The 72,089-nt window shown below is 43.0% G+C and overlaps 1 protein-coding gene across 1 annotated transcript; it reads right to left on the reverse strand.

Moving 5' to 3' along the window:
* Window positions 1-5,606: 5,606 nt before the first annotated feature.
* Window positions 5,607-47,597, reverse strand: LOC124623336 (phospholipid hydroperoxide glutathione peroxidase-like). The gene is made up of 4 exons (XM_047149029.1): window positions 47,495-47,597; window positions 35,776-35,959; window positions 20,066-20,224; window positions 5,607-7,767 (listed from the first exon to the last, which is right to left on the reverse strand). The coding sequence occupies exons 2-4, from the start codon at window positions 35,932-35,934 to the stop codon at window positions 7,576-7,578; spliced, it is 510 nt and encodes a 169-aa protein (XP_047004985.1). The 5' UTR covers window positions 35,935-35,959; window positions 47,495-47,597; the 3' UTR covers window positions 5,607-7,575.
* Between the last annotated feature and the right edge of the window lie 24,492 nt (window positions 47,598-72,089).

Below are 72,089 nucleotides of genomic sequence, written 5' to 3' on the forward strand. Positions count from 1 at the left end.
CAGTACCGTCGTGTTAGCGTTCTATGGACCATAGATGTTTAGTTCCTAGCCAGTAATGTCTTTGGTCTGTTATGCTTCCATCTATGGTTGTGGTCGTAGTTACCCAGAGAAAGGATAAACGGGTTGCGCGAGTGTCTCGTGTTATTGTACCGTCGTGTGGAGAGTTTTTGGAATACCTGCAAGATAGTATCTAGCCGGTATTCCCGGTGAAGGTCCGCGATGCGTGTGTAGGGAGTGGCCTTTCCCCGGCTTCCTGAACATCAGGACCTTGGCCGTCTTCCAAAAGGCGGGGAAGTGTTGGTGCTTGAGTATGGCATTCGTGATGTGTGTTAGGTAGTCTACAGCTTTGTCCGTGAACTCCTGGAGGACACGATTTTGAATGCCATCGTGACCAGGGGCCTTCCTAGCGGTGGTATGTATGATGGCCCATTTGACTTCTGCTGTACTAGCTTGTCGGATGATGTTGCGCGCTGGTTGGGCCAAGATGCGTGTGACCTCCTGGTCCGTAGCAAGTGTGAACGCTGGGTCTGAGGGATCCAGGTTCGGTGTGAATGACGCTGCGATTGTGAGGGCCATCAGTTCCGCTTTTTCTTCCGCAGAATATGCTGGTCCGTCGTGCCCTTGTAAAGTGGGGGTGTACAGTTTCTCCCTGGTGAAGTGTCGGGCTAGCTGGCACACGCCAGGTCGCGTGGTGTCCAGCCCTTCGAGTTTCTGGTCCCACTGTTGTGTCTTAAATGTTTGTATTTTTTCCCGGATTATACCCTGGAGCCTGTTAATGTGCTGTTTGAAGTGCTAGCGCCAATGTTTGTCATACATTCACAGAGCAAGCTGAGTTCGTAACAGGTTACAACAGTACATAGCGACCGGATTAGTGACTATACCAAGATTACCGATATTGTCTTGAAGAGGACTATTACTCACGCGCTTGTACCACAACACATGAGCTCTATTCCAGTTACGTAAATGTTAGTGTAAATAAATAACCGTATTAACCCACGTGTGCATTTGTGTTTTAGAAAGAGGAAACCGGCCACCCATAACAACATCCCCCCCCTTGCTTCCTTGCTATGCAAGAATCTGCAATCCTAAACTTCATTCTGCACTTCACCATTACCAAATAGGGATCAGAGTCTATAATCTGTTCCTGCGTACACCTTACAGTACAGTATCTCATTTCGCGATCCTTGTCTGACCATAATGTAATCAATCTTTCTTTAGGCTGAAATCACAGTATGCAGTTCAAATCACTGGCCAACTTCCACCATCTAGAGTAAAGCAACTTCGTCCTTCTCAGCTGCGTGGAGTGGGCTATCACTATAAAGCATGGTGGAAGACGGAGTAAGGCCTTTTGTGCGCCTTAAACGTTAGTGCCTTTCACATTTCATATGCCTTGATCTTGCGTGTACTAATATTTATTAACAAGTTCGTTATTTTTATTGTTTTCTTTGGTTTTTAATTAATTTTTTTCCTTATGTAGTTTTAAAGTGGCGCTCAGCTTATGAACCACGAAGACTCATTTTAGAGTGAGAATTTGTTGCGCTCTCTCACTCAGATTTTCCTCTTACAGGATCAACTAGCACATTCTGTGCAACTGAACAAGTCAGCCTCTTCAGTAAAGCCTGCTCCCTGTGGGAAACTTTGTAACTGCATTTGTATCCCGCCACCTGGGGAATCAAGCCTCCCTTTTTTGGGGAGCGAGCTGGTAACCTGGAGATAAAGATGGACTAATATATGACTTTCCGATAACAGTGATTTCTGTTAATGTTATTTTTCGGTGACTGGTATTTTTAGTTGTGGTTTGTCATAGTTTTAAATAACATTTTACGAATTCAAATTCTGTACTCTTCCGCAGTCCACCAACATTAAAATTTTAGTTGTTTTTTATCGCCGTAGCTATTATCACAAATAACAAATGACAGGCACTTGTAAGCTGATCTGCCAACTGGAATACCTGTCAACGCAACGGAAGTTATATGCTCTTTTCTGTAAAGGCGATTACTTGTCAGGATCACCTTCCTGTATAGGTTGTATATCGATAGCGTGGAACACAAGTTACGTAAAACCAAGCACAAAGATGGTTAACAGATGGCATACGGTGTTGAATATTATAATGCTACTCTAGATGTTACTTGTGACTTATAGTGCTCTTGAGACCAGTCGAAATAACAACGAATTCCATCCTAGAATAGACGCCGTAAAATAGAAAGCGCACAGTCTAATTATGGCTAAAATCACACTCAGATACTAATAACTTGTTATTGTGAAAAAGTCTCAGTCTCTTGTGATATGTGACGGTTTCGTGATTTATCGCGCACTCCTACTTGGATAAGCCGCAGCGAGCAGCGCAACCAAGTTCTGCAATTATTGAAACTTATTCATTGTCTACGTTGGATACAAATAAGAGGAGGAGAATGAGTCTTCACATCCGTGTACGAAAACAGTAATTAGAGTCCTGTAAAATGAACAGTTTACGTAGAAAATATGCGATGTCGAATTAAAATGAAGAAACGCCCCAAACTGCGTAACAAGAATGTCCTTAATGAGGCTTTTCTGTGTTTATTTACTTATGACGTCTTAGCGTTAGGTTCCGTTATAATCCATCCGGCCCTCCCCTCGCGCCGTGGTGTACCAGATGGGAAGCCGTACGGAATGGGCCTGTTACATCAATAGACAGTGTGCGATCAACCGGTGACCAGTAGCAATGCGTACCTAAAGCCGTATGGACGGATGCGCTCCACCGCAGGCCATATGGCAGTTAGCGCTGCGCATTCCAGGGAATTCAGTCCGTTTGTGCAATTACTATTGTCTGTCACGGATTACTCAAGCTAGCCGCTCGCCAGCCTGGCCGGTATTTCGCGCTACAGGCGACAGAGAGCCCGAGGCGACACGACTGAATTCGCTCGCATTCCTACCCCTCCCTCCTCCTCCTCACCCCACCCCCCAGTCCCCGCCACACTGCCAGATAGTCTAAAAAGATGACTACAGACAATTTCAGCCTTAAATCTGGTCCAGTGACGATGCCAGCTGTCGACGTCTAGTATGCCGGAGCTGATTCCCTGTCCAATACAATAAATTGATCATTTTCTCCACTTGATGTGTAATGACCAAGGTAGAAAAATAAAAACTATTTTTTTTTTTTTTTTTTTTTTTTTTTACACACAGGGACAATCGTTTTTCCAGAACATGTAAGTAGGCTGTTTAGGTTTTTATGTTGGTAACGTCACGTAGCGCTCTGTATGAAAATCACTGGCTGTGCTGTGTGCAGTCTGTGGCTGGTTCGCATTGTTGGAATAGTCGCTATTGTAGTGTAGGGCAGTTGGCTGTTAACAGCGCGTAGCGTTGCGCAGTTGGAGGTGAGCCGTCAGAAGTGGTGGATGTGGGGAGAGAGATGGCGGAGTTTTGAGAGCGGATGATATGGACGTGTGTCCATCAGATACAGTAAATTTGTAAGACTGGATGCCATGAACTGATATATATATTATGACTTTTGAACACTATTAAGGTAAATACATTGTTTGTTCTCTATCAAAATCTTTCATTTGCTAAGTATGTCTGTCAGTAGTTAGTGCCTTCAGTAGTTAGAATCGTTTATTTAGCTGGCAGTATTGGCCCTCGCTATATTGCAGTAGTTCGAGTAACGAAGATTTTTGTGAGGTAAGTGATTCATGAAAGGTATAGGTTATTGTTAGTCAGGGCCATTCTTTTGTAGGGATTATTGAAAGTCGGATTGCGTTGCGTTGAAAATATTGTCTGTCAGTTTAGTGATGGTCAGAATAAGTAAGGAGAGAAATGTGTGAGTACGTTCAGTTTTGCTCAGCTGTTTGAAAATCAAATAACGTAAGGGGTTTACCAGCACATTAATTCATTCATTTTTCTAGGGGGAGGTTGTTTCAAACATAATTTCAATAGAGTTACCATGTACCATTTGCTTTTATGAATGTACTCCACTTTTTTCTATATCAACAATGTTTGTTTATAATAGTGGCTACTTTAGATGATTTATTACAAGTACTAATGTGACTGATGCGTGAATAGAACCGGAAACTCACCAAGTTTGCAATGTGCACACTAAAAATTTTCTTTAAGTCCGTACTGTACCCTCTCCCCCCGCCACCCACAAGGTGTTGGGTTAGGTGACCTGCGGGGCCAAGGAAACATAGCCACATCATCTTCACCGTTGCATCCAATCCAGCAGTGCGGAAGTTCGCAGTTTAGGTAGCGTCGAACACCGGTGCTCCATCGAGGGGGTGGCCCGTCTTGTTGGAAGATGAAATACTCGGAATGAGCAGTTATTTGTGGAAACAATCACAACATATCAATGTACGAGTTACCCGTCGCAGTATTCTCGCAGGAGTGAAACAACCTATATAGCTTCGTCTGTGACAAAGCAGAGAAAACATTTACCTTCGGCGAATCTCATTCTTGCGAAGCAGTTTTTTGATGATATTCTACTCCACACTCTCACATCGTGGCGATTAATCTTTCCAGATAAATGGAAGGTTGCTTCGTCGTCGAACATCAGCTTGGAGGCGAAAATGCTCATCCTCAAGTGCTTCCTAAATTATCTTGCAAAACTGAAGGCGCTGGCCATAATCTTCCAACTATAATGTCCGCAGCTCGTGGTCTAGTGGCTAGCGCTGCTGCCTCTGGATCACGGGGTCCTGCGTTCCATTCCCGGCCGGCATGGGGATTTTCTCTGCCCGTGGAATGGGTGTTTGTGTTGTCCTCATCATTTCATCATCATCATCGTTCGTGACAGGGAATAGATTGGACTGTGTACAAAAACTGGACTGTGAAAAAATTGGGACTTTGTACGGGGGCCGATAATCGCGCAGTTGAGCGCCCTACAAACCAAACATCATCATCATCATCATCCGACATCCGACTATAATTGTGGCACGAGCTGCAGACGGTGCGGCTTCAAGTGTAAGCTCCCTCGCAATATCCTTTACACAGTTTTCTGCGGTATTCAAAGTTCGTGGCTTCTTCGAACGCCTGACGGAACTTCCCTCACCGTCTCCACTTTTGCATCTAGCACAACTGGTCGAGAGGCACTTTTCTGTTGTTTTTTTTCTGTTTACAGGACAACCACCGTCCCTGTTCATACCAACGTACTATTCACAGTTCTCTAGTTACATGGCGGCTATTTTCCATAATTCCTTCTGAACGCAACCGATAAACACCTCGCGTATTACAACACACAAAAGTCTTCACTTGCTTTGTCGCCATCTTGTCGGGGCACTACACTCGTAACGCCAATTAATGGGCACATTGCAAAGACGGTGACTTTACGTTTCTGTTCATGCATTGATCATATTTCCACATTTATCACTTTGGAAAGGCATCAATCATTTATAGCAGTTCTGTAAAATAAATGATCATTGTTTGGATTACATTGTGAGTGTATTTGCAGTCACCGTAGATATCGCTGACGATGTTACAGCATTACAGGCGGCTGAAGTCCAGCGGCGCCACTGCCCAGAATACTTTCAAAATAGAAAACTTCTGGACTTGTTGACGTAAATCTAATTAATACATGAGGGCTGTTCGGGAAGTAAAGTCCGATTGGTGTGAAATGGAAAACACAGTGAAAATCAGATATGTTTTATTTGTGACAATTAGCTACACCGTGCGGCTAGTTCTCTACATAGTCGCCGCACCGACTTGACATTTGTCGTTGGGTTGTACCAACTTTCCAATACCCTGGTCATAGTGCCAAAATGTTGTCTTCATAGCCAGTGGTTCATGAGAGCAGAGATGAAATTGTGGGGAAGCCAATTACGGACTGTATTGTGGCTGATCAAACACTTCCCATTGAAAACGCTGCAGCATCATCTTCATTACCCCTGTAGAGTGCAGCTGACAATTGCCATGAATAAGGAAACTCATGACAGTTATGTGGGTTGCACTACATCAGGTGACATCTCTCACTGCGCTCTGAAATGAGTGACGCGACGCGATCGACGGCCGAACTGTGCAAAGCTTCATCGAATTTTCACTGCAATTTCCATTTCGCGCCGATTGGACCTACCATCCGAGTAGCCCTCGTAGCAATCAAGTTCTTTGATAGAAGATTTTATTCTGAAATATTTTTCACAGTCTTTAACTTAGATACATGGCAAGTAATATTGAAGTAGTCATGTTACATAATTAATGTTATAAGTCTTCACATTTAAAAGTAACAGTTGTATGTAGGAAATACTTTAAGCAAGCTTTGTCACGATAAAAAGTCATATACTCAAGCCACACGTATGTTTCTGTAGACGAATTCATTAAAGTATTTCTACGTCTCAGAATCTCGTATAGTGATTTTCTTTCTTAATAAATTTCTTTTGTTCTCGGTTGAAGGCTTGGAGAATTTGGTTAAAATAGATTTCACACGAAGATACATTAGCAATGCAGCATTTTCGGAAACTAACATACTCATTCAGTCTTTCTTTGCCAGAGACTATTTCAGTCTCGTAACACTACAGTTCTCCTGCACATATTATGTCCATTGCTCAAAATGTCCTGTATCGTCTATAGATAAACTGATCACGTATATAGGTAAATAGCCATACATTAATGTGTGCCACGAAGAATATTAACACAAGCGAATATCTTTCGATTCATTAACTCTCTCAACTATGCTAGTATCATGTGGTTACCAGTAGCGTTTACTCATCGCAGATATGAAGTGGTTTGTTACATCGGAGCTAACTTGTAACAGGCATTGCGACAAAGGAATTCTCATGCAGCTACCGGCATAGCTAGTCGTATGCAACAGAGAATTGCTTACAAGACGGACAACGAAGAAATTTTCGAGGCCTTATCACGTCATTAGAAGTTTCACGTCACGCTTAAGGTGCCAAATCCCGCATCAGCCAATGGGTGCAAAGGATCTACCCTGAATTAAAAAAAAAAAATGAAAATAGACTCAGTATTGATTACGGGGATTATTAGTGGACAGCAGTATGATATCAGACACTTGAGCAGAGTTACAGCAGGAAGCATATCCTAGCCTATGGACTTACGCAAATTACGGAGCGTGCACAGACATCTGGCTTTGCGTTTATGTGCTATGAATAGCGAATCCTGTATTTTTTCTGATGGTACCCGGAAAAAACTGTATCTCAAAGATTTTGGCTCCATTGAGTAGAACAGATGGTAAAAACTGAAAGCCTCCCCCGTTCTCTATGATTTTCTACTAAATGTTAAGCATTATACATACATACATGACTAATACCCGCTAAACTGATCCCATAATTCCGAGAAAGAGCTCTTCCTTCTACCTTCGGACTTTCTACCAATACCCCTGTCATGATAAGAAGGAATCTCTCCCTCTCACCTTCGCCTAACATACGACTGCGAGGTACAAACTCCTTCCCTTCCACTACACGAAGGGCCAAGAGAGGTAAAACATTGCTTATTCGGGTGAGTACAGGCATAACGCCTCTGGGGTACGAACCAGTACGAAACTGAATACGATGAAGTTAGTAAATGAAATGCAACACGTTTACTTAAATACTATAACAATACTGGTTCTGAATAATGAAAAAGAAGTTTCTTTTCAGCAGTGCAGGCGGGATTCCCGCCTTAGAAGTATTTTTTCAGTGTGGATTCCATCTTCTTGGGCTCGGTGGTAGGAGCGAATCTTTCCACGGGTATCCCGTTCCGATCCACGACGAACTTGGTGTAATTCCACTTTATAGCGTTGCCCAGTGTTCCAGGTTGTTTCTTCTTCAGGAACTTCCACAGGGGGTGCGCATCATCGCCATTGACGTCAACCTTTATAACAGAAAACACAAGTTAGCACCAGTATTATTCCCCAGCAGACACTACCTTCCACTAATCCCTCTCCAAGTTATTGCTCTAAACTCATTCCTTCCCATCATTTTCCAGCTGACGTAGCCGCAGAGCTAAATACGAGTGTTTGTAATATGAACTCGAAAACTGTTTGATGAGGTTTATTAGACGGATCAGCACAATAATACAGCTATAAAAGCAGCGAATGCAAATTTTACGACTGTTAAACACTCTTGCAAATAAAGCAGTTTTCAGTTGTTCGATAATGTACAAGAGCTAGTTTCCAAGTTGTACAGCTCACCAAATAATTGTGAAAGTAACGTCTGCGTAATGCAAACATCGTTTAAAACCACTGACGAAGCCTAAACAAAATGTGGTAAAACATACTTAGTTTTATCATACTTAGTTTTAGCAACGAACTGAATAATTACAGTCGTTGCTCATAACGAATGTTCTCTTTAGGCTGACCAGAAAAGTATACTGACATCTCTTTAATACCTGATTCAGATAAGTTGACTAGTAATGTAATTTAACTAACAGGCAAAGTGAATGTCTTTCATCGACTGTTAAGGACATAAGAATTCTTCTCGAGGAAATGTAAACAGTGATTTATTTTATGCAGAAATGCAGAAACGTTTTAATTTCTAATTTTTTAATTTTCAACGTGACGATGCATATTTACACAAATAATAAAAATCACTCATGAGAAAGCTGGAAGCAAAACATACGGAAACGTAACTTCCGAAGGAAAAATTAAATTATTGCTTAACCTCTCGCCGACGAATAGCTTATTAGAGGCAGAGCACAAGTTCGTACAGGCGATGGTTATCGACAACGTCCTTTACAAGGGAATGTTGTAGACATTCATCTTCATCGCTTTAAGAACACCACGCAAAATTTAAATCTCAGTAGCTATATAGGGATTTGAACTCCGCAGCTTTCTATTACTAGTTCAGTGTGTTGCTGAGTTCATCATCTCTCAAAGGCCATGCCGAGGGGATACGCCGGTTCTGTCAGAGAGTAAACGCTATTGCATTATTTGTGTTAGTTTCGGTTCTCCCTGGAGGGTTTTTTCAAAAATTAAACTCCGCCAGAATAGGCCATGAAGGCCCAAAGGTACCGACTGGCCGCCGTGTCATCCTCATATCACAGGCGTCACCGGATGCGGATATGGAGGGGCGTGTGGTCAGCACACCGTCCTCCCGGCCGTGTGTCAGTTTACGAGACCGCAGCCGCTACTTCTCAGTCAAACAGCTCCATAGTTTGCCTCACAAGGGGTTGCGGCCAGTTGGGTTTTTTTACGGGAGTAAAATATCTCATTTGAGCGACAAAATTTTTTTGAAGAAAATTTTGTTATATTTTTCTACTTGCATCTTCTTTTTTAGTAGCAAATCTCGCGGCTGGCAAAATAGGCTGGGCTCCATGGATTGTGAGATGGCTGTTCCAGTACGTCTGGATTCTAAAATTACACAACTGATCACGAAGGGCACTGCAGGCGACGGCCAAGCATCGGCGGAACAAAATCTGATCAGCTACTCCTTATCTGATAAGGTACAATAAGTACCCTCCGCCACACACCGTAAGGTGGCTCGCGGAGTATAGATGTAGATAGATGTAGATAACTCGATTTATTTTGTTTATTTAATGATTTGGCATACCAGTAAATAACAGATCTTCATACTTGCAGTAAGAATGGTGTAGTCAATGTGAATTGCTTTAGAGATATTCTTTTGAAAGGTTGTTGGATTATTATATACTTTCATCTGAGAAAATAATACCATATCCACGTGGAATCATAAATCCGTTTAATTAAAGTTGCTGCAAAAGAACCAGAAACATAAATATTGTAGACGATATCATTAATTCTTCAAGTAACTAATGCAATCTTTTTAAACCAAAATTCAAGTGGATTCTTATGACAAAATCAATTGAGTTTAAGTTTTGCGTTTGACAAAAAAAAAAGCGGGAGCAGTGTTCAAGTTAGCATTCAAAACTTGATCTCAATATGCAGTCGTGCATCTCGAAATGCAACTACTCACAAGCCGTTCAAATGGTTCTGGGCACTATGGGACTCAACTGCTGAGGTCATTAGTCCCCTAGAACTTAGAACTAGTTAAACCTAACTAACCTAAGTACGTCACAAACATCCATGCCCGAGGCAGGATTCGAACCTGCGACCGTAGCGGTCTTGCGGTTCCAGACTGCAGCGCCTTTAACCGCACGGCCACTTCGGCCAGCTTACAAGTCGTGATTCAGCACAAGTGGTCTTGGAAACTGAGAGTAAATAGCTGCTGCCAGAGATGTATTATGGAAGTATTTCAAGTTTGCACGTTAACTGCCGCTACTTCCTTGAAGTACTAATTTAACTAATTATGCCATTAACCTTAGGATGCCTTGCAACATTGAAACGAATAAAAGCAAAGATGTCCAGGCTCAAGAGGCAAGGGGAAAGGCATCCATCTCTTAAATACATAGCCAACTTCGTACATACAGTTCAATGCCGTATTATAATGTGAAAAATAACATCAGCTTGCGTACATTAACACAGTTCTGTAAACGCTAAAAGTCTTCCAAAGAGGTAAGTTATTTTCGAACCTCTTGTACAGTATCACTCACTGACCTATCAGTATTCTGCAGTAATAATGGTCATCTGATACGCCTTTCTTTCACGTGCCGATGCTTGGAGGAGGCATTCTGCAAGATTTTTTTATTCTCTGTAGCCATTTGTGATCAGCAGCCGCATGCCGCATCCCGTACTAAATCCTGGATTGGTAGCCTGCATTAAATGGGAACATGACAGTGGACTAGGTAGCCAGTAGACGTTTTCTTTCTTCTCCGTGAGAGACCAGGAAGATATCGTTCGGCTTTCCTTACTTGACTGGTCCACATCTTAAACCCGATCCACACGAGCAGAAGTACGTGTGCATTTCGTGCCTGCTTGTAAATCGGCAACCGACCACGACGCGAGTGTTTCTATGGCGTCCACTGTCTTAAGACTGTGTTGAGTCTGGAGTTCTAAACTTCCGATCATGCTGCACCCTAGGCATATGCAGAAACAGGGGACCGTGGCAGTGCCAGCTGACATCAGAAGTGAACCAGTTCTGGCCCGGCCAACTCCTACTACTGAAATGGATTTTGTGCATTCGTGTCTCCGTAATCTTTATTGTATTCTGTCCTTTGTTTTCGTGAAACATTGAAAAGATGCACAATGTCCTGGTATTTTTTCCTACTGGTGTTCGCCTACAAGGGAGACGTAATACCTGGAAGCAAGAAGGTATTTACGTTTTACAAAGAAAAGATATACACTATGCATAAATAAAAATGTAAACAGATAACCGTGTTTTAATGAAAATTATTTAACAATGAAAAAATCGGAACTATTTGACGAGAAAAATAATTTTCGATGCTACTTGGCATTTAGGAAGAAAACAGTACACAAAGGATAAAGCAAAAATGCGCCGTTTATTGCGTTCCAGAAGTTGTTCGATGAGTTTGCAAGTATATGTTTTCTCTACCAGATAAATATATATGTCTTGAAATACTTGGATAACACCTGTCCTGTTCTTTCAGTTTCCATGAGTGTAAATAGTTTACCACAGGACCTTCGACAAGAATTTCCAGTATGAATTCTGCTTTGATCATTAACAAACTCTATTATGATTACTTGTTACTAAGTTTTGTTCCTTACATTTCGATCTTTTCATAAAAACGTATGACTCCTCATTACCTTACATTCACCACTTAACATGCCACAGCTCTCAGAACACACTTAGTTATGGCGTTCACGTATAAACGAAAATAATCACTCAAATCAGATTATTTTCAGTACAAGAATGAAAGGACAACTGCTCTGCAGTAGACTCACTTCTCTTGAGTAGTTAATTGAGACAGGAAAGTCGATCGTATAAAAGGGTTTTAACGACAGTACCGAATTTTTCCACAGTTCTTAATATCGTGCCTTTTGACTGATACGGTGGACTGCCTGGTATTCGAGAACCTGCTCTTAGTGCATCACGTTTTTTTGGTGGATGTAGGACAGGGGCGGCCGAGTGTGACGATCGCGTGCAGGCAGTGGCTCGGCCTCCCTCAGCTCTGCACGGACCTTCTCGGAAGTACCCTTTACAGCGCCACACTTCATTTAATATTGCGGAGTGGCGTTTTTCGGCCGGCACAACTCTCTTCTGCTCGGCAGCATCGTAGTGCCAGGGCTGTTTAGCCTTTGCTATTAGTCAGTGGTATGAAGGACGTTCAAATGTCAAGTGGCTGTCTGTACAAGCCTTTAAAACTGAGTGGGAATTACAGAAGAGAGGAATAAGAATTCTCAATATCTATCACGCAGTTACGTATTCGATGGGTACTGCAAATTTGCTATAAAGGCAGAAGAATTTAAACGCTTATTTGACAATGAAAAAACAAAATATTGCAACGATCAACAGACAGGATTCTTTGTTTTTACTTCAAGCAGCAGTTTGCTATGAATTTGCAGGCATGGAGCCCGTGAAGAAATTGGCGGTAAGAACAGCACTGTCAGTTGCAAGTGTTGAAGACTTTATATATTAGTGAAAAGTTCACTGATTAGGTCAAGGAGCACGCTGCAACTATTTTTCGATCTAAAACCTCCTATTGTTGAATTTATTAAGCAAAGAAGAGTCCAGGGACGAACATTAGAACATCCGGAATGGATTTCAGATCTCTCATTTTAAGTAGACTTGAGTGTATACTGCACAAAGTATGATATGGTGAGGTAACAAACAACTTATTTCTTAATTGATAGGGATGCATTTAAGAAAAACGACTCTACTATAGAAGGGACAAATTCTGACAAACACCGACCAGTTGCGTAAGCTCACTGGCATCAAAGAAAACGTGAGGTCTGAAGAATTTATTCTGCCTTCAACGAATTAAAAGAATAGTTTTCTAACGCCTTGAGTACACTGCCAGTCTTATACCATCGTGTTCTTTGCGCGAGTGTTTGCCGTTTCAGTTAAAAGCGCCCCAGTTCAGGTGTAACTGACTGATCTGCACTGTAATTCCAGTTTTAAAGACAAATCATATTATTTTAAACTGTTCAAGACGTCTTCACTGCTTTCGTCATGTAGATTTCCCATGTCTCCGTAATGAGGCTGCAAAAGTGCTACAATATTTCGACCAACACATGTAAGTGAAATACTTTTTCCCACTATGAAATTAAGTAAGACGATTACGTGACAATCTGAGCCCGAAAATCTGCGACACTGCCTGCGCCTGTCTGTATGGCGACAGTTTGTACCAGATTAAAATTATATTGCGTCTTCAGTGCGCCAAAAATATTGAAATAATACTGGAAACTACTTTTGTTTGTGATCTGTGTCCTTGAGAAATGTGAACTATAAAACAAAATCATATGGAGTGCGGCTGCATTGCCCTTCAGATACGACGCTTTCGCAGCTTCCCCCTCTTCCGCCTCCTCGCGTTCAAACAGCGTGCCGTATCGGTGGGTGGAATGTGCAGCCATGCTAGAGGCTACTGATATTTCCCAACATAGAAATGTGAATTTATTAAGTGCACTGTAATCACCGAGTTCAAAAACTCTACACATACACATAGACGACGAAGAAGAATGCAATAAGCAACAACAACAAAACCTGACCACTGAAGATGCTTTTAAATAACACGAAACGTGTCTGGTCTTCATAAGACTTTTATCACAGTTGCGAAAGACAGAAATTAACCTATACAACTTGTAACAATTTACAGTCTAATGGCGGAAATTTCTTTCAAAACGGTTCCCTACGTAGCGGGAATGCTGCGAGTCTCCAGTTATATTTGCGAACTCTTGTGGTACTTTTCCTTTCTGAGCGAGTCCCCTACAACACATTCAGGTGACGAGTGCGCTGCCGCGGAGACTCACGAGTGGAATCTATGCGCCCACGAGATGGGGAGTTCGCGTACTACGCCACAGGACTCGCTGGCGGTGCCAACGAGATATACGACACTGTAACGAACTTGTGACGTCACACTAGTAGGTTCCGGGCCCACCAGAAAGACAGGACATGGAACGTACGTCAAAGCACGCGACACTGCAGGTTTTACGAGCGCCTGCAGCAGTCTCCAGCAGATATTTCAGACGAATTTAAAATTCTTGATTGCGCATTTAAATGCATGCACACACGTTTTCCATAGCACACGACAAAATAAAGACCTCTTGTCGGTACCTCTTCAGTTAAGTATGTCTTTCTTGTGGGTCCTCCACAGAGCTGAATGTTCCCGAAGTGTGGCAGACAAGCCTACTATTGTGACGTCACAAGTTCGTTTCAGGGCCCGTACATCTCGTCGACGTCAAGTAGGCTTGTCCGCCACACTTCGCAAACTTTCGGCTCCTTACAGAGCACATGGGAAATCAACATTTAGTTGAAAATCTCCCAATTTTGTCGTGTGCTGTCGAGAACTTGCATCCATTTAAAAGCGCAGTTAGGAATTATTAAACCCCTCTGAAACAGGAGGCAGGTGCTGGTACTTGTAAGACCTGCAGTATCACGTGCTGGGACGCATGCTTCACAGCCTTTCTCTTAGGCCTCGACTCGAGGGCAAGTTTAAAGTGAATATGCGGAGCTATTAGTCTGCGCTCCGATGACGTCACCGCCTAACCTCGAGCTCCTATGTAGGCTGAGTTGTCCGCCATGTTTTCCCCAGCTCTGAGCAGTGAGCAATGTTTACCTAGTGGGTGGTTAACCTATTCACCCAACTTTTTAAAATATTTCTTACAAAATATTTGATATTTCATGCATGAGGAGTACCGAACAGTTGTGAACTGCACTAAAATGGCTTTTGCGTGTTTAAATTTTCAAGTGACCCCGAACGAAGAAAAAAATGGGACATAAATTGCCGCTGAGACAACTGGCAACCAGGACCTGGTGCTCGATTGTGTACTGAAAGTACACTGAAGTGACGAAAGGCATGGGGTACTTCGGAGTATCGTGTCGGACCTTCTTTTGCTGAGCATAGTGCAGCACCTCGAAATGGTGCGCTTTGGGCCACGGCCTAATGTTGTAATGCATATGTGCATTCCCTTCACGTGTTTAAGCCAAGTATTAGGCATATTTGTGCGATCGGGAATGCTCAGTAGCAGTCAGGCTACATGTACATTTAACAATTAAGCGCCAGCAAGGAGCATTAGAGATGAAATCATAGGAGGCAATGTTGTGCAACCTTACTGGGGACAAGATCCGACTATTCGGAAGTAGGATCTTACAATCTGAGACAGTGTTCCGAGACAAACTACCGTCACAATGTCCGCAAACGTGACGTCAGATCCGCCTAGCAACAGCGATCTGAACGCCCATTGGCTGAAAGTTTGGATATGAGAAGTGTCCTTATTGGCTGAGAGAGAAAGGTGGGGTGGTCTCTCTAGTCCTTCGGGAAGACAGGGCGAGTTAGTCGCGAGGGTCCAATCAAAACGCACGGTCGAGTAACCGAGGCGGCTCGAAAAGAACGGTCGCGAGTGCGTATTTCAGATGTTAAACAAGATATAAAGTGAAGTTGTTAGTTATCAGAACGCCACGGGTCGTGGGCAGTGTCTATCAATATGTAAAGTCAGAAAACGGTGTTAATGTGCGTAAAGGGTCGAATATAACGGCGTAGTCCGGAGCCGCCATATTGCAAATGCTGATTCTTGGACGTGTGTGACAAAGCAATTTCTGTATTAAAACAGGTATAGTACAAACGTTGTTGACAATTAAAACTGGCATCCCTAAACACTCCAATTCAGCAGGATCACCACCTACATGGAACTTCTGTGCTACAAGGGACTTAACGAAAGCAGCAAGACACCAGGTCAGTGACACCGCCCAGAGAAGTACTTCCTTCTCGCTACTATGCCATTCAGGGCGTTCTAATGTCAATAAAACAAAATTCACCAATAACGAAACTACTGTGTCTCGAGTCTAATTTTGAACCGTACTGCCATACTTCACTTAGAAGTTTACGAAAAGCTGGTATTCAGACAAGCCCGAAAATGACCTATTCGCAGCTAAAACCACATGGGTGAGGAAGATGCGTTGAAAATGTTATTTGAAAATGGAACTGGACATTACATAGTTAAAATGCTTTTCATTCAATAATACAACTCTCAGTCTTCCTAAACGCTTTCAGCACCGTGAACTAAAAAAAAAAAAAAACTGATACTACGTCTGTTATTGACGACGCCGCATTCTCTTTCTTAACTCATGTCGATATGAGAGTAGTACTCGGATGTCTCAGCTGGTGAGAAAGTTGCCCGAGGAAAGCAAAAACACGGGTGTCAGAATTTTCACAAATCTGTTACTACTACCTCACATCGATATCAGCTGTAGCGTGCGTCTTGCTAGTCGCTCGGACACATAAACTGGTCAAAGTTAATGCCAATAAAACAATTACACATTTTAGAATATAAAATGTGTCTTTTCACTTTAGGTGGATCGAGAAGCCTCTGCTGCCCCAAACTTAGGGCGATAGCTTAGATCCCACCTTTTACAATATAATATTCCACGAGTCCCAAAAACTTATCCAAACCCATGATGTGAGACGTGTCTGTAAAGGCCGCTGCTGACATTCAGTAAGTAGCTTTCGCCCTGCCGGAGAAGCGTCTGACTTCAGCACATCACCGTCCACTCTCCTCCCTCCCTTCACCTATATGGCAGACAGAACACGAATCTCAATGAAACGCCACACCCTGCTACTATTTAAATTATTTGTGGTCCTCTACGAAGTATTCTGTGTTAAATGTATGCTATTGTATTAAGAGGTATGCGCATAAAGCATAATTATTACATCCAATGGCTAAAGTTTTGGTCCACTTACACTGGCTCAAGAGCTAATGATCATGTCCTTTTGAATGTCAGAGAAATAGCTCCTTTTCCGTATTACGACAATGACTGCACTGTTTATCGCGTCTTCCCTCTTGGCCCCTCCCTACACCCCATCCCACCCACCCACCACCACCGCCCAATCACGACACGCTTTATACACGGTGGTCCATTGATTTTCACCGGGCCAATTATCTCACGAAATAAGCGTCAAACGAAAAAACTACAAAGAACGAAACTTATCTAGCTTGAAGGTGGAAACCAGATGGCGCTGTGGTTGGCCCGCTACATGGCGCTGTCATAGGTCAAACGGATATCAACTGCGTTTTTATAAATAGGAACCACCATTTTTTATTACATATTCGTGTAGTACGAAAAGGAATATGAATGTTTTAGTTCGACCACTTTTTTCGCTTTGTGATAGATGGCGCTGTAACAGTCACAAACGTATAAGTACGGGGTATCACGTAAAATTCCGCCAGAGCGGACGGTATTTGCTTCGTGATGCATTACTAGTGTTAAAATGTACCGTTTAACAATTGCGGAAAAGGTCGATATCGTGTTGATGTATGGCTATTGTGATCAAAATGCCCAACGGACATGTGCTATGTATGCTGCTCGGTTTCCTGGACGACATCATCCAAGTGTCCGGACCGTTCGCCGGATAGTTAAGTTATTTAAGGAACAGGAAGTGTTCAGCCACATGTGAAACGTTACCCACAACCTGCAACAAATGATGCTGCCCAAGTAGGTGTTTTAGCTGCTGTCGCAGCTAATCCGCACACCAATAGCAGACAAATTGCGCGAGAATCGGGAATCTCAAAAACGTCGGTGTTGAGAATGCTACATCAACGTCGATTGCACCCGTACCATATTTCTATGCACCAGGCATTGCATGGCGACGACTTTGAACGTCGTGTACAGTTCTGCCACTGGGCACGAGAGAAATTACGGGACGATGACAGAGTTTTTGCACGCGTTCTATTTAGCGACGAAGTTTCATTCACCAACAGAGGTAACGTAAACCGGCATAATATGCAGTATTGGGCAACGGAAAATCCACGATGGCTGCGACAAGTGGAACATCAGCGACCTTGGCGAGTTAATGTATGGTGCGGCATTATGGAAGGAAGGATAATTGGCCCCGATTTTATCGATGGCAATCTAAATGGTGCAATGTATGCTGATTTCCTACGTAATGTTCTACCGATGTTACTACAAGATGTTTCACTACATGACACAATGGCGATATACTTCCAACATGATGAATGTCCGGCACATAGCTCACGTGCGGTTGTAGTGGTATTGAATAAAATTTTCATGACAGGTGGATTGGTCGTCGAAGCACCATACCACGGCCTGCACGTTCACCGGAGCTAACGTCCCCGTATTTCTTTCTGTGGAGAAAGTTGAAGGATATTTGCTATCGTGATCCACCGAAAACGCCTGACAACATGCGTCAGCGCATTGTTAATGCATGTGCGAACATTATGGAAGGTGAACTACTCGCTGTTGAGAGGAATGTCGGTACACGTATTGCCAAATGCATTGAGGTTGACGGACACCATTTTGGGCATTTATTGCATTAATGTGGTATTTACGGGTAATCACGCTGTAACAGCATGCGCTCTCAGAAATGATAAGGTCACAAAGGTACATGTATCACATTGGAACAACCGAAACAAAATGTTCAAACGTACCTACGTTCTGTATTTTAATTTAAAAAACCCACCTGTTACCAACCGTTCGTCTAAAATTGTAAGCCATATTTTTGTGACTATTACAGCGCCATCTATCACAAAGCGATAGTTGATATCCGTTTGACCTATGGCAGCGCCATCTAGCGGTCCAACCATAGCGCCATCTGGTTTCCCCCTTCAAGCTAGACAAGTTCCGTTCTTTGTAGTTTTTTCGTTTGATTCTTATTTCGTGAGATATTTGGCCCGATCACTATCAGTGGACCACCCTGTATACTAACCTCATTACCAGTGCTGCGGCCTGCCATCTGTGTGTGGTTACTGCACGTTGACGTCAAACATAGGCAGTGGCCACATCAATGTGATTCTATCTTGCGTGTTCTTGTGTAAAATTTTGCGTGAATACTCACTTTTCAGAATTATCTGAAACATTTGTCTTGATATTTTGAGTGTTAATATTAGCCGTCAGCATTCAGTTATCGTCTTTTCTGTATCGTTGTGTTTTGATAATACGTGTATCCTGAGACTGTTTTTTAGTGTCTTAACATAATGTGCATTAAAGATTACAGCCCTACGTCTCGATATCAGTTATAAGGTTAAAGATTAACTGTCTTGCAGCCAAATTTAATAAATATATTTCGAGATCTAAATGTTGGGATCAACCAGCGTCAGTCCGCTGTTCAATGATGTGTAATGTTCAGTTTTGATAAAGTTGAATTTTCCAATAAAACCACCAGCACCATCCACTCCCCCAGTCCCACGCTACCTGCCGTTTCAACGCTAACGCTAAGCATGGTGGCGACCTGGGGAGAGGTCTTATTCTTCAAGAGTTTTGGAGAGGCAGCGGTGTTACTCTTTGGTTGTGACTGAGGAAACTCTGACGGCTCAACAGTATGTCGGGGCATCCTGCCTCTCATATGGCAGTATAGAGGTGCCATTTTTCAATGGCGAAATGCTCGTTCACATATGACACTGACCTCTACGACCTGTCTGCTTGAAGTTGAGTTACTCCCGTGACCAGCAAAATCCCCGAACCAGTCGCTGACAGAACATGCGTGGGATCAGTGTACCAGTGTACCAGTACCAGTATCCAGGATGTCAAGAACCAGTTAAAACAGTCGCGGGCCAACTTATCTGAGGACAGGATATAACGGCCTTATGTCTACCTTCCCAACCGCATCAGTGAATGCATCGGGGTCAAAAGGTCTACAACATCATTGTGATAAGTGGCTTCATAATAGCAAGCTCTTTGCTGATAACTTCGGCGTTGAGCGTCCGTAAGCACCAATAACCAACCAGCAAGCTCTTCATAAATTTGACTTAATTCCCCTAAAGCAACACGACCTAACTTTTTTTTTGTCAGGCAGTATATATACATCAAGTGATTTTGTCGATACCACGTTCTGTTAATTGGCGCAATTTTTCGTTATCTGTGTTGGTAATGCGTTATGACTTTCTGCGTTGGTATCAGAATTTTCAGCTGAGTGTGTTCTTCGCATCAACCACTGTATCGTATTTCTGTGGTTGTTGCGATGATTTTGTGGTTATTATTTTAAATTTCAGTTTTTCCCCGCTCAGAACCACAATTTCCTGTGTCATGGTCATCATCTTGAAATCATGTATTTGTTGCATTTCGGGGTTTGTTTAAACGTCATTTGTTAAAGTTGATGGCCGTTCTCAATGGTTCTGGTTTAGACGACTACTGTCGTTGCATAGCTGCAGTTATTACTGTTGAATAAACTACCTTGACACAAAACATACCTTCTCGAAGAGGTCGAAAGTGGCACCCATGGTCCTGAGGGCGAAGCAGGCTATTTGCTCGCTGTCTCCCGGCTCCTGGCCGTTGAACTGGTTGCACGGGAACGCCAGGATGCGCAGGCCCTGACTCTCCCCATAGGCCTTCTTCAGATCCTCCAATTCCTGCACAGAAAGGTGATTAAATCATTAGGAGCCACTCGGTTAAATCATTTAGCCTGGGATACAGAAAGATAATTTCAGACAGTCTGTACTTCGTATCTTATAAAACGATGGCTATTTCTTTTCAACCTCCAGTCGGTCGCGAAATTGAAACCACAGAGAAAATCCGGTAAAGCTTTGCACAGATCTATGTCACAGTGTTTCTGGTATGCCCGTCTATTGCGTTACGTCACCCTTTTCAATTCTGAGCGCACAGTGAGGCCATAAAGATGCTTAGAACAATTGTGTCTCCCGTCAAGAGCGCCGTGCCTGCTTTTATACAGCCCACATAAAGTAACTGTCGTATGTTTCCTTCTTCATGACGAACCTCGGCCGCACACTGCAGGTGCAATGGGACGCTTCTGCAGCGTTTTCAATGGGAAATGTTTGATCACCCACAATACTCTGATTTTCATCTCTTCTATCACATGAACCGCTGGATATAACGATAGAATTTTAGCACAGATAATGAGCTGCAGACCGGCTTGGGGAACTTCTGAAAGTCACAGACGGCTGCCTTCTGTGACTATGGTACTGGAAAGTTGGTACCACACTACGACAAAAACCTAGGAGCGCCGACTATGTACAGAAGTAAGTGCTGCAAATAATTCATTTCTGATTTTCACTGTGGTTTCCATTTCGCGAACGATGAGAGGTTGGAAAAAAGATAGCACTTGTAGGAATATGTTCACCCCGTCGAAATAAATTGAACTGTTAGTGCTGATTTCAGTCATCGGTTTTACATGATGTGGTTTGCTGAGCGAAGTGTCTGTGAGAACGAACGCAAGGCTCTTAATCTGATGGGATACGGGTCTTCTTCCGGTGAACATACTTTCTCCGTTTTGTTCAATGCTCCGATTATTTGAATTAAAATATAATACGGGGTCTTATGTAGATTGTAGTATAAAGAGTCGGCTTTGATCACTTCATGCTACGAATTCGGTGCAGTTGGTATTAAGTCAGTGAAAGTAATGCGCTATAGGACATTTCATCAACTAACGTCAAAATATAATTTTGTTTACAAAACGTAGCTCACGTGATGCACTGTTAACGAAAGAAAACTGAAATATTAAGAATATTGAAACAGTGCTAACGTAATTGATAGTTTAGTAAATACATCATTTGAAGTCCTCACACATCGAAAAAGTATTTATAAATAATTTATTGTCAGTGTTGTCTTGGAAGTTTGTTAGTGTTCGTGGAATTGTTTTATTCCTGTTATGGCGATTTATTTCGCAGTTTTTGTTATCTTCTTTCTTGTTACGTTTTCATGGCCAACCTTGATGTGCCTTATGAGACGTTTCATGGACACCATTAAGAATCTGTGGATTTTTTTTAGTGGCGTTTGGAGTTGTTTCTGTCAGTTTTGTTTATTTTTGTTTCTGTAGTATAATTTTTATAAAGTACGCTTATTACATACACCTGTTATTCTTATAGCTACAGAGACGCTGAGGTATATATTTCGTCTTTGGTAAGAGCTGGTGTGAGGTGAACCGTGAAGTATTTTTAGTTACATAGTTATGCTTTACTTGATAATACTCGCTTTGATTTATTTCGGATGCGTATGCTCCCATTTTTTTAAATTCATTTTTATTCTTCATTAAATGAATATAAGCAAGGTTTCTTTCTGATATACGAATTTTTGCGTAATCAAAAATGTCTGTCGTTTATTCCCATTTTGTATTTATCTGTAATTTATTGTTGAATTTTAAAACTCTCAATGAAGGTCATTTTAATTTAATAATAGCGGCTAAAGCAGCTCAGTTTTAACGAACTATTATTGAGTGTGGTGCCGATCTTCAGTGGTACGGTATGAATAAAAGACTCTTATTGCTTGAGAATGATTACCCACACGTCTTTTATCATATTGCATAAAAAATTTGCTGAATATGCTCAGTCACAAAGATAGTCAAGACCGGGTAAGGAAACTCATAATACAAAAACTTTATTGTACATGTTACTGAGCACCTGATGCGAGGAAAGGAACACGGGACATTAGAAGGTTGTCTTGAATGAGGATAGCCATGAGCCGTAGAAACACTGGCCACAATGTTTAATCTCAAGACTTGCAGAACGGATCCGAAACACAGGAAATGTTCGTCGTGGGCCAGTGCATAGTCGACAAGAAGTAAACTCTCCTTACCTGGACTGGATCTAACCTTAACTACATGACGAAACACAATGATATCTACAAGTCGGCTATCAACAGTGCGTAGAGGTACTGAACACTCAGCAGTTTGTGACATTGACAATATGTGTGTCCCTTTCACGGTAATGGCGTAGCGCCCACTATTTCTTATTTCGTTGTTGTGGAAAGGATCTTCCGATTTCAGGAGTTCTTTGTAAGACAGATCTTCATACCGTTTCTAAATACACATTCTATAACGTCGTTGTTAATGGGACGTTAAAACCTAATCTTCTACATTTTCATGTAGCGAAAATATGCTCTCCTTTCTTGAATGTGCTTAACTGTAGGACAGTATCGTAAGAGAGAGAGACAGGATATTTTCCTGCAGTAAGAATTAATAAAACCGATTGAAGATTACATATCTACATACGGGAGTGGGATTTTAACAGTGTACAATTATTCCCCCAACCTAACCTCCTCATGCGTTCCCTAATCGTAGAGACTTCAAACTTAACTGCATGCTTACGCCTCTGAACGCAATAAGACAGCAGGAACAGTTCAGTCTCTACAATAACCAATACCACAAGACGATCATCAGATACGAATAAAACTTCCTCCATATACGTTCTGCATTGATAAGAAAAGGGAAAACTGCACGTAGCTATAATATTACATCCACGAAATGAGTATTCTGTGAAGACATCAGTCGCTACGCTGATTAACGTTCAATTGCTGTTAAAGGTTTAGTGCATGAGAACACTCTACTTGCAGCAATAGCTGTGCGAAACTGATAATTTTGCCACACAGCCTGCAACCGCACTTGCCTCACTGTGGTGGACACACTGCAATATCAACATAAACATCATTTGTGTGCAAGGTTGCTACCATAATTCATTACTTATCAGCCATCCTTCTAATAGAACACTGTACACAGTTAATAAATCTTCAGCAACTAATAACTTGTCTTAGTCCCTCCCCCCCCCCCCCCCCCCCCGCCTCCCCCGGCCTTGCCCGTTTTATGTGAGTATTTATCTCCAGTGCAAAGCACACAGATATTGGTTCCATTTCTCCGGAGGGACGTACACACCTGCGATCAGAGTGGCTACTGAGGTGTTCGGTGCGGGTCACCTGCAGTTGGTTTTCCCAGCCAACGTCAGGGGAATCGGCACTGCTGCGTCCTTGTACTTTTCTACGCTCTTGCGACCAATGTGTCTCACAAAAAGATCGGCTTTTGTGAGAACTAACTTTATCATGTGATTAGAAACAATCAAGTTTCAGTTCCGAGTAGTAGTTTCTCACACTGCGAGGACGGAAAGTGACCGCTAGTAATGTGTTCGTGCGTAGCCACTTTAAAAGACGTTGAGAGGGCGAAAGGAGTGACAGAGCTAATGGAAAAGGCGACGGAACGTGCAGGCAGACGAAACTTTGTACGTTGATTGTATGAAGGACACCATGCCGAGAGGCGTAGGATTCAAGTATGTACTCCAAAGCAGAAGAACAAAAAAAGAAGCATAAGGAATAAAGCACCCGCTTGAGTTATGGATAAATGTGTTTTTCTTTTTCCTGGTCTTATCCCATGAAATCTGCATGTTAATCTGCATCTGCCTCTGTTAGAGGCACAGGGAAGCCGGATCCCCTTCCAGTTGCCACGGCGTACCTCCAAGGACGAAATTTGTGCACCCCATCTGTCTGCGTCTAGTGTTATCTACATCGACATACATTACTCCGCAAGCCACTGTATGGAGGATGGCGGAGGGTACGTTACACCGCTACTACTCATTTCCCTACCTCTTCCACTCGCAAACAGAGCGAGGGAAAAACGACCATGTGCCTCAATATGAATCCTAATTTCTCTTATCTTACGTGAAATGCGGTAGAATCTTTCTGCAGTCGGCTTCAGATGCCGATTCTCTAAATTTTCTCGGTAGTGTTTCGCGAAAAGAAAGTCGTCTTCCCTCCAGGAATTCCCACTTGAGTTCAGGAAGCATGTCCGCAATACTCACGTGTTTATCGAATCTACCGGCAACAGAATGAGCAGTCCGTCTCTAAATTGCATCGTCGTCTTTCTTTAATCCACGTGCCGAGGATTCCAAACACTTGAGCAGTACTCAAGACTTGGTCGTACCTCACAGCGATGTTATCCTCAAGGCCTTTCTCAGGAGAGCTGGAGATGCGTATGAATGCCTCTGTTCCTTATATCTGAGGTGTTCGACTCTTTGATCATATGTCGCCACCATATACACAGCTATCCTGGCTGCGTGCAGACAGGTGTAGAGATTTTCATATCCTCTGTCTTCCCTACTGTCTTATCAACGTACACTGTCCCTCACATGTCTCCTCGACCTTTCTGTACAACTCCATCGTTCTGTCATATTCCTGAAGTCCTTCTGAGTAACAGGAACAGAGTCTGGAATACCTCCCGCATTAAGTTACATAACTGAATGTCCAGCTTCAGTAGACAGTTAATGACATATGTACTAAAGTAACAATAATGATTACCATTGTCCCTGTACGTACTCATTACCCTTGCACATTCTTCTTTGCAGCCAGAGCTTCATCATTTCCCAGTATTCTTATGTGCTGTAGTCTCCTTAATTTCTCTTCCCCAGCACTCGCCACAGCAGAAAACATCTGTCTTGAATACCAATAAAATTCTTTTTAAATCAGCCATTATTATTATTATTATTATTATTATTATTGTCATCGTTGTTATTATTATTACTATTATTGTCACTGATAGTGGCATCAGCTGTAGTATTATAAGTACTTTATTCGTACACAGTATTATTTACTCACGTTGTCACTTCGGAACTTCATATCAATTTGATACTATTCCTCATATTGAAACTGGCGTCTAGATTAGCAAGGAAATTTCACAGTTCGTATTGCATAGAACAGGAGGTCAAGTTTAATGACGAATATTAATATTTAGTAGTGTCGTGCTACGTCGATATAATCGTCCTCACTGGGGTCTTCCGTACTAATTTTAATAAGTCTACAGATGCACTCGATCTGGGAGCGAAATTCTGAGTGTAGCTGCTTAAGGATCAGCTCCTCGAAGTGCGTCCGCCTTTTGTGCCTGCGTGTGAATTACCCTGCAGCAGAGTCACTTTCTGAGAAGTCGACTTAGACCAGAAAGTCGATCGTGTAAAAGGGGCTTTAAAAGACGAGCCTTCCAGTCAGAGTCGCAAGCAGCGGCGTCATATGAATCTGGCGTCCTCTGATGGCGAGCATACGAGGCGCCAACCAAAGGAGAACAGCGAGCGATGAAAGAGCGGCGTACTCATGGGAGATGTAAAGTGCCGTCTCTCACGCAGCTGTGAGCGGTTTGTGACGCACCAGGGCGGTCGAAGGAGATGCCATCGATACTGCAGTTACCACGGAAGCTGAGAAAAATTGTTCTGTCTTCAGAATTTGGTTTTAAGTGGTGTCAGAAATAGCGAGTCAACATTCAGCTTTCGTGAAAAAATGAATCAACAAAAATAAGCGGCCCGTGGTTTGTTCAGTCGAAACGTGAATTCGCGGACGTTATCCTGTGAACAAATATTTTCGGAATGAAATTGTATGAGGGATACTGTCCAAAAAATGTGATGACCCCTGTTTAATTGGTGCCTATACAGGTCACTGGTATATGAACGTGTAGCGTATAGCAGTGTTCCACTTGTGAGAGTGAGCGTATACTGTTGCTGCTTCCTTTCCCTGTTTCTTAGGTGCAAACATGGCGGTGCTGCCTCTCAGTTCAGGTCTTCAGTTTGCTTTGCTGGTTAATACTGCAAACACAAAATGTGTGACGTATACCTTACACCTTCCGCTTCGCTCCTTGTGATAAAGTGGAGTTTGCTCGCTTTGCGTCGACTGATATGGACTAGACATGGGCACTTGGGCACCTCCGGCGCATGGGCATCCATTTGGCAAGAAAAACTAAAACCTTCAGTGCTTCTGTTCGGTCCATTGTATAAACATCTAACACGAATATGCTGAAAGATCAGTTTCACCCATGTTCGGGTCTATAATCCACTTATTGACAGTCCATGGTCTCCTCGAAGGCTGACACCGTTTGTGGGTTTTCTTCAAACCGTTGCCACTTCCACAAACGGTGACGTGCTGTGAATGGACGCTACATCTAGTCAAAGAACCGTTTGACAAATAAATTGGTCTTGTTGTTTTAAATATACTAACAGATTGTGTGTATCGTAGTATGGTAACATACACCGTGCATTGCAGAATGGCATACAAGAGAGAGAGAGAGAGAGAGAGAGAGAGAGAGAGAGAGAGAGAGAGAGAGCACTACAGAAGAAGCTATACGACGCTACTCAGACTGTATATGGTGAGCAGTGATCGTAGTGCTGCACTTTTGTTCTGGAGGCCAGTGATTCAAATCTTCAAATCCTTCTGGCAGTCCAGCAATAGGAGTTTGTATTAGAATGTCACTACTTCGGTTAAGAACAGTATGACAGTACTGACAAAAAAGACAGCCATACTTAATGCAATTTTTGCTCTTCGAACCCACCCGAGATAATCGAAAGCTTTGTTTTAACTTCCTCCTTTCAGGAATTTATTAAATTCAAACTCAACTTATAACGACTCACTTCACTTACCTTCTTCATAATATCCCAAATTTATTTTTCGTTCTTTACATGCATAATCAGCGAGTTAGTTTATCACAAGACAGAAACTACTAAGTGTCAGTTTCAGAGTCGAGAATGTTCACGGCATCTAGGGACAGACTAACTGAACCGGGAAACACCCGAGGCGGAGCCCTTCTGAGCCGTTGCCATCTGAAGGCGATTACTGTAATTATTTAATTGCAATTTCTATTCTGTGTGTAAATGGTGAAATTAATTTTATTTCATACTGACCATTATACTTAAAATCATGTTTATTAACTGCGGGAGGATTTGGTACTTAAGTAGTAGTATGTGTCGTAGAAACAAACAAATGTTGCTAGAGGTACAACTTAATGTTCACTGAAGCGCCAAAGAAACTGGTATAGGCATGCGTATTCAAATACAGAGAAATGTAAATAGAAAGAATACGGCGCTGCGGTCGCCAACGCTTATATAAGACAACAAATGTCTGTCGCAGTTGTTAGAATGGTTACTGCCGCATGGTGTTGTAGTCGGCGCATGAACAATGGGATACAGCATCTCCTAGGTAACGAGGAAGGGGACATTTTCCCGTACGACCATTTCACGAGAGTACCGTGAGTATCAGGAATTCGGTAACACATCAAATCTCCGACATCGCTGCCACCGGAAAAAGATCCTACAAGAACGGAACTAACGATGACTGGAGAGAACCGTTCGACGTGACAGAAATGCAACCCTTCCGCAAATTGCTGCAGATGTCAATGCTGGGCCATCAATAAGTGTCAGCATGCGACCCGTTCAACGAAACATCATCGACATGAGCTTTTGGAGCCGAAAGCTCACTCGTATACCCAATCATGACTGCACGACACTGAGTTTATGCCTCGCCTGGGCCAGTCGACACCGACAACGGACTGTTGGTGACTGGAAACGTGTTGCCTGGTCGGAAGAGTCTCGTTTCAAATTGTATATAGTGGCTTCACGAGTAGGGGTATGGAGACAACCTCATGAATCCGTGGACCCTGCATGACAGCGGGGGACTGTTGAAGCTGGTGGAGGCTCTGTAATGGTGTCGGGCTCCGAGTGCAGCTGGAGCGATATGGGACCCCTGATACGTCTAGATACGACTCAGACAGGTCACACGTACGTAAGCATGCTGTCTGATCACTGGTTTTCATTTATGCCCATTGTGTGTTTCGACAATTCCACCAGCACAATGCGACATACCACACGTCCAGAATTTCTACAGAGTAGCTTCAGGAACATACTTCTGAGTTTAAACATTTCCGCTGCTCACCAAACTCCCCAGACATGAACATTAGTTAGCATATCTGGGATGCCTTGCAACGTGTTGTTCAGAAGACATCTCCACCCCATCGTACTCTTACGGATTTATGGACAGTGCTGCAGGATTCTTGGTGTCAATTCCCTCCAACATTACGTCAGACATTAGTCGAGTCCATGCCACGTTGTGTTGCGTCACCTCTGCGCGCTTGCTGGGGCCTACACAATGTCAGGCAGGTGAACCAATTTCTTTGCCTCTTCAGTGTATATTAGATAGAGAGAGAGCAACACTGATACCTGGTTGGGGACAGTATGTAGACCAAAGATGTGCAACAGTTAAAAGAGTCCCTAAAGACAAGACGTGTCTCGCTAGCTCGTCTTTGAGAGTCGGTGGTGAGCAGTCACGGACATAGCTTGTGGAGGGAAGCTCTAATAAACAGTCACCGGAAAACGCTAGTTTGGGACAGGCAAAAGTTCTGCAGAATTACGCCATCGCTACGTGTAACGGTAGCCAAGTTGTCCCACAATTATTTGATAGCCAGCTTTCACAATGCTGTAATGGGTATCATAGGTTGGCTTTGTATGGTTAATGTTTAACAGCGCCACGAAAGCAATGACTTGTCTGGAATCACACCTATTGGACAGTAATACGTGTTGAAGCTGTTGCAACAGTCGGATGATTTAAGTAGCAATGACTGTAAAGGCGTGAGACTACATGATAGCGAGATAATTGGACTCGAGTGTTTTTGTAACTAGCGTAGTTCTGGTCGGTGGAAGCGTTCACTCGATGGTACTACGCACAATTAAGTACTTTTGATTCGTAAAGCCAAACTCTCCCTCACACGTGGACTGCTGATATCAATAATCATTTACATAAAAAGTGGAACTGCCGTTCCATATTCTTATTCTCCAACCTGTGAATGAAACCCGCTCCTCTATCCGTTCTATTTTCTAGAATCTGTTCGCATTTCACAGACCAGCATGCTAACGCCGGCAGAAGGTAAATTGGAATATTCAATGTGAGATAACAGGCGTTGATCAAATACGTCCAAAATCAGCTGGCTGTCAATGCGTGCACAACGTGCAGTTGAATAATATAGTAGCTCCCACTATTACAGGTCACTGTGCACATTAGTAAATACTCAAAGTATACACAAGGAAGCTAATTACAGCCAAGATATACTTGTTAGGTACATGAGTTGAAGTTGAACCATCTAGTGCTCAGGTCTTACATTTCAGTTAATCATATTATTTCACTTCTGCTTTCTACAATATATACATGGTGGAGAAAATTATGTCACGAAATTTTAACCCTGGATACCTGATGCCAGTAGAAACCAAAAGTACTAATGTTGTATAGGTCGACAATGCACAATTTTTAAATTATGGAAGCTTGGCGCCACGAGCTCCGATTGGCCGCGGGATTGCCCTGTTGCCGGATGCTCTGGACAATGCATGACCCCGCATGATTTGCCTGCCGGAGATTGCGATGTATCCAAGGCGGCCCGCACGCTTCAGCCTTCCACTCTGGGGACCCTGGGGGCGAATCCGCCGGGGTCCCGACACATCCATTGTAGTTTCATGATAAGACGAACTACGAAGAAATCCGTCAACAGCTGTTAGTTCCCGTACAGAAAGTCTTTTACAGATTGTGTCGGTCCTAAAAATGGGCTTTTTTTTGCAGCTGGGGCATTGTTTACTTAAAGCAGGTGCTCGAACCGGCCACCCTCTGACGTGACGCAGGCTTGGTAACGTCGAACGGTGTTTTGCCGAGCTCTTAATGCGATTCATTAATTCCTCTTCGTTTCTAGGTGGATCGCGTCCTAGTGGGTGAATTAGAACCGTGAAGAATCCCCACGGGAAAAATTCCAGTGGCGTGAGGTCTGGTGATCGCGGGGGTCATATTCTACGAGCACCACTGCCAGTTACCTGGCCGTCGAAAAGTTCATTTAAATATCCGCGTACAGCACGACTGTTATGTGCGGGCGCCCCATCATGCTGCAACCACATGCGTGGCTGTATGTCCAGGATAACATCTTCCAGCAGGTCCGGTAGAGTTTTTTGCAGAAAGTGAGGGTAATTTGCCCCAGTAAGGCGAGGAGATAGACGGACCGGCGCAATCAGATGGTCACCCACAATACATGACAAAATGTTGAGTGAAAATCGTTCCTGGTGTCCGTGGACGTACATGACGTGAGGATTTCCCCTTGCCCATTAATGAACGTTTCGAATGTTGTAAAGGCCATCCCGATGGTAAGTGCTCTCGTCGGTAAACAACACTGTGGCGGGGAAGTCGGAATCTCGTGCAACACGTCGCAGAAATCACCGGCAAAAACCTAGCTTGTGTTCATAGCCCGCCACAGGATTTAGGTCTTGGACAGGGTGGAAACTAAATGGACGTTGGCAGTCATCCCTCAAAACCTTCCACACTAACCGATGAGTGACCGCCATGTCGTTTCCAACCGCTCCAGTACTTGTCGTAGGTGCTGTAAGTAGGCTGTTTAGGTTGTTATGTTGGTAACGCCACGTAGCGCTCTATATGAAAATCACTGACTGTGCTGTGTGAAGGCTGTCATTGGTTTGCATTGTTGGAGTATATGCTATTGTAGTGTTGGGCAGTTGGCTGTTAACAGCGCGTAGCGTTGCGCAGTTGGAGGGGAGCCGCCAGCAGTGGTGGATGTGGGGAGAGAAATGGCGGAGTTTTGAGAGCGGGTGATCTGGACGTGTGTCCATCAGAGACAGTAAATTTGTAAGACTGGATGTCATGAACTGCTATATATATTATGACTTTTGAACACTATTAATGTAAATACATTGTTTGTTCTCTATCAAAATCTTTCATTTGCTAACTATGCCTATCAGTAGTTAGTGCCTTCAGTAGTTTGAATCTTTTATTTAGCTGGCAATAGTGGCGCTCGCTGTATTGCAGTAGTTCGAGTAACGAAGATTTTTGTGAGGTAAGTGATTTGTGAAGGGTATAGGTTAATGTTAGTCAGGGCCATTCTTTTGTATGGATTATTGAAAGTCAGATTGCGTTGCGCTAAAAATATTTTCTGTCAGTTTAGTGATGGTCAGAATAAGTAAAGAGAGAAATGTCTGAGCACGTTCAGTTTTGCTCAGCTGTTTGAAAATCAAATATCGTAAGGGGTTTACCAGCACAGTAATTCATTAGTATTTCTAAGAGGACGTTTCAGTGCTTCCCCGAATCGCTCGAGAACAGTCTGTTCAAATGCAGCATCCCGTCGTGTTCGAGGTCTTACAGCATCACCATGATATCCCCCTAACGAGCCTGTTTCGCCAAGTCGCCGGTGATGTGCTGTAAACGTTTGTGGGTGTGGGTGGTGTCTTGCTGTTCCTCATACAACAGCCGAGCGTCATGCGCATTACCGTCGACTAGTCCGTAAACGAAAACCATATCTCGTCATTCTTCAAACGAATACTGTGCCGCCACGCTTACTGTATGGCTAAATCGCAGGTGACGTGTGTGCGCTCCGAAGCGAAGCTTACGTGCGAATGCCTCTGACGTGAGGTGGAGACAAACAGCAAGCAAGACCTAGTCGACACGTGTGTGTATAACGTTGTGGAAGCGACGTGGCGAGGAATGTTCATGTATGAACCGACAACCATAGCGCTGCCCGTCAACCGACGAACATCAACAGGGCAACCCCACGGCCAATCGGAGCACGTGGCGCCAAGTTCCCGTAGTTTAAAAATTGAGCGTTGTCGACCTACACAACATTAGTAATTTTGGTTCCTACAGGCATCAGCTATCCAGGGTTAAAATTTCGTGACACAATTTTTCTCCACCCTGTATATGGACAATGCTAAAATTGAATGCATTATTTACGATTCCAAATGTTGTTTACTCTATTAAACTAATAACCAGCCATCACAAAATACACTGTACCTTTTGTAAAACGTATATTATTGAAGTCATAGATAAACTTACTGTGTTTCATTTTGCGTTATTTCTACTTTATGGCGCGTGATGTGTATGCCGATATGGTGTGTGTCTAGCAGTGGGCAGCATTATCAAAAGCAGTGTCTCCTCCATATGGTACTCAACCCACCCCCAACTACTTCGTCATTGAAGTGAAGGTTATAGTGCAAGTACTGACTTGTTTCTCCTGTCTCCCTCCCAATCCCATTGATTTTCGATATAAATTTCGCAAGTGTAGTGACTTCAATACACTGTATTAGCGTAACATACGTGTTATATTATGGAATTTTAAGTAGCTAATACACGTGAGTGCTGTCGCGTCTCTCCGATGCATCACGGCTGCGTCAATGTCATTTCTAAATGGGATTGGATAGCATAAGTAAAAAAAAAAGTGAAACTTCCTGGCAGATTAAAACTGTGTGCCCGACCGAGACTCGAACTCGGGACCTTTGCCTTTCGCGGGCAAAGATAAACTTGAGTATCAAGAAGCATTCTATCAAAATTCCAATGAGGAAGTACATCGTAAAACCGAAATTGTAAATGACAAACAACTCCCTGTAACTAACGAGGGCTGAACAAAACTGAAGCAGTCTGAGATTACGTTAAATGATCAGATTGATCACGTTTAGACAGTCACTAAAGCGAGGTTGAAAAAGACTTCGAAAATGCAACGATGACAAATTTGTCAGTACTGCATCGGCAGCGAAAGGCAACGTCCAAGGCGAAAACAAAGCTTTTAGAGACACAGATAGGTCAACAAACCACGGAAATTAAAATCATGGGAGTCAAGGAATTAAAATCAGTAACTTACAAACGCACTGAAATCCACTGTTTTGCCATTAGGAAGGCCATACCACAATCAAGTGGGTAACATACATTTTGTAAATTTTATGAAACCATGCAAAGTGTTATTTTCTGTAGAATTACCTGAAAGAGAGAAAGTGTTGGTAGCAGAAGTGAAGCTTAGTGGCGATCCACGAAACTGGGCAATTAGAACTACAGAATGTTATGACATTTAAGGGGAGTTTTTGCACTGGTGTGAAAAGGAAACCTGATCGAGAAACAGTGAAAGCAAGATATGTCAAGAATGCCTGAACGCACCTACATATCGAACAGGTAGAGAATACCATGCGATCCTACTGTGATGAACTGTGTTGGAAAGTAGAACATTCAAAAGGGATCGTGACTGAACTGTACTTATTACAATTATTGCCTTGCAAATTACCGTGAAATGTACAGAGTTACGTTGGTTTGGGAGACTGCAGTAGACCCGCATGAATTCAGTTTGTGGTAATTTGTTAATGTAAGTAGTCTTTAGTAGTTTTTAACAGATTTTTTCCCTAACGATGAGCCCCAGGTGCTCGAAACGCAGCATAATAGACTAATATAGACAGTGCTATACGAACATCGTGATCTGTTGCGGTATTTGTTTATATTAAGGATTAAATATGGCGCTGTCGTGGAAAACCAATACAGCCAATATGCAAGTCATTGTTTACTTGTCTCTTGTCGACCTGAAATTGAGCTTTCATACCGCTCCTTCTCCTTTCAGTTGAATAGTACTCTTTCATTTGTCATTTACGTTTGAATGAATCCTAATATTGCACAAAGTTATCCCTTTGTTTCTATGTAGCTCGAGCCTCGCTATCGCTCACGGCGCGAGTTCCAAACTCTCGCCACGTCATCCAGTCGGGTTGTTTTGATGACAGAATATTAGGATCACCTATGGAAGTACTGAAGAGCATATCAACCATTGTTTTAGAAGTATTCTTAGATATTGTTGCCATTATACGCGTGTAAGTGCATTCATACTTTTTTTAGCAGAAAGGCACAAAATGTTATACTGAAATACTTTACGAGTTGTTCTAAAGTTCTACAATACGAGTCGCGAAATCCTTCGTTATTTTTAGCTTCCATGGTAACTACGAAGTAGATCGCTAATTTTTCAATAAATATTAAAGAGAATATCAATGAGTAACTTCAGTCTAAGATTACAGAGACTACAGATGATATCATCTGTGCCTTCTTTCCTTTGTCTCCCTCTCTCCGTAGAATGACACGATGAACACATTGTTCAGTTCTAGTACGCCATCAAAGAACATCAGATATATTCGGCTTTTATTCGTCATTAGTCGTAATCAGATGTATATAAGCTTTAATTCGCCATCTGCAGGTGCCGCTGTAATGCAGCAATAGTACATGATGGAGAAATTATTGTTCAGGTTCGCACACCAGTGAACTGGTGCAATAAAAAGAATATAAAATAAATAAAAGGTAAATATCAAACTGTCTTCAGTGTCTTGTGAATGTTGTTAAACAATATTGTATCAGTGACCAGTACCACCTAATTCATTCACAAATATCTCTGTTAATTATAAAATTGGTCTGTTATTATTGTTTAAACCCCCCCCCCCCGTATTTTCTACAGCTGTCACCCACATTCGATCTCGCTCTCTCTCTCTCTCTCTCTCTCTCTCTCTCTCTCTCTCCCTCTCTCACTCACTCAAGCACAAAAACACACACACAAACATAAACACACACACATACACACACACCTATATATATATATATATATATATATATATATATATATATATATATATATATACGGTGTTACAAAAAGATACGGCCAAACTTTCAGGAAACATTCCTCACACCTCACACACAAAGAAATAAAATATGTTATGTGGACATGTGTCCGGAAACGCTTACTTTCCATGTTAGAGCTCATTTTATTACTTCTCTTCAAATCACATTAATCATGGAATGGAAACACACAGTAACAGAACGTACCAGCGTGACTTCAAACACTTTGTTACAGGAAATGTTCAAATTGTCCTCCGTTACCGAGGATACATGCATCCACCCTCCGTCGCATGGAATCCCTGATGCGCTGATGCAGCCCTGGAGAATGGCGTACTGTATCACAGCCGTCCACAATACGAGCACGAAGAGTCTCTACATTTGGTACCGGGGTTGCGTAGACCAGAGCTTTCAAATGCCCCCATAAATGAAAGTCAAGAGGGTTGAGGTCAGGAGAGCGTGGAGGCCATGGAATTGGTCCGCCTCTACCAATCCATCGGTCACCGAATCCGTTGTTGAGAAGCGTACGAACACTTCGACTGAAATGTGCAGGAGCTCCATCGCGCATGAACCACATGTTGTGTCGTACTTGTAAAGGAACATGTTCTAGCAGCACAGGTAGAGTATCCCGTATGAAATCATGATAACGTGCTCCAATGAGCGTAGGTGGAAGAAACTGAAATGAGCTCTAACATGGAAATCTTTTCTTTATTTGTGTGTGAGGAATGTTTCCTGAAAGTTTGGCCGTACCTTTTTGTACCATATATATATGTATATACAACTTTTACTTCAACCAATCTGAGAATGATGGCATCTGACGAACTTGCGTTGGTGCTAACATCAAGATCTAAAAATGTCTGTAGTTGAATTCAATGGCAAGAAAAATTTGGGACTGGAATCAGTAGTCCTGTGGCACGATTTAACGATCCACCGAAATATCAAAATCAGAGTCAGCAACCAACCGCGCTTAACAGGGCGGGATGTGACATACTTTGTAGTTGGTGGCAGTGAGGCCGCACTTGGAGGCGACATTGACGATGATGCAGACGTGTCCTCGGTACTTCTCCAGGGACACCTCCTCGCCCTTGATGTCTCTCGCCGTGAAGTCGTAGATGGTGGAGGCTGACTTCCAGTCCGCATTCCCAGACATATCGACGGATCACTCAGGTACTTATCTGAAAATAATTATGTCATTATTGAACTGTCATAAGTACAAGCTGTGCATCTGTGCACTATTAACTTTTACGACAAGCAACAACTTTGTAAATTACAAGTACCTTTCGATTTACACTTAATAAAATGATTAACCTCCACTGTGGCAGCAGCCTCCACCGATCTTACAGAACATTATGAGCACATGGTTAAAGGTGTGTCGGTCCTTCTTCGAAACGCCACACACCAGCGATTCTTTGTGGGTTCGATTCGGCAAGTCCTTGGTATGTTTCCGGAGGTATGTGGCAACGGATGCCATGCAATTCCCGTAAATCATGGACCACTAGCTTGTGAGCTCGGAGTTGGCATCCTGTGTATAGTCGGGAAAGGCCCGATCAGCAATAATGTTCACGTAGTTACAGCTGTCAGGGTGCCCGAGTAAATATTGCAAAAAAGCATAATGTGGCATCCACTGGGCTGCGTTCGTGGCGCGCTGCATGTTTCGAGCAGCTGTTTGCCCTGCGCCGACGTACACGTCTATAGACCTGCTGTAACAAGAAACTTCATTCTGACGACAAGGTGATATGTTTCCATTGATCAATCAGTTTTTACTGCACTAGGTCAGAACATATCTGTGGAGTTTTATAAGGGCAGACATACACTGATTAGCCAGAATAGTATGACCACCGATCTGCCGTCGATATAAACCCGTCCAGGCGACAGCAGCGTCACCTGGCGAGGAATGACTGCTGGTCAGACTCACGCACGGTGTATGCAGTATCAGTGCTGACCATGCGTAGAATGGGGAATGCGTGCGATATGACTGCGATTGACCTAGGACAGATTGTGATGGCCCGGAGGCTCGGCACGAGCATTTTGCAAACTGCACAAACTGTCGAGTGTTCGAGGAGAGCTGTGGTGAGTGTCCCTAACATGTGCCGATGTCTAGACATCGTGGGGTTGGGTGGCCACCCACCAATTACACATGTCGGACGTCGTAGGCTGGGCAGACTTGTAAGACAGGCCAGGCGTGCGAACTGTGGAAAAACTAACAACAGACTTTAACGCTGGGCAGAACGCAAGAGCGTCTGAAAACAAAGTGCACCCAACACTCCTAACGATGGGCCTCCAAAGCCGACGACCCACGCATGTGCCAATGTTAACATCACGACGGCGCTAATTAAGACTGAAATGAGCACATGACCAGCGGCACTAGACGTTGGCGCAGTTGCAGAGCGTTGCATGGTCTGACGAATCCCGATACCTTCTTCACCATGCCAATGGAAGGGCACAAATTCGTCGTCTTACAGGGGAACAGCTACTTTACACCTTTTACTGTGGGAGAGAAAGAAGATGGCGGCGGCTTCATTATGCTTTAGGGAACATTCAAGTGGGCATCCATGGGTGTAGCGGAGCTCGTGCAAGGCACCATCACGGTCGAAGGAGTATCGTACACTAGTTGCAGGCCACGTGCACCCTTCATGACGATGATGTTTCCCGACGGCAGCGGCATTTTTCAACAAGATAATGCGCCGGTCACTAGGCCAGGAGTGTTATGGAGTGGTTCGAGGAATACAGTGGCGAGTCCCAATTGATGTGCTGGCTCGCCAGATCTGAACCCGATCGAACACATCTGGGATGTGACTGAACGTGGAGTCAGAGCTCATCGCTCCCTCCCCAGATTTTAAGGGAATGAGGTGACTTGTGTGTGGGGATGTGGTGCCATCTTCCTCCAGCGACCTACCAAGGCCTTACTGCTTCGTTCTCGCTTCCCGCGCCTGGGTTCCCGGGTTCGATTCCCGGCGGGGTCAGGGATTTTCTCTGCCTCGTGATGACTGGGTGTTGTGTGATGCCCTTAGGTTAGTTAGGTTTAAGTAGTTCTAAGTTCTAGGGCACTGATGACCATAGATGTCCTTAGGTTAGATAGGTTTAAGTAGTTCTAAGTTCTAGGGGACTGATGACCATAGATGTTAAGTCCCATAGTGCTCACAGCCATTTGAACCATTTGAACTGCTTCCATGTCACGGCGAGCTGCCACTGTTATCCGTTCCAAAGGTGGACCATACCGGGTGTTTAGTGGGTGGTCATAACAATTGGCTGATCAGTGTATGGTCTCTGACGAGTGCATCAGCTGTTAAAGAGTCAAAACGTAACATATATGTTAGTCATGTACAAGTTCGTAGGCTTCCACGGCCAATGTCAATTTGAATAAAATCCTTCTGGTATAAACTGCTGATACGTTGTTGTCTGGCAGTCATCCGCTAGAATAGCACAGGCGGATACCCCTCCGTAGGCACCCTTACTTCAAACTGTCCGACGGCATAGCAGAATATGACGTCGGTAGTCACCTGTCACACAAAATAAGACGGTCTATATACAGGGTGAATCATAAATAGAGAGCAGCCGTTTAACTGCTCTGAATAGGACGGCTACAAAGACGGTCCAAACGTCGATTGCGTAGTTTCGTTAGTGTTTTATAATGTCGCGGCCTAACAGCCGAAAGGATTTTTATTCAGATATGTCGGTCATAGTTGCGAAATGAGTTTTGTGCGCTAGGACCATCTTCGGATCCATAAAAATAAAACATAAAAATTAAAAATAAACTAAAATAGCAAGGTTCCCTACTTGTTAGTTGTGAGACATTTCGCTCAACCTGTGAAAAGAATCATTTCTCTTAAAGGAATGTATTTGATACTTTAGTTGTGTGTATTTAATTATGTTTCGAATATCTAGGTTTTTTTAAATATTTTTATGTCTTATTTTACTAGATCCTTGAGTACCACTACGGTGTTTGGGATCCCGAACAGGTCTGCTTAAAGGAGAGGACATCGTAGCAATTCAGATCTGTTAATCGTAGGTTCGATCAACACCCGAATGCTACAGAAACGCACATGGAACTGAAATAACCCGCCTGGATACCCGTGCGTGTTAAAGCGCCGCTTTCAGGACGGAGGAGTTCATATAGAACCCACCCGGTGGATTGACGATGGGGATCGATGTGCCGGCCAGTCTGGTTTTGATTATTAGGCTGTTTCCTCCATTCCTGAAGGTGAATACTGGGCTAGTACCCAGTTCACTCCTCAGATACACACTTCGCATTTCACACAAATTGCACTACACACAGACAGTTGGGGTACAGGGGGGGGGTACACCTATTCCATCCCGGGAGGTAAAGGAATGGTGGCAGGAAGGCCATCCGGCCATCACTTAAAACCGTGACAAATCCGTTAGTAATAACGCCGACCCTGCTCCGATGAGAAACATAGGCCAAAGAAGAAGAAGCACTATGAACCGTATTGGGAACCCCTACCGAGCGAGGTGGCGCAGTGGTTAGCACACTGGACTCGCATTCGGGAGGATGACGGTTCAATCCCACGTCTGGCCATCCTGATTTAAGTTTTCCGTGATTTCCCTAAATCGCTTCAGGCAAATGCTGCGATGGTTCCTTAGAAAGGGCACGGCCGATTTCCTTCCCCATCCTTTCCTAATCCGAGCTTGTGCTCCGTTTCTAATGACCTTGTTGTCGACGGGACGTTAAACAGTAATCTCCTCCTCCTTCTGGGAACCCCTGTAGAGGAAGTTCAGGGAACCAGCATTTGGGACAGACTGCAGAACGATCCCGCTGCCATCAACATAGAAGTCACCTAAGGGCCGCGAAGACATGAGAAATCAGGGCTCGTACAGAAGCATGTAGGCGGTCGTTTCTCCCTAGCTCTATTTGGGAGAGGAACAGGAATGGGAATGACTAGCAATTGTATAATGTACCATCTGCCTTTTTCTGTATGGTTAATTGTGGATTAGTTATGTAGCTGTATAACTCTGTTCAAAATTCCTTTTGGATTGACACTCAGGCAGGAACGCATGGAGGCGTACAGCAGAGTTGGCATGCCCCGCATGCGTAATCTCACATCTGCGTCAACTCGGTGAAACCTACTGTCCGAAATTGTATTTCGTAAGTGTCCTATAAAAGAGATGTCTTATGTTTTCATTTTAAATTTATGTGGCAACAAATTTGTAAATCGATATATGGAAAGTTTCAGAATTCTCTATGTAGGGGAAAACTATTTATTTTTTGACTTAGGTGAACAGATTATATCAAAACGTCATCAGTTTTTTCATCTGCACCAAACCGGAAATCTGTGGGAGATAATTTGAGTTAAATGTGACGCATGACGTTGTGCTCGCACCTTAAAACCTCGGCGGTCACCTGTTTCTTGAGCTGAAAAAACTTGATATTACATTTACTGATGAAACTTTCTACTGATCTTCAACATTGCAAGAAATCATACCTGTTAATTATAGTGAGGAAAATTATCTTTTTGTTTTGTAAGAAAGAGGAATAGTGATAACAAAACGCACTATCTCATTATCGCAACAATTACAACTCACACAGCGAATTGGATTTATTTTGTGCGATTAAGACCGAGTTCCTGGGATAAACTTCATTCGGACTCAGTTGCTGATAAAAGCCTCCTTATTAATAATCAAAACTAGAGAAAATATAATTTCGCTCTGCAGATACTTAGACTGCACACACTACACATTCAGCTGAACCCTCTGTGCGTCTTCCTTGTGCGAGCAATAGAGAAACTCGAATGAAATTACTCTTAACGCTATCCAGATTCTTGAATTGATACTGCCACTGTCGTTATTTTATGACGCGTCATTTCCTGTAACGAATATTTTTAATATCTTTGTGTGGACTGCTTTTACAATGGTGCGCTGCATGTTTCTGGTGGCTTTCTTGTAATCTTCAGGGGTGATTTCTCCAACAGCTTCTTCGCTTAGTGCCTCGTCAGTAGACACCCTTCCTTTTATTAGTACTGGTAACGTAATCTCTAATTTGGTCAAGATCATTCCTATTGGGTTGAAAGGGCGACAGCATAATAACTGCACGCTCATATGTTTATACAGCTCATCGATTTCATATATGGAGAACTGTCATGATGGATCGATATTACATCCATAATCTCCATCATTTCTCTTTTTTTTTAAATTCAGCTCTTACTTTGACGTTTTGTCGTTAAAGCCAATCATCTTCTCCTTTCGCTTTGTCATGTAGGCGTCTTCTCAACAACAGCAGAATGGCTGCCATACTATCAAGAACACTTGCTGTATATGTAGGCATTTAAGGCGCAAACCATTTCCCTCGACTGATCTTGTATATCAAACGCGTAGGCAAAAGAGAGAGAAGTAGAACATGTGCAGGAAACAATATTCGACGAACTTGCATCTGACATCGTTCAGTATAACACAATAAACAACAGAAAACTGTAACGAAGAAAACAAACTAAAACTCAGCGAGGAACGAATGCTTCCACAGGACGGCAAGCTGCCTGAAACATTGTGCAAGCAGCAAGTCTCGTAGAGAGTCGGGTGAAGATCTGGCAACCTCAAGTGGTTGGTGTAGCTACAGGTCTCGTGGGATTGGCTGAAAGCTTACCCTGCTTCCTTGTGAGCCTCACCCCACTGCCTCCTTCTTAGCTGTCTATCCTTCAGTAATTTTAAAAGGGCCGTAAGCGTAGATACAACGGCCCCAATCGGGCGAAACAATTTATGATCTCTTGAATTATTTTGTAACTGCAACTGAAATAAATCGCGATGTAAGAGTATTTTTGAGCTGAAAACAAAGTTAAACTTCGAAGCAGAGTCGTCTTATAGCACACGAGGTAGTCGACCACTGGTTCAAAGACAACGCTGGATGGTGATACGAGTTTGCCCCGCCCACTGTTATATGGGCAGTGAGCTACTCTACATTACACTCCGGTTCTCTTTCATACGTATCATCACCACAGCCGTCGTCGCCATCTTCGAAATGTATGTGACACATCCACAACAGATTTTCCTCATAAATACGTCAATAGTTAACTCCCTCCCTCCCCCACCAATTGGCCAAAATAGTGATGATATCCGTGTCTGCAAGCAAGGTTAAGCCCCTTTTTTACCCATGAGTCTAGTGAGCGAAATTCTTAGACAACCTGTTGACTCCCCTTACTTCACAACAGCTCAACATATGCGGAGTGGGTCATACACTGAAGGAAAAAAAATCGCAACACCAAAAAATAATCAATGCAAAGTAATGAAATTTCGGGAATACATTTCTCTACGTAACATACTCGTATTTAATTGATTAACACTGCAAGATCACGGGTTAATGTAAGCGTTAGGCAAGCCATTACAAATGTGGAATGCTGGTACATCGTCAGAATGTTGAATGCAATCATGCAGACGTGCACAAATGTCTGTTACACTAGGTTGGTCAGTACAGTTATGGTTAACGCTGTTTGTGGATGACGCTGAGTAATCGTCCGATGATGTCGCGTATGTGCTCGATTGGAGACAGATGCGGTGGTCGATCAGGCCAAGGCAACATGTTGGCACTCTGTAGAGCATGTTGAGTTACAACAGCTGTACGTCGGCGAGCGGTGTCCCGCTGAAAAAATTCCCCACAGTGCTGTTCATGAACGAAAGCACAACAGCCCAAATCACCAGACCGGTTTCCAATTTTGAAGTCAAGATGCTTGGCATAACCACAAGAGTGCTCCTGCTGTAATACGAAATGGCATCCCAGAGCATAACTCCAGATGAAAGTCCAGTGTGTCCAACATGCAGATAGGTCGGTTGCAGGCCGTCAACTGGCCTTCTCCTCCTAATAAAACACACGGCCATCACTGGCACCGAGGCAGAACCAGCTTTCATTAGAAAGAACAACACACCTTATAAAATAAATAAAATAAATAAATAAAAATATATTGTTTTAAATATGTTAATTATTCTATCTGTATGATGGTGATTGTGATTGCAATTGTATTTGCTTATCTGGAACGTGGACGTTTAATTATTCGATATCAGACGCTTGACAATGGCTTTTTCGTAAAGGCAATGTTACTCGTAGTTGACCGTGAAATAAAACTGAATAATCGGACTTCGTAATTAAATCGTTTCCAAAGACTGCTGCGGTAGGTGCGGACTCATAATCTAAATCTCAATATTACAATAATTTGCCAGCCATGCCAATACGTCGTACAGAGGTGATTGTCTACTAAACATAAAAAAGTTACACAGTTAGTTAAATCAGATATATTCAATGAATAAGCCTACAGTTCATAATCCTACTTACTTTTATAAATATAATTCTTTACAGAATCGAGTGCCTAGTGTGGTTGCAACTCGCAGTATTCTTCTATAACATGAAATATGGCGGTGTGCCAGACAATAAAATAAAATACGTGCTTCTCGCACCACTTCAACCTGAGCTCTCTCTTTCTTAATCAAACATAAGAGTAACGTAATTGTGCTTTTGTTTTATCAGCGACACAGCGCTGCAGTTGTGTGCCATAGGCTTTATTTATTTGTCACTGATTATTTATTTAATTAATATTTCGCGTTTCCGCGGAAACTCACGCTCGGCATGCAAATGTGCCTTTATAACCTCCACCTGCCCTCTAATGAGCTTCTGCTTGACACCAATGAAGCCGCAAATGACGCTAGTTTGGAGTCAGTGGAATGCACACTACAGGGTGTCTGGTTTGGAGCTGTCCTTGATGTAACCGATTTGTAGCAGTTCGTTTTGTCTGTGGTGCCAACTGCTGCTCAGATTGCTGCTGCAGATGCAGTATGATACGCTAGAATCATACACCAGGTAGGATTGTTTTCCATCTCGTTAGACCACGTGGCCGGTCTTCTTGCGACCCTACATTCTCGTGAGAAGCGCTGTCAGCTATCGTGTAGGGTGGCTACATTCCTCTCAAGTCTTTCTGCATTCAGCTTCTCGTAGCAGCTCTATTATAAGACCTCGTTCAAACTCAGTGAGCTGTTGATAGTGGCGCCTTTGTCCCTTTCAAGACATTCTCAACTAACGTCAACTCACCACATCCAGTCTCAAAGGTAACCATCGCTCACGACCGTTGCAGCATTTGTTTAAAGTAAACCTAATTTGCATCCTAATGGTGGTGCTAGTAGTGCCACTCTTACGCGCATTGTGCGAAATCTGAATAAACGTCGTCTTTCGGATGTAGAAACACATCTACCAACTTTCGTTTATGTCGCACAGCTGCTTTTCGTATTGCGATTTTTTTTCCTCAATTGCAATTATTTAAATGTTGTGTTGCTTTCACTGTTGCGATTTTTTTTCTTCAGTGCAGTTAATTACATGTGTGATTTTCACACGGGTATAAGCGTTACGATTAGACGTCAACTCCGCAGGTTGGCTGTAGTAGGTTTAGTTGCCCATTTAATCACGTAGCTTCTCATTTTGTCTCATAAGGTTGCATGGACCCTGATAATTTGAGACGCTCACCGGTAACTGAACGCTGAATCTCAGTGTTACTAGCAAGAAAATCTCGTCCTCTGACGGTCCCTACTGACTCTCGCCATTTTAAGCCTTCATCAGCTTAATTTCATTTTCACTCATATTGATATTTCCTCACGCGATTATTTCCTAGAACCATGTCAGCAACATTTTAGATATATCTTCTAGACTAGAAAATGCGACGGTCTTTGGAAGTGACAGTAGAGAGAGCTGTTGCGTTGTTTTTGTTGTTCTTGTTGTTGTCGTCGTCATCGTCGTCTTCAGTGATAACACTGTTTTGATGAAGCAGTTCACGCTAGTCTATCTTGAGCAAGGCTATTCATCTCTCCATAACTGTTGCTACCTACAGCCGTTTGAAACTGCTTACAGTATTTTTTTTTTCTTTTCTTGTTAATGGGAAAACCGTGCAACAGTTACTGAATCAACAATCCTTTCTTTTTCGCACACGACCACGACCAATTTCTGAACACTTAAAATTCCATCATCTGGTGTAAACTGAAATAATGAAAATAACATACTACAAGACTGTGGGAGGGGATCCTCAAGTTTAAAAAATTTCAGTTAATGTACTATACAGCTAAAATTTCTAAAATGAAATCAAATACAGGGTTATTACAAATGATTGAAGCGATTTCACAGCTCTACAATAACTTTATTATTTGAGATATTTTCACAATGCTTTGCACAAACATACAAAAACTCAAAAAGTTTTTTTAGGCATTCACAGATGTTTGATACGTGCCCCTTTAATGATTCGGCAGACATCAAGCCGATAATCAAGTTCCTCCCACACTCGGCGCAGCATGTCCCCATCAATGAGTTCGAAAGCATCGCTGATGCGAGCTCGCAGTTCTGTCACGTTTCTTGGTAGAGGAGGTTTAAACACTGAATCTTTCACATAACCCCACAGAAAGAAATCGCATGGGGTTAAGTCGGGAGAGCGTGGAGGCCATGACATGAATTGCTGATCATGATCTCCACCACGACCGATCCATCGGTTTTCCAATCTCCTGTTTAAGAAATGCCGAACATCATGATGGAAGTGCGGTGGAGCACCATCCTGTTGAAAGATAAAGTCGGCGCTGTCTGTCTCCAGTTCTGGCATGAGCCAATTTTCCGCGGGCTACGCGTGAAACTTGCCCGCACGCGTTCAACCGTTTCTTCGCTCACTGCAGGCCGACCCGTTGATTTCCCCTTACACAGGCATCCAAAAGCTTTAAACTGCGCATACCATCGCCGAATGGAGTTAGCGGTTGGTGGATCTTTGTTGAACTTCGTCCTGAAGTGTCGTTGCACTGTTATGACTGACTGATGTGAGTGCATTTCAAGCACGACATACGCTTTCTCGGCTCCTGTCGCCATTTTGTCTCACTGCGCTCTCGAGCGCTCTGGCGGCAGAAACCTGGAGTGCGGCTTCAGTCGAACAAAACTTTATGAGTTTTTCTACGTATCTGTAGTGTGTCGTGACCATATGTCAATGAATGGAGCTACAGTGAATTTATGAAATCGCTTCAATCATTTGTAATAGCCCTGTACATTAAAAAGACAACCGGATATTGCTTATAAACGAAATCACTTAACCATCTGAGGTCATCCTCACCCTACTGTCATGGAACAAAGGTTCCGTCTCAAAAGAATAAAATGAAGGACCTAGAAAAATCCGAAAAACCAACATCACGACCGGACACCGGATATTATCAGAATCATAAGATATGTAAAATGTGGTAAAGACGGAAAGAGACACCACATACTGTGAGGGATTACTTACATAAACTTCTTAACAACGGTTTCCCCATGCCGCCCGACAGCGGTAACGTAAATTGGAAAACTAAATAATAGTAATTACCTGCAAGCCGTGAGTACTGAGGCAGCACATAACCCATAACACAGGCGCGGTATGAAACAGGTATGAGATTGGTGCTCAAGCCCCTATCCATATTTTACTACCCACCTTCCAAACCAATACCATATTGAAGAGATATTGATGCCTTAGGTTGTGTGCTATCAACCGACTTCTTCTTTTGGTCAAGCTGTGCGACTGATTTCTTTTATTCCTCTATTGTACTCAATAACTCTTCATTAGTTACTCGATCTACCCACCTGATCTTCGTGATTCTTCTATAGCACATTTCGAAAGTTTCTATGGTCTTTTTGTCTGACATTTCACTTCCGCACAAGGCTACACGCCATACAAATACCTCCGGAAAAGACTTCCTAGTACTCAAATTTATATTCGGTATAAACAAATTTCTTTTTTCAGAAATTTTTTTCTTGCAATTTCCATGCTCCATTTTATATCCTCTCTACTTCGGTCATCGTCAGTTACTTTGCTGCCGAAACAGCAAATCTCGTCTAACACGTTTAGTGTGTCCTTTCTTAATCAAATTCTATCAGCATCACTTGATTTAATTTTACTACATTCCATTACCATTGGTTTACTTCTGGTAAGTTTCATCGTATAACCTGTTTTCAAGACACTGTCTAATCCATTCAGTTTAGATTCTAGATCCTTTGCCATCTCTGACAAGTAGTGAATTAAATCCTCATATTCAGAGTTTTTTCACACCTGCCGCTTAGAGAAGAGATAAGTCGTTCTCTCAAAGAGAATTCGACGCGAAGAAAAATTAAAAGTTTCTTGACTAAGGATGCGGACAACGACCATCTCCTCTTGAAAACAATGAACTACTGCTGTAAACCGCGCAAACCAAAACAATGCGGTTTAAGTGTGAAGCACTACTCGTATACGAAAGTGTGAGAAACGAAATATTTGTAATTACGTTTAAGTTGGTGAAAAAGTGTAATACACTGCTTCTGACACAAGATCTCTCTGGTTCTCTGCGTTAGAAGGTACCTAATCCCTGTCCTGATGACTTGGCAGCAAATTATTCCGGTGATTGTTTCATTAACAATAAGAAATTTATCAACAAGACACAGGAAATCGTCGTTTCGTTGGCCCACGGAGGAGGTCTGGTGGCCATATTCAGGTACCTTCAACACCGTAAAATTTTAATTCTCAAATGAACACACGCTCGCCATGAAGAATTAGTGGAAGTAGAACCCGTGAAGAAGTATGACGCTGTTTTCATATGCCACACACAATTTGGTGGTAATCGGACTAGTATAAATAGAACTTGCATGAAAGCTAGTACTCAGCGGCGCTACATTTACGAAACGGCCTGCTCCAGCATATTTTTGCGACGCCTCTACGACCGAAATAGATCAGTTTAACTCGGAAATACGCACTAACCTGGAAATGATGATATTCGATGCGACTGCTCCGGGCGTGCGTTACCCACTGACAGCTTGGACGCAGCGAGACGGCAGATAAAAACGCTGCCGTCTCACGTGAGCCAACAGGATGCGATAGTCAGGCTGACACGCAGGACCAGTTGACGCTGGAGGGGGGAGGGGGGGGGGGGAGATCAAAGTCCACGTTACGTAACAACTGGCAACGCTCTGTCATTTCTACTTCTCCCGTTTTTCTCTTTCATAGCATATTCCGCTACGTAGCTTGTTATGATTTTGACAGTGTTGGCCTCTCCACATTTTTGCTACTAACCGACAGAGACTGTCAAGAATTGCTTTGGTTGGTTTGTAAAAAATCGCGTGAAATCGGTGGAAGGAGTCACTCGTGACTTGCAAAGTGCTCCCAGAAGTCCAGCTAGCGCAACGACTGTGTACAGACCGGGGTGCAATGGTCGGGCAGCTCCTCATAAGCCACACATTTCTGCAGTCGGTGATACGTGACGTTTGAGGTGCTGTAAAGAGCGACGCCACTGGACAGGGGACGCACGTAAACGAGTGATTTGGAGCGATGGAAGAATTAGTGGAGGTACATCCTGTGGCAGTCCGACAGAAGTGTTTCGATTTGTGAATTCCTCGAGGACGTTGCCTGCCATCAACTGTAATACCAAAGTGAAACACAGAGGAGCTAATATTACGGTGAGGGAGTATTTTTTCGTGATTAGCGTGTAGTCCCCTTATTGCTGTATATAAAACGCAAAATTCGGAAGGATGTGAGCATCTCTTACAGCCTTGTCCACTGCTTATAGTGGAGGAGCAGGTCGGTGACGATGGTTGTACACTACTGGCCATTAAAATTGCTAAAGCACGAAAATGACGTGCTACAGACGCGAAATTTAACCAACAGGAAGAAGATGCTGTGATATGCAAATGATTAGCTTTCCAGAGCATTCACTCAAGGGTGGCGCCGTTGGCGACACCTACAACGTGCTGACATGAGGAAAAGTTTCCAACCGATTTCTCATTCACAAACAGCAGTTGACCGGCGTTGCCTGGTGAAACGTTGCTGTGATGCCTCGTGTAAGAAGGAGAAATGCGTACCATCACGTTTCCGACTTTGATAAAGGCCTTATTGTAGCCTAACGCGATTGCGGTTTATCGTATCGCGACATTGCTGCACGCATTGGTTGAGATCCAATGACTGTTAGCAGAGTATGGAATCGGTGGGTCCAGGAGGGTAATACGGAACGCCGTGCTGGATCCCAACGGCCTCGTATCACTAGCAGTCGAGATGACAGGCATCTTATCCGCATGGCTGTAACGTATCATGCAGCCACATCTCGATCCCTGAGTCACCAGATGGCGACGCTTGCAAGATAACAACCATCTGCACGAACAGTTCGATGACGTTTGCAGCAGCAGGGGCTATCAGCTCGGAGACCATGGCTGCGGTTACCCTTGACGCTGCATCAAAGACAGGAGCGCCTGCGATGGTGTACTCAACGACGAACCTGGGTGCACGAATGGCAAAACGTCATTTTTTCGGATGAATCCAGGTTCTGTTTACAGCATCATGATGGTCGCATCTGCGTTTGGCGACATCGCGGTGAATGCACATTGGAAGCGTGATGGTGTAGGGGGCCATTGGTTACACGTCTCGGTCACTTCTTCTTCGCATTGACGGCACTTTGAACAGTGGTCGTTACATTTCAGATGTGTTACGACCCGTGGCTCTACCCTTCATTCGATCACTGCGAAACCCTACATTTCAGCAGAATAATGCACGAACGCATGTTGCAGGTCCTGTTCGGGCCTTTCAGGATACAGAAAATGTTCGACTACTGCCCTGGTCAGCACATTCTCTAGATCTCTCACCAATTGAAAATGTCTGGTCAATGGTGCCCGAGCAACTGGCTCGTCACAATACGCCACCACTCTTGATGAACTATGGTATCGTGTTGAAGCTGCATGTGTAGCTGTACTTGTACACCCGATCCAAGCTCTGTTTGACTCAATGCCCAGGTGTATCAAGGCCGTTATTACGGCCAGAGGTGGTTGTTCTGGGTACTGATTTCTCAGGATCTAAGCACCCAAATTGCGTGAAAATGTAATCAGGTGTCAGTTCTAGTATAATATATTTGTCCAATGAATACCCGTTTATCACTTGCATTTCTTCTTGGTGTAGCAATTTTAGTGGCCAGTAGTGTATTTGCATGACAGTGAACGCTGTCATAAAGCAGCACCTGTGAGCCAATGGTACGTGTGCAGTAACATTCCTGAAATGACTGGGCTGGCCGGAGACCGTGCGTGAACTCAAAGGTAAACCACTCCGATGAATTAGAACATCGATTTCTCTCCAGTTGCCAGTATCCAAAATCACCAACTTCTTTGGTTTATGCTCGTGAGGACTTGAGGAAGAATAGGCTACCGTTCTTCTTCGCTTATTCAGCACCTCACTGAAAGTGTGCCCAGTACAGTTCTGGTCGTCATAAAGGCGACGTATGTATTTAATCTTCTGCCTGGTTTGATGCGGCCCGCCACGAATTCCTCTCCTGTGCTAAAATCTTCATCTCAGAGTAGCACTTGCAACGTACGTCCTCCAATATTTCAGGGATGTATTCCAATCTCTGTCTTCGTCTACAGTTTTTGCCCTCTACAACTCCCTCTAGTACCATGGAAGTCATTTCCTCATGGCTTAACAGATGTCCTATCATCCTGTCCCTTCTCCTTATTAGTGTTTTCCACATGTTCCTTTCGTCTCCGGCTCTGCGCAGAACCTCCTCATTCCTTACCTTATCAGTCCACCTAATTTTCACATTCGTCTGGATCACCACATCTCAAATGCTTCGATTCTCTTCTGTTCCGGTTTTCCCACAGTACATGTTTCACTACCATACAATATACATTCTCAGAAATTTCTTCCTCAAATTAAGGCCGATATTTGATGTTAGTAGACTTCTCTTGGCCAGGAATGCCCTTTTTGCCATTGCTAGTCTGCTTTTGATGCCCTCCTTGCTCCGTCCGTCATTGGTTTTTTTACTGCCTAGGTAGCAGAATTCCTTAACTTCATCTACTTCGTGACCATCAATCCTGATGTTAAGTTTCTCGCTGTCCTCATTTCTATTACTTCTCATTACTTTAGTCTTTCTTCGATTTACTCTCAATCCATACTCTGCACTCATTAGACCGTTCATTCCATTCAGTAGATCGTGTAATTCTTCTTCACTTTCACTCAAGATAGCAATGTCATCAGCGAATCGTATCATAGATGTCCTTTCACCTTGAATTTTAATTCCATTCCTGAACCATTCTTTTATTTTCATCATTGCTTCCACGATGTGCAGAATGAACAGTAGGGGCGAAAGGCTACATCCTTGTCTTACTCTTTTTTCATACGGGCACTTTGATCTTGGTCGACCACTCTAATTATTCCCTCTTGGCTGTTGTACATATTGTACATGTCCCGTCTCTCCCTATGTGCCTTGATTTTTCTTTAGTCTTGCTTCCATTATTAACCGCAACATTAGAATTGCCTCTCTCATGCCTTTACCTTTCCTAAAGCCAAACTGATCGTCATCTAGCGTACCCTCATTTTTTTCCATTCTTCTTTGTATTATCCTTGTAAGCAACTTGGATGCATGGGCCGTTAATCCGATTGTACGATAATTCTCGCACTTGTCAGCTCTAGCTGTCTTCGGAATTGTGTACATGGTGCTTTTCCGAAAGTCAGTTGGTAAGTCGCCAGACTCATACATTCTACAGATCAACGTGAATAGCCGTTTTGTTGCCACTTCCCCCAATGATTTTAGAAATTCTGATGGAATGTTATCTGTCCCTTCTACCTTATTTGATCTTAAGCTCTTTTAAATTCTGATTCTAATACTGAATCCCCTATCTCTTCTAAATCAGCTCCTGTTTCTTCTTCTATCACATCAGACAAATCTTCCCCCTCATAGAGGCTTTCAATGTATTCTTTCCACCTATCCGCTCTCTCGTCTGCACTTAACAGTGGAATCCCCAGTGCATTTTTAATGTTATCACCCTTGCTTTTAATGTCACCGAAGGCTGTTGTGACTTTCCTGTATACTGAGTCTGTCCTTCCGACAGTCATTTCTTCCTCGATGTATTTATATTTTTCCTGCAGCCATTTCGTATTAGCTTCCCTGCATTTCCCATTTATTTCATTCATCAGCTACTTGTGTTTCTGTATCCCTGAGTTTCCGGGAACATTTTTGTACCTCCTCCTTTCATCAATCAACTGAAGTATTTTTTCAGTTACCCATGGTTTCTTCGCCGTTACCTTCTTTGTACCTATGTTTTCCTTCCCAACTTCTATGATGGCCCTTCTTAGAGAAGTCCATTCCTCTTCAACTGTATTGCATACTGGGTTATTCCTTATTGCTGTATCAATAGCCTTAGAGACCTTCAACCGTATCTCGTCATTCCTTAGTACTTCCGTATCCCACTTCTTTCCACATTGGTTCTACCTGACTAATGTCTTAAACTTCAGCCTACTCTTCATCACTACTATATTGTGATCTGAGTCTATGACTGCTCCTGGGTACGTCTTACAGTCCAGTATCTGATTTTGGAATCTCTGCCAGACCATGATGTAATCTACCTGAAATATTCCCGTATCACCCGACCTTTTCCAATTATACCTCCTCCTCTTGTGATTCTTGAACAGAGTATTCGCTATTACTAGCTGAAACTTGTTAAAGAACTCAATTAGTCTTTCTCCTCTCTCATTCCTTGTCCCATGCCCGTACTGTCCTGTAACCGTTTCTTCTCCTCCATCCCTACAACTGCACACGAGTCCCCCATGAAAGCTTTCATCCCCCTTTACATTACTACAATATCCTCATACACTTTCTCTATCGCCGGCCGCGGTTCTAGGCGCTCAGTCCGGAACCGCGCGACTGCTACGGTCGCAGGTTCGAATCCTGCCTCGGACATGGATGTGTGTGATGTCCTTAGGTTGGTTAGGTTTAAGTAGTTCTAAGTTCTAGGGGACTGATGACCACAGATGTTAAGTCCCATAGTGCTCAGAGCCATTTGAACGATTTGAACTTCCTCTATCTCTTCAGCTTGCGACGTCGGCATGTATACCTCAACTATCGCTGTCGTTGTTGGTTTGCTGTCGATTCTGATAAGAACAACCTTATCACTGAACTGATCACAGTAACACACTCTCTGCCCTATCTTCCTATTCATAACGAATCCTTCTCCCGTTATACCATTTTCTGCTGCTGTTGATATTACCCTATACTCATCTGCCCAGAAATTCTTGTCTTCTTTCCACTTCACATCACTGACCCCTACTATATCTATAATGAGCCTTTGCATTTCCCTTTTCAGATTTTCTAGTTTCCCTACCACGTTCGAGCTTCTGACATATTACTCCCCGACTGGTAGAACGTTATCCTTCCGTTGATTATTCAATCTTTTTCTCATGGTAACCTCCCCGTGGGCAGTCCCCTCCCGGAGATCTGAATGGTATACTGTTTCGGAATCTTTTGCCAATGGAGAGATCATCATGACACTTCTTCAATTACAGGCCACACGTCCTGTGGATACACATTACGCGTCTTTAATGCAGTGGTTTCCATTGCTTTCTGCATTCACATGCCGTTGATCATTGCATGTTCTTCCGCCTTTAGAGGCAGTTTCTCACCGCTAGGACAAGAGAATGCCCTGAACCTCTGTCCGCTCCTCCGCCATCTTTGACAAGGCCGTTGGCAGAATGAAGGTTACTTCTTATGCCGGAAGTCTTCGGCCACCAATGCTGATTATTAATAAAAATTTGAGCAGCGGCGGGATTCGAACCCGCGACAGAAGACGTTTTTATTATGAATCAAAGACGCTACCCCTTTTTTTCTCATTTGGTTCCATATTGCTCGTTGCATTTGTTCGGTGTGGATGTCACACGACACCCGTTCAAGTTCAGTGTTAAGCCGTTGAGTCAGTTTTTTATTACAGAGGGCAGCTAACCCTTTGACCGAACACGCTGATCCTAGACCACAGGTGGACACGTATATCTAATAACAGGTGTCCAGTTACTTTTGATCAGATAGTGTTTTGCGAAATGCATATGTGTGGTTCCCAAGTGATTTCTGTATTTTGTTGCAAACCTCTGAGCACAGGATGGAGAACGCAATATCTGAAGTAATATGGGAGTAATATGTAAGCACGGAAGAAGATTTGAAAGGATAATGGGATATCTACATCTACGTGATTACTCTGCTATTCACAATAAAGTGCCTGGCAGAGGGTTCAATGAACCACCTGCAAGCTGTCTCTCTACCGTTCCACTCTCGAACGGCGCTCGGGAAAAACGAACACTTAAACTTTTCTGTGCGAGCCCTGATTTCTCTTATTTTATCGTAATGATCATTTCTCCCTACGTAGGTGGGTGCCAACAGAATGTTTTCGCAATCGGAGGAGAAAAACGGTGATTGAAATTTCATGAGAAGATCCCGTCGCAACGAAAAACGCGTTTGTTTTAGTTATTACCACTCCAACTCACGTATGATGTCTGTGGCACCTTCTCCCCTATTTCGCGATAGTACAAAATGTAATCAAGGGCTGCGGAATAGTCATCTGAAATTGGACAATGAGGACCTCTCAGGTCATCACCAGGAGAAATCTCTCACAGGTCACCAACGGTACACGGAATGTGCACACACTAAGAAAACAGGTAACTTGGGAGAAATAAAATGAGAGATGAGAAACAACCAAGCAGATGTCCTAGGGCAATGTCAAACAAGGTGGGGAGATTGGATAAATTCGTAGCAGAGCTTGGTAGAATGAAAGGAATAAAAGCGGCAACATAAAAAGACATAAACGAGCGAAAATATGGGGTACTTATCACATCAGTGAATGGCTTGTGGTAGTGAAGATAGATGATACACCTACTAACACGATAATTATTCGGTCGCACCGCCATGCTTCAACTCATGATGATAATGATGATAATGATGATGATGATGACGATGATGATGAAATAGAATCAATATATGAATATATTTAAGAACTGATGAAATGAATTACCGTGTGTATTCAACTCCTTACCTAGCATTCCAGATGATGAAGATGAAACACTGTTCAGAATTTCAATCAGACAGTGGAAATTCTTTGCACCTTCCAGTATTGTCTTCTTAATACTTTTACCAATCTTATTTCTGTTTTCTTCTATGCCATACACCAAGTAAATAACGATTTTATTTTACTTTATTCATCAGACCCACTATGTTCTGGTTTAATCCCCCACAATAATTCTGTATGTAGATGTCGTACATATGGAGACAGCAGCTAGTCTCCCAAACGTTTACAGTTTTTCTAGATTCAAGTCTGCCTGACTATGGTGACATGAGAGGAATCAGCAAGCAAAATAGATCTGCAGGGTTGTCAGAAACAGTCTGAAAATCTGTAAGAATGTTGCAGAGTACATTAAGCTGGGAAGAAAGTGTTAAGAAAAAATTCGATATGTTTCCCCGTTTCCGAGTTAATTAGCGTTAAAGTTAGCCTATCAGGCCGTAAAAAAAAGGTCCACCAGAGACAGTGTCCTCACAAGTGTTCTTCGTTTGCTTTCCTAAAACCGAACAAGAGAGCGATACAGCAGTACGGATCAAATCCAAGTCAAAGGCTGCACAGTATCGTGCGCTGTCATCTACGCTAAGAGAACAACTGGCACTAATTGTATCTGGCGGGCCGCTCGATTTGCCTTATTGGCAAAGGCCTTATTGGTTGAGTTCAATGCTTATTAACTCGGTAACGGTGCAACGTTTCGAATTTTTTTCTTAACAATTATTCCTCAGCACAATTTCCCCTGGAACACCATTGCAAGCTCTTCAGGTTGTTCCTGATCACTCTATATTGCTAAATGGCTATCCCAGTTGATGGTGCACAATGCTACTTGCGGGTTGCCTGTGTGGCAGCTTCCAGGGGAAACGAAAATTTGATTTTCGGTACTTCGTAGAATTATTAACCAAATTTAAGAATTTAAAATTGTGTCAGAAACTGTTTCTTAAGAGATATAATTTTACGTTAAAGATTTAACACCATAAGACAAGCGTTACAGTTAGGACCTGTGTGTGTGTGTCCCGAGGATGCGCAACTCACGGCGTGAAAGTACCCAGGTAATTTCATTTAGTATAGGAGAATAAGAGGACTTACCAACTTCCAACAAATTTTACACATATTTCAAATCTTTACGAAACTCTTGCTCATTGACAAACCCTACGAAATTGTGGAAGGCGAAAAGAGTATATGGCTTGCTACATTTTTGCTGTCTGTGCCGTAAAACTTCACCATCAGGCATAAAGTTTTAATTTGTTACTTCTTTACTAAAAACTCTATTCGCAACACAATCTGCAGACAGTATCCACACGTACCACTGACAGTGTCTGCAAAAGGTGCACTCATGTTCAGAAAAAACGGAACACCTTGAACGACTAGAGATAGGACATTCATATTCACAAGACATGTACATCAGTATGTTCTGCAGAAATGATTAGCATTTCAGTCACCTCGGTTCAGCATTTGTCCTGCTTTCTAGTAGGCACAAGGTCCGCTATGGTTCCTGATAATTTGTTCCATGCGTGATGGCATCGACGCGTATAAGGTGCGTCCTGTGGTATAACCAACCACGCTGCTTTCTCCTGCTTCCAAAGTTCATATGCGGTGGTTGGCATTGGATCACAGCACTGCACTAGTCATTTCACCATATCTAACACATTTTCGATTGGTGACAAGTCTGCTGATCTGGCCAGCCAGGGCAAAAAGCTGACATCAAAAAAATGGTTCCTATGGGTCTGAGCACTATGGGACTTAACTTCTGAGGACATCAGTCCCCTAGAACTTAGAACTACTCAAACCTAACTAACCTAAGGACATCACACACATCCGTGCCCGAGGCAGGATTCGAATCTGCGACCGTAGCGGTCGCGCGGTTCCAGACTGTAGCGCCTAGAACCGCTCGGCCACTCCGGCAGGCAAAAAGCTGACATCCTGTGACACCAAGAAGGAACGTGTTCGCACAGCAACACATAGTCGTGCATTGTCTTGCTGAAAAATGGCGTCTGGGGTGTTTGCAGAAAGGATATGCCTACAGGTGGCAGGATGTCATTCACTTAGGTCGCATTGGCGGCAGTGCCCTGGACACGCACCAGCTGTGAATTGTGGTTGTATCCAATAGCACATCATACCATAAGGCTTTGAGTGGGCGCTGTATGTCTTGTGCGAATGCGTTCACTGCAATGCCGCTCCCCTTGGCTGTGGCGAACCAAAATGGGGCCATGATTTTCAAAAAAACAGAAGATGAATTCGTCCGCAAACAGTATCTGATGCCATATCCGTCCCCAGTCACGTCGGTCCATACTTCACTGCCGTCTAGCACGTTTCTGCATATTCGTCAAAGGTCGGCGGAGAAGCGGACGACGCGCACGTAATCCACGCCGTAATAAACGGCGACAAATTGTCAGTCCTGATAGTGTACAACGTGTTAGACGGTTCCGATGTTGCGCCAGAGTCAAGGAGGACGCAGACCTATCGTGCAGTGCCATTCGGATGAAGTGTCGGTTTTCTCGGGAAGAGGTCTCGGTAGTGCGACCTGGCCCATCTCGGCCTTCCGTAAACCATTCTGCACACACCCGTTGCACTGCCGAAACGCTTCGTCCCATACGAGCAGCAGTTTCCCAGCTGAATGCCTCACATTCACTCATGCCTATAATGCACCCTCTTTCAAACTAATTGATTTGACGGTGTGGTTCGCGTATACGTCTGAGAGGCATCAGTACATCTGCTCAAGTCACACTGATCCATTACCTTCGTTTTATAGCGACAACAAGAGACGCAGGCACATTGTGCCGGTAGGTGGTGCTGCGCCGAGATATCGATGTTGACATTCTACATCTACATCTACATCTATACTCCGCGAGCCACTTTACGGTGTGTGGCGGAGGGTACTTATTGTACCACTATCTGATCCCCCCTTCCCTGTTCCATTCACGAATTGTGCGTGGGAAGAACGACTGCTTGTAAGTCTCCGTATTTGCTCTAATTTCTCGGATGTTTTCGTTGTGATCATTACGCGAGATATATGTGGGCGGTAGTAATATGTTGCCCATCTCTTCCCGGAATGTGCTCTCTCGTAATTTCGATAATAAACCTCTCCGTATTGCGTAACGCCTTTCTTGAAGTGTCCGCCACTGGAGCTTGTTCAGCATCTCCGTAACGCTCTCGCGCTGACTAAATGTCCCCATGACGAATCGCGCTGCTTTTCGCTGGATCATGTCTATCTCTTCTATTAATCCAACCTGGTAAGGGTCCCATACTGATGAGCAATACTCAAGAATCGGACGAACAAGCGTTTTGTAAGCTACTTCTTTCGTCGATGAGTCACATTTTCTTAGAATTCTTCCTATGAATCTCAACCTGGCGCCTGCTTTTCCCACTATTTGTTTTATGTGATCATTCCACTTCAGATCGCTCCGGATAGTAACTCCTAAGTATTTTACGGTCGTTACCGCTTCCAATGATTTACCACCTATGGCATAATCGTACTGGAATGGATTTCTGCCCCTATGTATGCGCATTATATTACATTTATCTACGTTTAGGGAAAGCTGCCAGCTGTCGCACCATGCATTAATCCTCTGCAGGTCCTCCTGGAGTACGTACGAGTCTTCTGATGTTGCTACTTTCTTGTAGACAACCGTGTCATCTGCAAATAGCCTCACGGAGCTACCGATGTTGTCAACTAAGTCATTTATGTATATTGTAAACAATAAAGGTCCTATCACGCTTCCCTGCGGTACTCCCGAAATTACCTCTACATCTGCAGATTTTGAACCGTTAAGAATGACATGTTGTGTTCTTTCTTCTAGGAAATCCTGAATCCAATCACAAACCTGGTCCGATATTCCGTAAGCTCGTATTTTTTTCACTGAACGTAAGTGCGGAACCGTATCAAATGCCTTCCTGAAGTCCAGGAATACGGCATCAATCTGCTCGCCAGTGTCTACGGCACTGTGAATTTCTTGGGCAAATAGGGCGAGCTGAGTTTCACATGATCTCTGTTTGCGGAATCCATGTTGGTTATGATGGAGATTTGTATTATCTAAGAACGTCATAATACGAGAACACAAAACATGTTCCATTATTCTACAACAGATTGACGTAAGCGAAATAGGCCTATAATTATTCGCATCTGATTTATGACCCTTCTTGAAAATGGGAACGACCTGCGCTTTCTTCCAGTCGCTAGGTACTTTACGTTCTTCCAGCGATCTACGATAAATTGCTAATAGAAAGGGGGCAAGTTCTTTAGCATAATCACTGTAGAATCTTAAGGGTATCTCGTCTGGTCCGGATGCTTTTCCGCTTCTAAGTGATAGCAGTTGTTTTTCAATTCCGATATCGTTTATTTCAATATTGTCGGCCGGCCGACATGATCCAAATGTTAATCATTTCTGCAGAACGTATTAATCTAGATGTCCTGTGAACAGGAAAGCGTATATCTAGTCGTTCAACGTGTTCTGCTTTTTTCTGAACAAGAGGGTGTTTCGTTGATCACGAGATATGATATCATCAACACTGGGATGCATGAGAAACCAAGTTTTGCTTTGCTTGAAACGGAGCGGCAATTACTAATTCAGTGTTTGATAACGAGAACACTCAGTGAGTTCCAAATCTTTTCTAAACTTTTTCTAGGTTACAGGCTTAGCGGCAAATATTTAGCGCCGGCCGCGGTGGTCTAGCGGTTCTAGGCGCTCAGTCTGGAGCCGCACGACCGCTGCTGTCGCAGGTTCGAATCCTCCCTCGGGCAATGATGTGTGTGATGTCCTTAGGTTAGTAAGGTTTAAGTAGTTCTAAGTTCTGGGGGACTGATGACCACAGATGTTAAGTCCCATAGTGCTCAGAGCCATTTGAACCACTTGAAAATATTTAGCACAACAAACTCATTTGTAAAGTGATCACGCGTTTCGAGCTGTCTTATACGAGGGTCATCTCAAAAGTCGTAGCAACTTTGGTATATGGTCCGAAAATGCAGCACCGCCGTAATCACAGTAAATACACCCGACAGCCAATGACAAACAGTACCTGAATCAACCGACAGATTGTGACTGCACGCGAGGATGGCTCACTACCAGCGATGAAGCACTCAGTGAAAACTTGGCCGTCGTACAGCACCGATATAAGCAGATTGGAACAGTGAGTATATGTGAAAGTTGCCATTCTGGCTAACACAAATGCTACTCAGCGTCATACGGAACTGCGAGCATCTGTGTGTGATAGGGCACAAACAACGAAGATCATGTTCATTCTGGCGTTTGACAGCCACGGTGCCGACCGGTGTGGCCGTGCGGTTCTAGGCGCTTCAGTCTGGAAGCGCGTGACCGCTACGGTCGCAGGTTCGAATCCTGCCTCGGGCTTGGATGTGTGTGATGTCTTTAGGTTAGTTAGGTTTAAGTAGTTCTGAGTTCTAGGGGACTGATGACCTCAGATGTTAAGTCCCATAGTGCTCAGAGCCATTTGAACCATTTTGAACAGCCACGGTAATCTGGAGTGTCACCCTGTTACGGGTGGCCAAAATGTCAATGCTCAGCACTACTGCAACTTTCTGCTGTGCCATCTGAGATGTACACTTCGGCGGAAACGTCAGTCACCGTTGAATAATGCAGTCTTACTCCACGATAACGCTACAACCCACACTACAGGCGTCATCAAGAATTGTGTACAGCGTTGGAGGGGTGGGATGGGGGGGGGGGGAATCCTCTCCCATCCATCCTAATCACCAGACTTCAGTCCATGCGATTTCGATGTCGTTCCACAACTGAGAAACCATTTCGTGAGAAGCTCTTTGCAAACAGGGTGGAAATCCTCACTGCATTTCGGCGACAGGTGGCACATATTGATGGCAATTTGAGGAGGGGGGGGGGTAAGACTTTGAAGGACAGTAGTTGATTGTAATTCATTTTTATCCCATTTGTACTAGTACACAATAAATTCACACTGAGTTCCAATGCGTGTGCTTCATCTCAACCTTTGCCGTAAGCTTCTGTACTGAAAACCTATTTTATGTTGGCGTTCAGATACACTGCATTACCGCTTCAATTCACGTCGTGGAATTCCCATGTTGTCGCTTTAACGTAAGATGTGCCACAGTTGCCATGAGTTATGGTATGACCCTCGTACATGAGAGTACGATTCTTTAAAGAATTATCCTTGGGGGTCTGTCTACTAGTTGTTTCTAAGCGGTTACTTCTGTAGTTCCTGGTGACATTTGAAAACGGTTTTATCATCTTTGAAGCACCATCTCGCCTTTCTCTTAAGCGGTCTTTCTGTCTGGATCTCAGTTAACTAACAGCTTTGGCAGTTAAGGTGCCCCAGCTTTTCATGAACGCGTTTCGTCTAGCCACTTTCTTTGCTCAGACAATTAAATAACTAGGATAACCAGTATTAGTATGAAGGCTTTCACGACCGGATGGAATATCTTCTGGTAAACCTTGCGGGATGTAAGGTCGTGGTCCATGAAACTCTTCAGCTCCTAACGTTTCGTCCAGTGCTTCGCTGGACATCTTCAGAGGGGTGTTTCTCCTCCGGTGAGTCTTGCCGACTGACGGGTCGGACGTCTGAGAGCGGCTTATGTATCGTAGAAAGTGGGCGTGACCAGAGTTACACGTGATATGCAGAGATAACCTTTGTCAGAGATAAAACTTAACTATCGGTCGTAACCTTGTCACGGATAAAACTGTCTAGCAATTCTGTAGTGCTACTGTCCAAATATCACTAAGTTTCATGGTCTCTTCTTTCCGATTAAAATTATCCCTATGTTTATATATTTCAATTGCTTCTCTACAAAGCCGTGGGTAATAGTTCGTCGTCGTAGATAAAATTTTTGTTTCGGAAAACTTCACTTGATGATTTCCTGGCTGAAAAGCGTGTTCTGCTACAGCCGATTTATCTGTTTTTCCTAATCGGCAAAGACTTCTGTGTTCTTTTAACCGTGTATTTACGCTTCTTTTTGTTGTTCCAACATAAACTTTACCACATGTACACGGAATTTTATATACGCCACTGGCTGATAGAGGAGCGCGTTTATCTTTTACAGACCGAAGAACATGACAAATTTTCTTCGTCGGTCTAAAAACAGGTCGAATATCATGTTTACTTAAAATCTTTCCAATCTGATCCGTTACTTTCTTTATAAAAGGGAGAGAGACTGTATTCTTCCATCGTTTTTCGGACTTGTCCTTAAGCTTTTTGTTGTTTGGGTGCAGAATTCTGCTTACTTCTTTCTTTGAGTAGCCATTTTTCTCAAAAGCGTGCTTCAGATGTTTTAATTCGTCGCCTAGATACTCCGGCGTGCAAATCCGTCTGGCTCTGTCAACGAGACTTGTAATCACACCTCTCTTTTGTTTTGGATGGTGGTTAGAGTTTTTATGTAAGTATCTGTCTGTGTGCGTTATTTTTCTAAAAATCTGTTGTTTCTAGCTTCCATCCGTCTGTCTCATAACTAAAACATCCAAAAACGGTATTTTGTTATCATTTTCTCTCTCCATGGTAAACTGGATTCTTGGATTTATATTATTAAGGTAATCAAAGAATTCGCCTAAGGCTTCTCTACCATGTGGCCAGACCACAAATGTATCGTCTACATACCGATACCAGCGAGATGGTTTCTTATCTGCTTTTTCCAAGGCTGACTGTTCGAATTTCTCCATGTAGAAATTAGCTACTGCAGGACCCAATGGGTTACCCATTGCTACGCCATTAAGTTGTTCGTGTTTTTTTATTTATCAACTACGCGTTTCACCTTATTTAGGCATCTTCAGGCTGATCTTAATTTGGTATTTCTTAGGACGATCCTTTAGCCAGTGTAGCTAAAGGGCATCGTCGAGTACATCAGGAAAACATCGCCTTCGTTAACCTCAGTAAATACTTTCTAGAGGTTAACTAAGGCGATGGTGGCCTGATGTACTCGACGATGCCCTTTAGCTACACTGGCTAAAAGATACCAAATTAAGATCAGCCTGAAGATGCCTAAATAATGTGAAACGCGAAGTTGATAAATAAAAAAACTAATACTGCAACCAGCACTGTTTTCAACTAATACTACCCAACACTGGTTTGCTAATACGTGCCACATATGGATTGGAAGAATTTCTACTAGGATAACCACATTGTTCATGAATGTCTGTGTACTTTCTCAAGTGAACAAGCGATGTTGCTGTGACTTCTGGGAGCAAACTTGCAGACTTAACTTGAAAAGTAATTTGTCTCTCTTACCTCGCGTTTGTCCGTAGTATGGGACCTGCTGGCTTCATGAGTTGGCAAATCTATTTCAGATTAACTTTGTGGTCGGATACTGTTCTTGTCATCACTGTCGTCAGTTAACCGAAGACAGAGAGGTTGTGTCCGCCCTCTGTCTAATTGCATAAATATTGTGCGTGTTAATCGTACTTAGCTGCTTCTCTATCGTATTTTTGGAGATGGGGGCTTAGTAACAGCCCAGTATTTGCCCAAACAAGTGTGGAAAACAGCATAGAAACACTCAGACTGACCGGCGACACAGACCAAGCAGCGTTAATCTGCCCCACCCCCACCAGCCACGCGGACCCTATCTGAGTCTGGCTCAGCCCATTCGATCTATGGCGCTGCGCGTTGAGCTACACGAGCACATCATACACGGCACTTGACCAGTACACCCGCGATATTATTGTACATGTAATATACAAACGAGAGTGTGTAAGATATGTAGGCAAGAAGAACAACCGCATTTGCATCTGTATACTGGAGTGTCCCTAAATCGAGGTACCTGTGGAACTAGCTTGGCACGGTCCGGTGCCTGCATGGCCTCGAACTCTAGTATCCAATGCGAAGGGCATAGCCACGATCAAATGAACTGACAGCGCCCATCTTGTCCATCGCGTCTGCAAATGTAAGCTGCGATCAGCACAAGTCTGACATCCCTTGCGTGAGGCAGACTTTTCCATTTGCCGTGGCAAAAGAAGAGCTCTCTCTCTCTTTCTCACTCTCTCTTTTTCTGTCTGTGTCTGTGTGTGTGTGTGTGTGTGTGTGTATGTGTGTGTGTGTGTGTGTGTGTGTGCGCGCGCGCATCTTTCTCTTTCGAATCATTCGAATATTACAGGTTTCTGTAATCTACCTGGTCTGTGTAATTTTCTTTATACAGGGTGTTTCAAAAAGGTACGGCCAAACTTTCAGGAAACATTCCTCACACACAAAGAAAGAAAATATGTTATGTGGACATGTGTCCGGAAACGCTTACTTTCCATGTTAGAGCTCATTTTATTACTTCTCTTCAAATCACATTAATCATGGGATGGAATCACACAGCAACAGAACGTACAGCGTGACTTCAAACACTTTGTTACAGGAAATCTTGAAAATGTCCTCCGTTAGCAAGGCTACATGCATCCACACTCCGTCGCATGGAATCCCTGATGCGCTGATGCAGCCCTGGAGAATGGCGTATTGTATCACAGCCGTCCAGAATACGAGAGCGAAGAGTCTCTACATTTGGTACAGGTGTTGCGTAGACCAGAGCTTTCAAATGCCCCCATAAATGAAAGTCAAGAGGGTTGAGGTCAGGAGAGCGTGGAGGCCATGGAATTGGTCCGCCTCCACCAATCCATCGGTCACCGAATCTGTTGTTGAGAAGCGTACGAACACTTCGACTGAAATGTGCAGGAGCTCCATCGTGCATGAACCACATGTTGTGTCGTATTTGTAAAGGCACATGTTCTAACAGCGCAGGTAGAGTATCCCGTATGAAATCATGATAACGTGCTCCATTGAGCGTAGGTGGACGAAACTAAAATGAGGTCTAACACGGAAATTAAGTGTTTCCGGACACATGTCCACATAACATCTTTTCTTTATTTGTGTGTGAGGAATGTTTCCTGAAAGTTTGGCCGTACCTTTTTGTAACACCCTGTATAATCTTGTATTAGTGTTTTATTAACAAAGAACTTGATAATTTTACTCGTTTCATTTTTTTATTTAATGGTGTATTACACAAGTGTTGTCTCTGCAAAAACAGTTTGTTTAAATTAACCTCCGTGGATCCAGTACAGATCGATAATTTCAGACAAAAGAGACTCTTGTGAAACACAGGTTTATGCACTGAGGTGCCAAAAGTCGTGAATATCTCCCAATACTGCTCGGCATAGCGCAGCAACTCGACGTGGCATGGACTCAGCAAGTCGTTGGAAGTCCTGTGCAGAAATAATTAGCCATGCTACCTCCTCAGCAATTCACAACTGCCAATGTGCTGCCGATGCAGGATTTTGTGCACGAACTGACCTCTCGATTATGTTCCATAAATGTTCGATAGGGTTTATGTCGGGCGATCTGGGAGGCCAGATTATTCGCTCGAACTGTCCAGAATGTCCTTCAACCCAAACGCAGCAACTGGGCCTGGTGACGTCGTGCATTGTCATTCATAAAATCCCATCCTTGTTTGGGAACATGAAGTCCATTAATGGCTGAAAATGGTCTCCAACTAGCCGAACATAACAATTTCCAGTCAATGATCGGTTCAGATGGGCCAGAGGAGCCATTGCATTCCATGTAAACACAGCCCACAACCGTTACGGAACTACCACGAGCTTGCACATTGCCTTGTTGACAAAATGGTTCAAATGGCTCTGAGCACTATGGGACTTAACTACTGAGGTCATCAGTCCCCTAGAACGTAGAACTACTTAAACCTAACTAACCTAAGGACATCACACACATCCATTCCCGAGGCAGGATTCGAACCTGCGACCGTAGCGGTCGCGCAGTTCCAGACTGTAGCGCCTAGAACCGCTCGGGCACTCCGGCCGGCTCCTTGTTGACAACTTGGGTCCACACCTTCGTGGGATCTGCGAGACATTCGAACTCTACCATCAGCTCTTACCAACTAATACCGGGAATCATCGATCAGGCTAAGGTTTTCCAGTCGTCTAGTGTCCAACCGATGTGGTCGCGAACCCAGTAGAGTCGCTGTAAGCGATGTCGTGCTGTTAGCAAGCGCATTAGAGTCGGACATCCGCTGTCATAGCCCATTAATTCCAAATTTCCCGCAATGTCCTAATAGATACGTTCGTCGCACGTCTCACATTGATTTCTGGGGTTATTTCAAGTATTTTTGTCTCTTAGCACTAACAATTCTACGAAAATACCACTGCTCTCGGTCGTTAAGTGAAGGCCGTCGACCGCTGCCTTGTCGCTGGTGAGAGGTAATGCCTGAAATGTGGTATTCTAGGCACTCTTGACACTGTGGGTCTTGTAATATTGAATTCTCTAACGATTTCTGAAATGGAGTGTCCCAAGCGTCTAGCTCCAGGTACCATTCCGCGCCCAAAGTACGTTAATTTCCATCGAAATCCCTTTCACATGTACAAATGACAGCTCCGCTAATGTACTGCCGTTCTATAGCTCGTATACGCGATAGGCCTACTATCGCCATCTGCTTACGTGCATATCCCTATGCCTACCCAAGCACGACTCACGACCCGTCCTCTCAGTTTTAATTCCGCCATTGTCTCGTCTCCTACCTCCCAAACTTGAGGGAAGCTCTCCTGCAGACCTTGCCGAACTCTCGTGAGTCGTGCTTGGATAGCTCAGGTGGTAGAGCATTTGCCCGCGAAAGGCAAAGTTCCCAAGTTCGAGTCTCGGTCCGGCACACAGTATTAATCTGCCAGTAAGTTTCACTGCGAGGTATGCATCTTATTTTGGCCACTCTGTAAATTTAATATTGTAATTGTAAATACCGGTGTGCATAGCTCAGACTGAACAAATCATGTAGCTGAGTACTCTTCGACTATTGCTAAAGTATCTTTGTGTTGCTACACCGCCTCTGCCTGAGAGCGCTAGCAATGCTACATGTGTTCTAAGTTAAGCAGTGTTGAGTAGCAGGTGATACTTTGAAGAATGATCTGGGAATTTTCTTTATAAGTGTGATATGTGATTGAATGAATTGAAGTATAAATATTTTTGACGCAGTTATGGAGAGCAGTAACAAAGCTCAGATATTAGGACTGTTATTTGGACTCCTCTGACAGGAAGATGAGATTCTCCTTGCTTAAACTTACTTCTTAAAGTCATGTTATGTAAATGCAATTGTGAACATTCAGTTGAGTTTTAAAGCCTTACCTTTGAATATAGAGTTTCATCGGAAGTCATTTCCTGCGTTTATATTGCCACCTTCATTGAGTTTGTCACGTACGTATACACATTGCACTTTGTGATACGGAATTTTCAGTCGCAGTTCTTAATTTTGCTTTTCTGCTGTATGCTGTGTGCTGCATTCAAAATATCTGTAAAAAGTGTTTGTGAAGGCACGAGTTATCTGAAAATATAATTTACCTAGAGACAGGAATTTCTTTGTAAGTTTAGTTGCGCATTTATTTCAGAAGTCAGGTTACATTTCGGGTAGCGTTACATTTTGACAGAAACAGTTAGCTGCAATTTACAGGCAGTGTTGAGCAAATCATATTAAGTTCTTGTATAATTCAGTATGGTCAGGGATTTGCACACTACACGAGTTTAAGTTAGGAATTAGTTTACTTGGTAACCTTCTTTGAGAAACTTTGGTAGGCAGTTTTAGGAAGATTGCTTCAGAGAGAAAGAAGCAAACAAGCGGTTAAGTTACACCATTACTTGTTTAGTAAATCATTAACGATACCTGTTTCTCTTTAAGTATCAATGTTTTGCTTATTGTTGACTGCCGTGAAATCTTGGTTGCAGCTATATTTTTGCAGAGGCTACTATTGTCAATGTGAAAGATCCTGGTTCTAATGTATGACTATCTTAACAGTAATATTTTTCTTTGTACGTCGTACATTCTACCTACCTCCTCAGACTCTCAATTAATCATTTCAAAACCCCTTGCAAGAAGGAAAAAATTCGATTGTCTTACGCAGTCAAAAGCGAGATCAGAAAATGGAATCAATTTTCCCTCTGGAGAGGCACAAGATGGAGACACTAACTTTCCCTCACTTAAACGGAATGACGCTGCACCAGGTAAAAAGCTAGGAACAGTTACGTGCGACGACTCACGCACTTGCCTGACACTGAGAAAATGCAGACGTGTATCTTGTTGGATTCATTTTGAAGCTAGTGCTCGTCGGCACGTTGTCGTTGCTTCCAATACTGTCTCAAAGTTTAAGCACAATATTTCCAGTGGCGACCGCAATCTGCCACAGTGAGAGAGCTGCTTACCTGACCATGAAAATGCACTTCTTTCCAGCTTTCTGTGTTAGTGATTAAATTATCTGTCAAAAACATAACAACTTATCAGCTCTCGAAGATATCACACCAGTGAGAAAGATCCAATCCAAACTGATGAACCGTTACGTCATGCAATTCGGAGCAGCGCTGATACTTCTTGCGATCTTTCTAGGTAAGTAATAGCCACAGAACAAAGTTAGTGACATAACCTGTACTGACTAGTTTTTATTTTTACATTTGTTAATTATAATTTAATTTTTACTTGAGTCCAGCATTCGCATAACATATAAAGGGACTGCTATATCCAGCCACAAGAATGTTAACTAGAGTGTCACAAACATTTATTTCGACAAAATAGGTATTTAAACCACAGATATAAAAACTTTACAAATCATTATTACAAAATACTTCAAGAATTTCCTTCACTGTCAATGAAATGTGGCCATTAACAGTAAAGAGAGTCTGGGGGCCGTTACCAGGGTTTTAATCCTGGTTACTAAGAGACAAGTGGAGCAGGTAGACAGACTTTGATAGGAGTGTTGCACTGCAAATCATTCACTGGGTGATAATGTTACCTAGTAACTAATAATGATAGCAACGAAATATATAAAGGACTTCTTTATTTCTAAATATAACTAACTATGTACCGCAAAGCACTTAAGATTTCTTGACTTTTCTTCTCTTCTCCTCTCAGAACCTCTTCATTCTTTCGCTTCTTTTTTCTTGGGTCCTCCTTTGTTTGCCTTCTTATCCGACCCGTTTAGTTGGATCATTCTACCAGATATTTAAATTTCTTTTTCCTCTTGATCCTCCCATAATTTACTTCCATGCATCTCTCTCTTCGGTGCCTGTGCTCCATATATTCTTTCTTTTCGTAGGATGTTTAATGTTTCTGTGATTTCATGAAAACTGTTAAGCATCTCTGGAGCCTCTTCTAGGGTGTTGGCTAACAGACCAAGCTCGTCCGCAAAGGTTCTGTCTTCCCCTCCCCAAGGCGCATTCCTCTTATTCCTTCCAAATTCCGAGCCTCTTCTCAGGTTTTCACCATTTTCTCCAGTACGACGTTGAAGAGGATCCAGCACCTTTTCTGATGCCTGTCTTAATTTCAGACGGATCAGAAATTTCTCCGAAGAACTTTACTTTCGAGATGGTATCTCTCAGTTTTTATTTAGTGATTTCTCTCGTTTTTTTTGTTTGGTCAATTCCAAACTCTTACAGGGTATTAAATAACGTTTGTCTGTCTTTAGAGGCGTATGCTTTCTATAATAGACAAAGATCACCAAAGTGTTCTAGCTCCTTAGAGATCTTGTTCGCAGAATGCTTTTTACATTAAATACCTGTTCGGCGCATCATATTGCTTTCCTGGAACAAGCTTGGCGTTCTCCAGTGTGATCAGCCTGTTCTGCACCTCTGCTCAACAGAGCTCTAGAAAGTATCTAATAATTTGTTTAGACTAATCCTTGGTACTTCGCCTTAGCACAGCTTACAACAATAATAATTTACTTGACATAAAATCGAAGTTTGCGCTCATTATTATCAGTAGCATTTCACTCAGCACTACGTCCGTGAACACGGATGTACAGACTACGGCTATGATAGAATGAAAAAGGGAGGAATGTCGTTCCTTTCAGTCGTTTCCGCCTAATGTCAGGAAACTCGGCGTTTCTATTTTTTTCTTTTAGGAGCTGTTTCCATTTATGTCATGCATTACTCCCGTTACTGTGGTTTGCCGGTTCTACGTGCTGACTCAAGAACCGTGACAGGTTTGTCATTGGAAGCAGATTCGGTCAACGGGGACCTTGTGAATGGACGCCTTTTCCTGGCTGTCACGTAGTCAGTAACCTGTCAGCTCGCTTGTGACTTTCTACAAGTCCTTCTCATTTTCGGACTGTTTTCATGCTACTGAATGACTATCTGTTTTGTTTACATTATGCAGAACTGGATTCGACAGAAGAAACTACGTGGGGCGACCAGGGTGGCGTATTAAGCCGAAGAATAATTTACAGGAAGAAATGCGATGGACAACCACTAGCACTTTGCAAGTACGTCAAGCTTAATGGAGATTGCCAACGGCCTAAGTATACATCCTTCTCCTGCTCATAGATTCAGTCAATAGAAATTTGCGATACTATTTATTCGCTTTCACCAGTGACGTAACAGTATTTAGTGGTGAAAACTTCCTGGTGCGTATTTTGAATTGTGTTTCTAAACAGTAAAGATCGATTATTATGTATTCCATAATGGCCCAACTTCTGGAGCAATATTTTGTGATCAACACAATCAAACGGATCAGTTAAATACAAAAAAAAATGCCTAGCTTTCGAAATCTTCTGTTTAATCCATCCATCCCGTACCTCATTGACAAAAGAGGATACAGCATTTTCGGTCGTTAAATCACATCTAAAACCAAACAGTACATTTGATAGCAAATTATGTGAAATGATATTATCAATTATCCTTACATATACAGCCTTTTCAATAACTTTAGCAAACACTGATGGCGTCGAAATTATCTACGTAATCCCTTTCTCCCTTTTTATAATACACATTTACTACTGAGTATTTTAATCGTTCAGGGAAAATTACAAATGTAAGTACAGTACTAGCATATACAGTACAGTACTTAAGTATTCTATTAGATACTCCATCATATCCATGAAATTCCTTAGCCTTCAGTGATTTAATTGTTGACTCAACCACCCCCTTGTCAGTATCACAGAGGAGTATTCTAGATATCGTCAGCCTCGGAAAACCATTTTTCAAGAGAGTTATATGATTCCCTGTAGCTATTAAGTTTTTATTTAATTCACTAGCTGTGTTCAGAAAGTGATTGCTAAAGACTGTACACATATCTGACTTACCAGCAGGCAATACATTTTTACTACATACTGACTTCATATCCTCAAGCTTGTGCTGCTTGCCAGATACTTCTTTCGCTTCTGACCATTTGATTTTAATTCTATCCTGTGAATTAGCTGTTCTGTTTACGTCCCACATAGGCTTTGCTTTCCTAATAACATTTTTAAGCACCTCATAATACTATAAGTAATGGTCTACTGTAGCTCGATGGTAACTAATTCTAACATTTTGATATAATTCCCACTTTGTTCTACATGATATCCTTTTTCCTCTAGTCAGCTACACAGGCTGCCTTCTACTGCTAGTACCCTGTTTTAAACATTCTAATTGAAAGCAGCTTTCAAAGAGCATGAGAAACTTGTTAAGGAAAGCATTATACTGTATTTGTCATCTATATTATCAGCATCATAAAAATACCGCCACTCTTGTTCCTTAACGAGGTTTAAAAAACTCTCAGGTGCCACTGGACTACCTTCTTTAAATAGTTTGTAATTATATATAACATTTCTTTTAGTACGAATACCTGTTAGTGTTAAAATTTTTGCATCATGGTCTGAAAGGCCACTTACCGTTTTGCTAACGTAATTCCCATCCAGTAATGAAGAATGAATAAAAATATTGTCTATGGTTATGGTATTGAATCCCTGCACCCTGGCTGGAGAAAATACAGTCTTCATTAGATTATATGAGTTTAGGAGATCTTCCAACATCCTTTTTCCCGCACAGTCACATCCAAAGTTAATATTGAAATAATCGCATACAACTAATTTTTGGTAGTTCCTATAAACTGAACCAAGAACACTGTCTATCTTGAGAGGAAATGCTCTGAAATCAGAGTTTACGGACCTATAAATAACTATAATAAAAGTTTATTTTCACTAAATTCAACTGCCCCTGCACATCTTTCAAATACCTTTTCAGTGCAGTGCTTTGGTACATCTCAGACTCAAATAGAATACTGTTTTTTATGTACATGGCCACTCCCCCACTCTCGAAAGAACTTCTTGAAAAACAGACAGCTGATTAGTATTCTGGTAAGGAATCCTCTGAATTGTCCACACGAAAACTCTCTTTCATAACCGCATGATTCTATTTACTTTTACATGGGATTACTTCACATTCTCATTGCATCCTCTTACAACAGACCTGACACCGGATGTCGTGTCACCGCTTATTTTTACAAAACTTCTCATTCCCTAAACTCTTGACATGTGGCTTGGGGTGATTTCCAATTGATGTGCGGCTTCGTAGAGTTTCTAAAACTATGACAGTGTGATAAACACTATGTCACACACAGTAAGGTCCACAAAATATATAAAAGAATTTGGAACTTAGATATCTGCTCTAAGAATTTGGTACTTAGATATTTGCTCTTGAAACTTCCTGGTAGATTAAAACTGTGTTCTGGACCGAGACTCGAACTCGGGTCCTTTGCCTTTCGCGGACAAGTGCTCTACCGTCTCAGCTACCTAAGCACGACTCACGCCCGTCCTCACAGC

Source organism: Schistocerca americana, chromosome 1 (genome assembly GCF_021461395.2).
Source record: "Schistocerca americana isolate TAMUIC-IGC-003095 chromosome 1, iqSchAmer2.1, whole genome shotgun sequence".
Lineage (NCBI taxonomy): Eukaryota > Metazoa > Arthropoda > Insecta > Orthoptera > Acrididae > Schistocerca > Schistocerca americana.

Excerpts from the sequence above, each read along its gene's own strand:
- LOC124623336 (XM_047149029.1), bottom strand. The coding sequence starts at position 35,934 with ATGTCTGGGAATGCGGACTGGAAGTCAGCCTCCACCATCTACGACTTC. Across the intron at positions 20,225-35,775 it reads TCACTGCCACCAACTACAAA|GAATTGGAGGATCTGAAGAA; the intron begins GTATGTCACATC and ends CTTTCTGTGCAG. Across the intron at positions 7,768-20,065 it reads CTTTCGACCTCTTCGAGAAG|GTTGACGTCAATGGCGATGA; the intron begins GTATGTTTTGTG and ends TCTGTTATAAAG.